Source organism: Odocoileus virginianus, chromosome 8, assembly GCF_023699985.2.
Source record: "Odocoileus virginianus isolate 20LAN1187 ecotype Illinois chromosome 8, Ovbor_1.2, whole genome shotgun sequence".
Taxonomy (NCBI): domain Eukaryota; kingdom Metazoa; phylum Chordata; class Mammalia; order Artiodactyla; family Cervidae; genus Odocoileus; species Odocoileus virginianus.
Window position 1 is genome coordinate 16,711,010 of NC_069681.1, and position 72,089 is coordinate 16,783,098.

The 72,089-nt window shown below is 39.3% G+C and overlaps 1 protein-coding gene across 1 annotated transcript; it reads right to left on the minus strand.

Annotated features, from left to right (window-relative positions):
* Nucleotides 1-2,063: 2,063 nt before the first annotated feature.
* On the minus strand, nt 2,064-43,382 carry SUCLA2 (succinate-CoA ligase ADP-forming subunit beta). The gene is made up of 11 exons (XM_020876520.2): nt 43,224-43,382; nt 35,612-35,792; nt 28,859-28,958; nt 28,512-28,674; nt 20,891-21,019; nt 17,894-18,032; nt 10,305-10,466; nt 10,075-10,217; nt 8,464-8,584; nt 7,883-7,971; nt 2,064-2,995 (listed from the first exon to the last, which is right to left on the minus strand). The coding sequence occupies exons 1-11, from the start codon at nt 43,311-43,313 to the stop codon at nt 2,921-2,923; spliced, it is 1,392 nt and encodes a 463-aa protein (XP_020732179.1). The 5' UTR covers nt 43,314-43,382; the 3' UTR covers nt 2,064-2,920.
* Between the last annotated feature and the right edge of the window lie 28,707 nt (nt 43,383-72,089).

The following is a 72,089-nucleotide window of genomic DNA, read 5'->3' on the forward strand; positions in this document are numbered from 1 at the left end:
CAGTATACAGATATCTTGGGAAAGCAAAAAATTGGTATGACTCCCTTTATTGGATATTGGCTTTATTGCAGTATTCTAGAACCAAACCCACATTATCTCCAAGGTGTGCCTGTATGTGTGCTTGGGGGATGAGGAAGGAGGGTGTGTAGGTAGGCACCAGTCAGTTATTTCCACTCTCTCTTCTCCACAGAACTGACCTCCTCCCCCACCATTACATTATAATCATTCTTACCAAGATTAGTTATAGCCTTCTGCTTCAATTCCACTAGTTTTTGTCCTGTTACCTGACTTCTCAACTGTAACTGGTACTATCAGGGTCCACCATTCAAGCAGGGTTTGACCATTATCAGCCAAGACACTCTCCTCTCAATGCTCCAAGCCTCAGAACTCTTCCAAAATCCTAGATGCTGGCCACACTCGCCTTCTGTGATGGCCCACACTGTCTGTGGAGTGTTTCTCTCTGAATAAATCCACTTCTTACCTATCAAAAAAAAAAGATCCTAGATGCTCATTACATCTCAGTCCGAGCAGCTACGGATCTCTGAACTCAGCATGCACGGTTTGCTTTCAGTACCCAGCACACATTGTGATGGTTTTAAAATACGTCAACAAACTCCTTGATACTTCCCTCTTCAAGAATGGAGATGAATTCCCTTCTTTTAGACTGAACTTAGTGATTCTTTTTTTCTTAAGGTCTTTTTTTAAAAAATTTATTTATTTATTTAGCTGTGCTGGGTGTTAGTTGCGGCACCCAAAATCTTTTAATCTTTGTTGCAACATGCGAGACCTTTAGTTGCGTGCGGCATGAGAACTTAGCTGTGCATGGGATCTAGTTCCCTGACCAGGGATGGAACCCGGGGCCCCTGTGTTGGGAGCTCAGAGTCTTAGCCATTGGACCACGAGGGAAGTCCCTGAACTTACTGATTCGTTTCTAATAGTTTGTCACAGAAGGGACAATGAGATCAGAACACAAATATCTGAAGTGAGGATACAAGAGGCAGTACGACTTCCTTCTTGTTCCCTTGGATCACATGCTCTGGAGGCGGCCAGCTTCCCTGTCACAAGAACCCTCAAGCAGCCCCGAGGACAGGCCACACGGGGAGAAGTGGAGGCCAGCAGCCATGCATGGAGGCCATCGTGGAAGCAGTCCTCAAACCTGCAAGTAAGTGTATCACCAGGACCACCACCCAGATAAACTACTTCCAAATTTCTGACACATACAAACTGTGAGGTTACAATTTTGTTATTTGAAAATCACTGGTTTGGGGATGATCTATTATGCAAGAACAGATAAGAAAAAACAGAGCCTGTTTTACATCCTCTCTGAAATATGAGCAGTCTTTAATTCCTGACTAGACCCAACCAAAACAAACGCCAGTATTTTCTGAGCTAATCACTGGCTGGCACTCTTTGAAATTACTTTTTTTAAATTAAAAGCTAAAGGCTTTGGACTTTTAATTATAACTTTATCAAAATTCTAAATGGTTTAATGGCTCTGATTTAGTCTTTTTAATGTATAGGCTGGGAAGACAGATCATATGATATAGGTGGTTTGAATGTGTGAATATTTCATGTGTTCTGTCTATATAATTGCCTTCCCTCCCTCTCTCTGCCTCTATCTCCCTCTTCCCACTAAGTAATTCTAGCGAGGATGAGAAAGGGGCTAAGGAAACTGAGGTACACTGAAATTTAGAAACTTGGATCAGCTTATATAGCTAGTAAGGAGTGGAAGCAAGATTCAAACCAGACAGTCTACTTTCAAATTCTGTGCTCATAATCATTCTGCTATGCTGCCCCTCAGAGTGTGTGTGTGATCACATTTCAAGAAACAGGCAGAAGTTCGCAAATTCACCAGAATGTTTACATACATAGTCTACTCCTTGACTGATATTTCCTCCCATGGCACTTAACCTGTTAATAGTTAAATTATCAACTGTTCTATGCAATGAAGATTGACATCTTCACATACACACATATACGAACTGGGACACAAAGGACAGTGTAGGCTTTTCTGAAGAAGAGTACCAGATAGCACACACATAAACAGTGGAATTCAAGTGAAATATCTTTAGATCGCTTTATTATATGCAAATATCATGCCTAGTAAACAATCTACAAATCAGTTCCTCAGAGGTATTTAGTGCAACGATAAACACATCACTTTTTACTGTGTTTACTTAAAAAGGAAAAAAAAATTAATCCAAATCACATTGGGAGATCTTTATTAATTTAAATTGACATTGTTAATTTTGTCTGCCAAGTCCTTAGTAAATATACCCTTATTTGATACAAACTTACAGGCTCTCAAACAGGATCATCATGACAACTAGAAGTTATCAAGAGTATTGTAATGATTAAAATAATGTTCAAATAATTCACAAGTTACTTCACCGAAATACTTAAAATATTCTGGGGAGTGCTTGAAAGATCTGCTTATAAATAGTGACTGATATACTTAGTTAAGTATTTGGTGCTGAAGATAAACACTTCTTATATAAAACATTGTTTTAATACATTGCTCTACTGATGAAACTAGTTTATGAGATATAATACATTTCTAACACTAAAGAATAAAGCTTTATCTTCATATTTATTTTATTCATAAGACTCTTATCAATGAAGAATATTGTACCCAACAATAATAAACTGGCATACTGCAATAATAAACTGGCATATTCTGTAAAAGTGAAAAAGAAAGCTGCAACAGAACAAACTAGATAACTGCCTTACACATTCTTTATACAAACAGCCCCTTTCGAACAGAAATAAACGCAGACCAAACGCTTTTAGTTTTTATGCCTAGGTGGTAATTACAAAGCTTCACACGCTGAAGAGAAAAGGAACAATAGTAATACAGAACACAGTATTTTTAACAATTATAACACATTTAACATCCTCAGTCAACCACTGGATTCTCAGATCAGATTGGCAACTGAAATTTCACATCCACCTGGGCTTGCTTGGCTAAGGTCACTATCTCAGAAAGCTTCACAACCTGAAAGGAAAAGAAAACAATCTTGTCTCTATTTTCACAAAAACACAGAATCAGGACAATTGGTCAATGTGAAATTAACTACATCTTCAATCCTTTTCATTTAAAACATCTGGGCTATTCTGACATTGTTATAAACCACTTCACAGTCTCAGAAGCATTTGCCACTCTGGCATGCATCCATGCTAGGTTGCTTCAGTCATGTCCAGTGCTTTGCGACCCTATGGACTACAGCCCGCCAGGCTCCCCCATCTGTGGGATTCTCTAAGCAAGAATACTGGAGTGGGCTGCTGTGCCCTCTTCCAGGGGATCTTCCCAACCCAGGGATCGATCCCGTATCTCTTACCTCTCCTGTGCTGACAGGCGGGTTCTTTACCACTAGTGCCACATGGGAAGCCCTTGCCACTCCTAGGAGGATAGTCAAATCTAACACTTCATAACCTGCATGTTATAACCCACACTAGATTTTATTCACATATATAAAATCAGAAGGTATTAAATAGATACATATCTGATATATGTATCTACCTCTTTTTCACTGCCCAAATTATATCTATCTTTATTTTTTTCCTCTTTTTAAATTGAAGTTTAGTTGTGTTAGTTTCAGGTATACAGCAAAGTGATTCAGTTATTCATATATAGATTCTTTTCCAGATTCTTTTCCCTTATAGATATTGAATATAGTTCCCTGTGTGATACAGCAGGTCCTTGCTGATTATCTATTTTATATGTAATAGTGGATATATATTAATCCCAAATTCTTAATTTATTCCTCCCCCCCTCCCTTTCACCTTCGGTAACCCTAAGCTTGTTTTCTATATCTGTGTCTGTTTCTCTTTTGTAAATAAGTTCATTTGTGTCATATTTTAAACTCCACATACAAATGATATCATATGGTATTTGTCTTTCTCTTTCTTACTTACTTCACTTAGTATGATGATCTCTAGGTCCATCCATGTTGCTGCAAATGGCATTATTTCATTCTTTTTTATGGCTGAGTAGTATTCAATTGAATATATGTGTATATATATATATATATATTATATATATATATACACACTACATCTTCTTTATCCATTCATGTGTTGATGGACATTTAGGTTGCTTCCATGTCTTGGCTACTGTAAATTTGCTGCTATGAACACAGAGGTGCATTTATCTTTTCCAATTACAGTTTTCTTGGATACAGATATATCCAAGAGTAGGACTGCTGGATCACATAGTAGTTCTATTTTTAGTTTTTTGAGGAGCCTCCATACCGTTTTCCATAGTGATTTCACCAATTTACATTCCCACAGAAAAACTGTGGGACGTTTCCCTTCTCTCCACACCTTCTTCAGCATTTGTTATTTATAGACTTTTTAGTGATGGCCATTCTGACTGGTGTGAGGTAACACCTCATTGTAGTTTTGCATTTCTCTAATAATTAACAATGTTGAGCAATTTTTCATGTGCATGTTAGCCATCAATCTGTATATCTTCTTTGGAGAAATGTCTATTTCCATCTGCTGCCCTTAACTATCTTTGACAATAGAAATAGTGACTGTCTTAGCTGGATGCTACACAACGGCAAAGCACATTTAAATAAATGTTTGGGGAATTCCCTGGTGGTTCAGTGGTTAGGACTTTCACTGCCAGGGCCCAAGTTCAATCCCTGGTCAGGGAACTAAGATCCTGCAAGCCACATAGCATGGCCATAAATAAATAAATAAAAGCTTATTTTAAAAATATGTATATAATCCTAGAATGTTGGGATAGGAGCCTGAATCTGGAAGTTACTATTTTACTTTCTGTCAGTAAGTTAACAATTATCAACCTGAATTCCAATGTTCTCTATATAAATCTATCTGATAATATTCAGCTGGTACCATACAAAATGTACAAATTAAACATATCTAAAACAAAACAACAAATTTAGCTTCTCTCCTCTCCAGCAGAATAGTTAAGAGAAGGTTTTAAAGTTAAACACCTTGAGTTCAGATCCCACTCTGATGTTTACAACATGTGATCCTAAATAAGATTAATGTATCGAGCTTTTGTTTCTTTATCTATAAAAGTGGATATTGTATCACCAAACTTATATTAAGTCAGGTAATAGGGGAAGGGGAAAAAAAGGCTTAGCATTGCATGCATAATAAATAGTAGCAATTGCTAACATTATCATATTATTAATACTGTCATGACTTCCATAACCACCTACTCACTAGAAAAACACTACAGACATAACTTAAATCAACTGTTCACTTTGATCTTTCACAGTCTATTTGATCAAGCTCCTACTGATACTTATCCTTCCTCTCCATGTCCAAAAAGCTTTTCCTAATTCAGGCTCTCACTGCAAATAAGCATATTTTCAGAGAAAAGTTCTAACCTATTCATTCCCTTCACCTCACCTCATATCTAATTACTGAACTAGCCAGACTCCTACTATCCCTCACTCTTTCCTTCAGCAATTGATTCCACATCTCAATGTCAAAACAGGCTTTCTGAAACACTTTCTCCCTACCAGACCCTTACTCAAAATCTTAATTTAAACTCAGGATTGTATATAAGTTCACAATGAACTGTCTGTGAACCTCAGATAAGAATCAGAAGTTCTCATTTAGAAACATCTCTGTTTCCACTACAGAGTATTCACCAAGAAAGATATAGTGTTAAATGAAAGAAATGAGGTAAAATACATGTTACCATGATGTAATGTGGGAAAGTGGAGAGATATATGCATACACATACATACAGTATTTGTGTTTTTAAAGAAAGTGAAAAGATGAACTAAGAAATTCTAATTAAAAAAAAAACAACTGATTACCTATGGGGAAGGAAGAAACAGTAGTAGGTATAAAGGCTAGCTTCTCTGAATATATCCTGTTTTATAGTTTGACTTTGGAACCATGCAAATATTTATAACAAAAAAAATTAAGCAATTACTTTAAAATAAAGAAATGAAACTGCTTCAGAGTGGGATAAAACAAAGAACTATTTCACAGGAATTTTAGAATCCAGCAAATCTTGGGAAATACTTCAAAGGACAAAAAGAACTGTAGATACAAATCTACTACTCTACTTTCAGTAGGTATATTGTTGGTATTATTATTCTAAAACTGTTTTGTTTGTATTGAGGGACAAAGCAATAAATATTTGTTAGCATGGAATGGAAAAAAAAAAACAAAGAAACATATCAGATAAGAAAAAAAAACAAACTGTACTCCTGGATTTGGAAATATCAGTATGTACTCATGTATTTCTCTCTTTAAAAAACACATATTTTTCTAGACTTGTAACAAAAAAATCTAGAAACCATGAACAACCCAAAAGTTATAAGTACCCTTAAGGTTTAAATTGTGATGTCTAAACACCATTTGGCTGATTTCAGGTCAGCAGGAAGAAATGTAAAGATGAGCCTGAAACATCTCATTACACCAGAAAGCACATCATAGGACACATGAGGACTCAGGAGTCAAGGTGAAGAGGTTCTCACTGACCACAGATGGGATAATCTAAGAATCAGTAAAAATAACTAAAATGCACTGAACCACGTCAAATGTATTTAAATCCATGAGTTCAAAATAAGATGTGTATGCATGCATGCCATGTAACACACAACACATACCTAAAAACAAAAACTAAGAAACAAAAAAGCCTGGGTCACTTTCATAGGCCATAATGGAGGCACTGATACTATCAGCGCCTTAGCATCATCAACTCATATATCTCAAACAATTTATGCAAATTCAAAGATATTTTAAATACCTAAGCAAAATCATTTAAAATTTACTTATCAATAAAAGCAAAGAATCAAGTAAGTATCCAGCTTTTTCTAGGCAAAATGTGCATCATGACAATAAAATAACTGATACAAAAAAGTTTCACTTTTTATATGTATTCTATATAACAAATAATCACAAAATTAGAAAATCACCACTTTTGCACAAAATGCTGCATCTAAGTTATCAGTGTCAAGGACTGCTAGTATTATCTGATAAGTTACTTGACATTTATATACCTCTTTATGGAATTATACAAAATCACCAATAAAATATTCTTGCTCCCCGCTCCTCAAAATCAAATACATATACGATCAAGCCTATAGACTGAACTACCAGTTTACAGGAAGTATAGGAGCAAAGAAACCTGTTAACACATTACTGACCAGGGCATTTTTTGCAGAAACTAATGCCTGTGGCCAGCAATATGTTAGGTAAGTTAATACTGAAACATTCCAGCAAATAATGCTCAGGTAAGAATGTATTAACACACTTCTGGTCAAAAAACTGTTAAATGACACCCCATAGACACAATCATTAAAATCCAGACTATAGGAAACACGACTACAGCCTGTTTTCCTTCAACAAATAAACTTCAAAAAGGGGGTGGGGGGCTGGGGGGAGGGAGAGAATCTATAAGGAGAAATTTAGTGATATATTAACCAATTGCAAGCACAGATTTATTTTGATCCTAAATCTAACAAAGAACGTAGGCAAAATATATTTAAGAAAATCAGAGACGTTTCAACACTAACTCGATTCTTTTTTATAAAATATAAACATAATACCACTAGCCCATCTGAAATAAATAACAATAATTCCTTTATATCATCAATACTTTTGTCTTTTATAGGTACATGATGGTATGTATGAAAAGATACAGTGTCTGAGATTTGCTTCAAAAAAATCATAGGCAAGGAAGTAGGTAAAAATTAGATGAGACAAGGTTGGGCATGAGTTGGTAACTGTTTAGGATGTTGGGATATGGGATATGATAGGTATATGGGATTCAATACTCCCAGAAAAACTAATTATTAGCAGTATTAGCTGTTCACTTAAGAATCTAAATGCTTATAAACCTTTCAGACACTGCAAATTTTTCCTTAAATCAACATAACCCATTTACCATTTTAGCAGCTTCGTCCAAGTCATCACAAGCAAGAATTTTAAGTCCACTGTCTGCTATCAGTGCCTTAGCATCATCAACTCGTGTACCTGGAATTGATTTACGCAAATATAAAGATGCTTTAAAAACATACAAAAAATCATTTAAAATGTTTGTCACAATATACTACAAATATAAAATTTCAACCAACTTCTGTCATTTAATACAAATGCTTCTAAACCAAAGAAAATACTGTAAAAAATCTGGAGCTATCTTGTAAAATACTTTGCCTTATCACATTAATGGTAATTCAGACAAGTCAGAACTCAAGATAATGCATAGCAAATAATGTATCAACTTATACCAAACAAAACTATCAACAATTTTGTCCCAATGTTAGATTTTTTTTAAACTCACATTTAAAAAATTCTCTATTATACACTCTCATTTTAAAAATACAGCTATTTAAAATTAAAATTTAAATGAACTAAACTCCTTGAAATTATGAACTTTTAATCACGAACTTTTAAAAGTTTAAATAAAAGTTTAATTATGAACTTTTAGAGTTAGTGAAACAATTACAAGATACCTTTTACACTCACCTTGTAACCGTACCACAATAGGTATTTTAATTTCCAAATCCTTTACTGCCATGACTATACCCTGTGCAATAACGTCACACCGCATGATTCCTCCAAAAATGTTGACCAAAATAGACAGTACCTGTCAATAAAATGTTTGGGGAGGTTAAAATTTTAAAGGAATGACTATTTTTCCTTCCTTCTCAAGAACACACTCATATCTGTGCCTTGTGAGTGTGCTCAGTCACCTCAGTCGTGTCTGATTCTTTGCGGCCCTGGGACTACAGCCCACCGGCTTCTCTTCCATGGGATTCTCCAGACAAGAATACTGGACTGGGTTGCCATTTCCTTCTCCAGGGGCTCTTCCCGACCCAGAGATTGGACCTGCGTCTCCTATGCTTCTGCATCGCAGGCAGACCCTTTACCGCTGAGCCCCTGGGGAAGCCCTCTCTGTGCCTTAGAGAAGTTAACTCCAGGGAGACATCTTCAGACCGAAGAGCCGCACTCTCTGCGTGCAGCTCTCGTCACTGAAGTCAGGCAGTCCACCGCCCACCAAAATTCCTTCGCCTCCGTGGGTAATTCCAACACCTAGTCCACAGTTTCTTCTCTCCTGCTCCACATTAACAAGACCTCCTGATGCCATTTACTTGTTTCCTGTTAAGCATAGCCATTAGCAACATGACTAGCCCAGGCCATGTGGTAAGACAACATTAGATGCAAGATCTCCAACTTAGTCCTCATTATCATCTCTTCATTTTTCCCCATCAACTCTACCAACTTTTCACAAACACCAGGTCCTCCAAAGCACTCAAAAAGTGTGGCCACTCCTGAATACATGTCACATCCAAACCTCAGGACTTATTTGGGTCAGCATTCTTTCATTATCACACTGATGGTCAGGCCACTCTGATTCTCCCAGTTTATCAGTTCTGTCTTCTGTCTTTTATAGCACTACATTCAATTCATCAGCCTCATCACACTATAAAAGGCCTTGAAGGAAAAAAACATGTGTTCCTAAATCCAAGCACAGTGTCCAATACAAAGGGACATATGTATACAGCTACTTCAGTGCTATCCACATTGTCACCCTGGGCTCCTGGCCTGCTTCCAACTCCAATGCCCCAGCACAGGAACTCTTCATATGCTTTTCTCCATTCTTGTACACAGGCCTAAAAAGCCATGCTTAGAAATATAATTAGAATTCTAGTTCGTATTATTGGGATTCCCTGGTGGCTCAGAGAAGTAGTCAACAGTTAGGTAATTAGATAATGCTCTGCTTTTAGAGTTTTTGCCAAAGGAAGCAATAGGAATATAGTTCTAATAAAATTTATTTTTTAAAAAATAATTATAAAACTAAAGAAACAAAGCACATTTTGTATCTCATTTTAGTTTAATGCTCTTTATAAAGTTGAATATGGCAAATAAGTCCATAGACTCAAAGGGAAAGAGCAATTAAAAAAACAATTTTATTAAACAATTCTAGAATCTAACACCAAGAAAAAATACACAGCCCTATCAATAACAAACATTTATTAATGACCTATGTATGCTCAACAAGTAAAACTATGTACTCTACTAATTAATCAAGTTACTTCTTACCATTCAAATCTAAAACATAGGTTCTGCCCTTACCTTTTTATCTGAAGTGATAAGTTTAAACGCTTCTGTTACTTGATGGACTGTGGCACCACCACCAACATCAAGAAAGTTGGCTGGAGTCCCTCCATGAAGTTTTATTATATCCATTGTAGCCATAGCCAAACCAGCACCGTTCACTATCAAGAGAGGAAAATGATGTGTATAAGCAACATAAAGAAAATAAGATTAACCAATCCAACTCTAACATTAAGAACACATGGTACCTAGACAGCCTATATTTCCATCAAGGCCAATGTAGTTGAGATCTGCCTTAGCTGCATCTTTGTCCCTTTCATCTTCCTGGGTCCAGTCCTGCAGGTCAAAGATTTTCTTCTGACGATAAGCTGAATTAGAATCAAAATTGATCTTTGCATCCATACACAGCACTTTAAAGGAAAAAAAGAAAGTGATTTTAATTTCAAGATAGACAAAAAAGAAAAAAACCACTATATAATAATCAAATGTTTTTTTACTTTAGGGGAAAAACACATTTTGTTACTTACTGAAAGTATTTCAACTCATGTTCACAACTAATTCAAACTATCTCCTGAATAAGAATATGTCAGAATTTAAAACTATCCCATCAAAGTTACTGCTTCTACATGTGTCCTAAGCAACAGATAAAGAAGAAAGAAAAATCTCAAAAGCATTTAATGTTCTTTTTAATTACCAAGAAATAACAGTCCATGCTCTTAGCTAACTCCATTGCTTGGGTTCTGGGTCCCAGCTCAAGGGCATTGTCACAGCAATTCTGCTTTTCCAGCACCATAAATTCCACTCTACTTTTCCATGGGCTAATTTAAACTGGCTTGCAAAAAAAGCCATTCTCTTCCCCACCTAATAGAAAGAAGAAACTCTTTAACCCGCTACCTCCCCACTTACTCTCCTCTTCCTATACAGCATTATTCACAGAAAAAGTTGTCTGTTTAAACCTGGGGTCAGCAAACTATGGTCCATGGACCAGATTCAGTCTGTGCTGGTTTTTTAATGGCCTGTGAGCTAACAAAGGGTTTAACATTTTTATGAATAAAAAGTTAAAAAGAAGAAAAAGAAAAGGTAAAGGAAGAAGGAGAAAAACAGCAGCAACTGAGACTATACATGGCCCACAAAGCCTGAAGTACTCATTATCTGCCAATACCTGTGCTTAACTCACTGTACCAGGTTTTCCTGCTGCCATTCTCTCTTAAATTCACTCTAATCAGGCTTTTACCTGCAGCACTCTACCAAAATGGTCCTTATGAAGGCTAATTGTCTGACTTCATCTTTCAGTATTTTATCCCTTCCTTGCTCCAATCTAACTACAACATTCTCCTTACTCCTGAACGGACAGAGGTGAAAAGAACCAAGCAGTTTCAGCTGCTGCCCAAAACAAGAGACAAAGTTTGGAGTCAGCCAAGTTAACTAACAACAAAAGCCAAGCATTCTTTCAGAAGAAGAAGACAGAATTCAGCCTCCCAAAATGTCCAGTATAAAAACTGCTAGATCTCTGAAGAAACAGGGAAACGTAAGCAATAGTAAAAAAGGAAAAGCAGTCAAAATAAACAAAACCCAAGATGACCCAAATTTTAAATTATCAGAGAACTGTGAAACAGCATTTTTAAACACATTTAAAATGACCTAAAGGAAAATATGTTCATAATAAAGCACTAGGTAAAAATATCAGCAGAAAATAAAACTATGAAATGAACCATACTGAAAATCTAAGCTGAAAAGTACAGTATGTGAAATCACTGGTGAATGATAATATGTATGTTTCTTAGACTGTAATGCTTCATTCAGATCCCTTGTATTTTCATAATCACTTACAAATTTACAAATTGTGGCATATCTATATATGCCAGGATTACAAACATCAAAGTAAATGTTTTAGAAGAATATTTCAGTAAACACGAAAAGTGCTCAAGATACGTCAGCAAAAAAATCTGTGTATAACTTTATAGTCAGCCCTCCATATCTACAGCTTTGCATCCATAGATTCAACCAACTACAGACTGTGTAGTACTGTTGTATTAGTTACTGGGAAAAAAAAAATCTTCATATAAGTGGACCCTCACAGTTCAAACGCATGTTTTTCAATGATCAACTGTATATCTATTTTTTTTTTAATGAGGATGACATGGCCAAGTAACTAATCCTTAGTAGGCCTCCGAGGCATACAGACTCAAGAAGATCAAGACAGGTTCACTCAGCTGAGGGTGATTCTCCAATAAAAACAACCTGAGGTGAAATACCTAGGAAGCACATTTCCTAGGCCTGAGCTCTGTTAACAGTCAGTAGAACCAGCCACTGACAACTCTGCTAACTAAGCAAGAGTATGTGTAATACCAGTAAACAGAGCCCACACCCAATTCATAGTGTTCAAAAGAGGGAAAGCTTTTAAGAGATGTACATATTTGGTTTTTCCCCCTAGAAATCACAAATACCAAATTAATTGCCAAAATCACTAGGCCACAATTAATTTTCTGCTCAGAGATTTCTTTCAACTGATTTAAAGTCCACAGGTAAAATAATCACCCGGCATCCTGGTGAGACTAAAATCAATTCACTCTCCTTTATTCAGGTTTCACTGACTTTCTGCCATGTGCTATGCTGTGCTTAGTCACTTAGTCGTGTCCACTCTCTGTAACCCCATGGACTGTAGCCAACCAGGTTCCTTTGTCCATGTGGATTTTCCAGGCATGAATACCAGAGTGGGTTGCCATGCCCTCCTCCAGGGAATCTTCCCAACCCAGGGATTGAACCCAGGTCTCTCAGCATTGCAGGCAGATTCTTTCCTGTCTGAGCCACCAGGGAAGCCTGAGTTTCTGCCATGACCCTTCATAAAATGACGTGCATGGTTCTGAGAAATAACTGTGCCTGAGATCACTGTTCCTGGCAGTGGGAATGGCCTGGGTTTGTTTTTTTTCCCCCCAAATTTGGTAATGGAGGGTCAAAGCTGTGATAAACTTACATGTATTATTAACCTTTTGTACACCGTTAGAATTGAGGCCCATAAGAGATCTGAAATTCAAATAATGCAACTTCTAAGACTACAGAGAAACTCTACCTGTTCCTATGAAAAAAAAATCCAAACTTCCCTGGCTGAAAGAATTTAAACTGTATCTAGAATTCATAACCTCTTGTTCAATGAAAATAGTCAAGAAATTAGCAAGAACATTACTTTCTTTGAATTTCTAACTCAGATAAAAGAATCTGACTTGGGACTTCAGTTCTCTACGTCCTTTGGACTTTATCACATTTGTGTCTTATGTCTCAGGTGTGTCTTTATGCAGTTTACTATTAAAGTATTTCAGAGAATTTTAATGCTACATAATCTAATCTCTGCAATCAAAATCACTGCAGATAGTGACTGCAGCCATGAAATTAAAAGACGCTTACTCCTTGGAAGGAAAGTTATGACCAACCTAGTCAGCATATTAAAAAGCAGAGACATTACTTTGTCAATAAAGGTCCGTCTAGTCAAGGCTATGGTTCTCCAGTGGTCATGTATGGATGTGAGAGTTCGACTATAAAGAAAGCTGAGTGCCGAAGAATTAATGCTTTTGAACTGTAGTGCTGGAGAAGACTCTTGAGAGTCCCTTGGACTGCAAGGAGATCCAACCAGTCCATCCTAAAGGAAAATCCTGAATATTTACTGGAAGGACTAATGTTGAAGCTGAAAGTACAATACTTTGGCCACCTGATTCGAAGAGCTGACTCATTTGAAAAGACCCTGATGTTGGGAAGGGTTGAGGGCAGGAGGAGAAGGGGACAACAGAGGATGAGATGGTTGGATGGCATCACCAACTCAATGGACATGGGTTTGGGTAAACTCCGGAAGTTGGTGATGGACAGGGACAGGTGATGGTGTGTTACGGTTCATGGGGTTGCAAAGAGTCGGACACAACTGAGTGACTGAACTGAACTGAACTTAATCTAATCTTACCCATGAACTTCTGATACTCCAATAGACAACTGGACATAATCTGGAGTCAGAAACAGAAAAGAGTAAATTTTCAGAATTAAGCCTAACACTTTCTTAAACGGCTGATACTGGTATACTGTTTTGACCCATTTTGGAAATTTCTGGTGGTAAAAATTCAAACTACCTATAGATGCTCCCATAACATCCAAAGGAACATGGCTGGGACTGGAATGACAGCCTCAAAATCAGAACAAGACTATGCACACAGACAGCTAATCGCTGTCCCTCAAAACTTCCACAACCATCCTGATAGATCACAGGCTTAATGGCTGAGTTCAGTGGGTAAAGAAAATACCTGGAATGTTTGCGAGCAGGTGAGCAAATCCCCCACTCTGGATGTTTCCTTTCACAGTCAAAGGGCTCACTTAGTGTAACATCTGTCCCGTCACTGTCTCTTTACTTACTTCTTCCCAGAGGAAAGAAAGTAAATTAACTGTCTAGTTAATCTAGATATTATAAAACCAGACATGCATAATTTAGCTCAATCTTTCTTCCTTTTGGGAGTAAGCTTCCCACAGGGAACAAGGATTTCCAACTGCTATTCCCAAGGCATAGCCTATCCCTGAAAGTACTGCCCTGTTAAAGCCTCATATGTGAATAGATTTATTAAGTCTGTCTAATTGTAATTTAGCTGTCAGATCCATTTTAATTAGAACTCAGGCAGGGAAGACGGGCAGTCACTGGAAGATCTCTCAGAAACCCCAATGATAGCAATGGTATGACAAGCTATTTAAGCAATTCTATTCAAATAAATATGTATAATTTTATATTACCCTAAGTTTTCAGAGCATTACTAGGAAAGTAAGTCTACAGTCTACAAGCTTGCCTCTTAAAATTATTCAATTAAACCCATACAAATTAACAGGTATACTTCAATTCTCTGCAGCAGATATGTTCCAAAAGAACTGTGCACAAAGGAAATAATTCGAAATTTAGTCTTATTCAAAATGTACTATTTTAAGGAATACTATGATAATTTCCCCAAATGTACATACTATCTTGTCATATGGTAACTTAGTACAAAAGCAGACAAATATCTGTATTTCCTATTTTTTAAAATATTACTTTCAAAACTCAATATGTACCTCATAAATAAAACATATCAATCTGTAGATGTCTAGAACTACCCTGAGTACACTGATCCAAAGCCTCCATTCAAAATACATAATAAGAAGGTACTGTGAGAAATGTAGATGTGTTACCAGAGCCTGAGCTTGAACTCGTCTGTAAAATAAACCCTTCTCCTCTCCACTCCCACTGCCTCTGTTACCTTCTGTTTGGACTACTACTAAGCTTCTTAGCCTAAAAGGCTGCTGCTGTTTAGTCAATAGGTCATGCAACCCCAGGGATTGCAGCCTGTCAGGCTCCTCTGTCCATGTAATTTCCCAGGCAAGAATACTGGAGTGTATTGCTATTTCCTTCTCCAGGGGATCTTTCTGACCCAGGAATTGAACCTGGCCTCCCAGGTGGTTCAGTGGTAAAAAAATCTGCCTGCCAATGCAGGAGACTCAGGAGATGCAGGTTCAATCCCTTGGTCAAGAAGATCCACTGGAGAAGGAAATGGCAACCCACTCCAGTATTCTTGCCTGGGAAATCCCATGGATAGGAAAGCCTGGTGGGCTACAGTCCATGGGGTCACAAAGAATTGGACTGAGCACACAGCACACATATCTCCTGCATTGGTAGGCAGATTCTTTACAACTGAGCCACCAGGAAAGTCCCAGCCTAAAAGATTACCCTAACAGCTAATCCCTTACTACTCCAATGCTGATATACTACTCTCTACCCAAAATATCCCTGTCATACAACTGTGTCATATGTAAGAGTACAAATTCTGCAGTCCAGCTCTACCATTAGCCATGTGTCCCTGGGTAAGTCACGTAAACCTCTTGAAAACTCAGTCTCCTACCCTATAAAGTAAGGACAGTAATAGTACCTACCCTCACAGAACTGTTACAAACGTCTAATCAACTACAGGGTCTATATTTGAAAAGCTCTTACAATAGTGCCCGGCACAAAGTATTTGCTATGTTTTTGTTAAATAGAGGGAAAACATTTTTTAAAAAAGAAAAAACTTTACTGTAGGAAACCAAAGTATACTTAAAATGTCTCTTTTGTATGGTCAAAATTCAAAACTAAGTACTATGAAAGAAGAAACTGAAAACAAACCAAAACATGGGAGACAAGCTGAAACACAGTAGAGAGATTTTTCACAGACTAAGGAAAACAAATGTAAGGACAGAATTAAAATTAACAAATGAGGAACAAAATCAGAAGTCTCTGCAGAGCAGCAATAAACAGTAAGAAAATACAATGGCAGAAAAAATCCTATTCAAAATAGCAACAAAAAATATATTTCTACAAATAAGTCTAAAAAGAAATACCTTCCAAAAGATGCCTTATTTTAAAAAAATATAAATGGAAAAAAACTGTATTTCTAGTTGGAAAAACTGACTTCTAGAAAGATGTCAATTTTCCCCAACAATTTATAGGGATGATACAATTCCAATAAAATTCCAGCATGACTGGTTTTGAAACATGAAAAAAAAAGATTCTAAAGGTTGCCTAGCAATAGGAATTAGTAATTTGACATCCAAGTACCAAATGCAGGACTAAAGGCTTTAAGGAATCTGAGAATTTCTAAATCGCATGAAAGTTTAGACTTCTACAGTGCATATGCACACACACCCATGGGAACACTGGTTCAGATTCCTTGGTGACTATTACTTGCTTTCATACAATTTTCACTACATTTCTTAAAATTTGTCCTTGACCCACAACAGGTTAAGTAATGCCAATCTAAAAGAATAAATAGGTTAAGAACTGCCTCCCTAAAAAAAAAAGGAAAAAGAAAAAGTTTTATACAGATTAATTCTCCCACACAAATTATTAAAATTTCATTTTTAAAATGTGTATCAGCCTCACTCTTTAAAAAAACTTAATTAATTTTAGTTTTATAAACTACCTCTATAATCACAAGAGAATTTACTCCTTTGTCTTTATACAACCATATAAATGACCACCTAAAAATTGATTTCTACAATAATAAACAGAACTCATTAGAAGTACAAAAGTGAAAGAGTTCTACAAATGCTTAAGGAGATTAGAAATGTCCAAAGAAATGTGAAACAAAATCTAACAAATCACAGCAAGAGAAGCAATTAACGTGAAATATCAAGAAAAACTTAGGCTACAATAGAGCAGCTTGTATTTTTAGAATATCTATACAGGGAAGGGATGATAATTCAAAATCTGACTTACCTTTTAAACACATATAAAAGGAAAGCTGTCAAAGTAATAAGCCAACCTTTTTCCCCTAATATTAAAAGGATTCCAGTATCAAAATATACTCTTTGTATAAAAACAATCATGTCTCTGAAGTCTGAAACCTGGGGAGATTAAAATGGCTAATTCCCCCAAACTACAACTATTTATCCACTACCTCGCTAAATACTCTAATCCAACACTGCCCAGCAGAACTTTCTGCAATGAAATTGTTCTGTATGTGTGCTAATGTACTAACCACACAGGGCTAAAGAGCACCTGAAATGTAACCAGTGCAACTGAGAAATATTTTAATCTTATATCATTTCAATTCATTTTAACTGCCACATGTGACTGTTAGCTGCCATACGGTGCAGCTTTAATCCCTCTGTGTGTAAATATATAAAGGGTTTGTTTAATGTGTCTCTTTGTTCACATTCATTCTTTTCAAATGTTCACTGTTGCCTAAAAATTCAGTTTTCATTATAAAACAAGCTTCTACATAGGAATGAGTTCACTTCCTCAGTGAAGCATATGATAGGGGCTAAATAGATAATCAATGTTTGATGAAAGAAGATACTTTACCAGCTCCATCTGAATCCTCTACCATTGGATTTATTTCTACCATGGTTGCATCATATTTCAGAAAAAGGTCATAAAGTTTGATCATGTTTTCTGCTGCAGAATCCACAATACTGGCTGGAAATCCCATCTTCTGTGCAAGCTGAAAGCAATATGTCTCTTTATTATAGGAATGCTGCGCAACATCCAATCAACATTAAATTGTTGCAAATAAATAACCTTTTAGTTTATCATTTAAATAATAAGCACAAATCATTTACAGTCAAATATTAATCACTACTATCTATAAATAGTTAAACAAAACTATGCAAAATCCTCACAAAGCAGGCAGTATGCCCATTTTACAAAGAAAGAGATTCTGAGAGGTCAAATGACTTGCCATTCACCTCAATTCCTGTTCTCGTGTTTATCCCATAGCCTCCATACTGCCACTGAGCCTTACAGCCAACCTAAACTGAAAAAAGAGGCTTATATTTTATTAAAACTACATATAAAAGGTAGACTACTAATCCTACTGGTCTCAAAACAATGGCCAAAATACTAACCCTATTTTACCTTTTAGGTAATTTATGAAGAATGTCTACCAACCAATGAAGACACATTTAGTAAAATGAGTATTATCCTATTCATTAAAAAATCTACTGAGCACCTAACAAATGCTAGATTCAAAAGTACTTAAACCTCCCTGGTGGCTCAACTAATAATCTGCCTGCAGTGTGGGAGACCTGGGTTTGATCCCTGGGTTGGGAAGATCCCCTGGAGAAGGGAAATATTACCCACTCCAGTACTCTGGCCTGGAGACTTCCATGGACTATATAGTCCATGGGGTCACAAAGAGTCAGACATGACTGAGTGACGTTCACTTTCAAGCTTCTAATCTAGGAGAAGAGTTCACAGTCTTGAGCAAAGATTTCTTGCTAAATATACCTGAAGAGCTTTTTAAGAAATACATACACCAAGGTCTCAACCCAGAGGCTGTGGTTCACAAGTTCTATAGGCTACCAAAGATCTATAATTTTTTAAAGTTTTATAAGCAATTTTGAACCTACAGAAGAAGCTACATGTATGGAAGTTACATGTCTCTTTTTTTTTTCATCCTAACTGCCACAGCTAGCTGCTCAGGAACCCTCTGGAGGAGTTTTCGCCTATTTTCCAATTGTTATCTAAAGCTACAATACATTTAACTTTTAATAATAGAAAATACTAAATTCTTTGAAAGTGAATGTGATTTTTCCAAGAAGTCAAATGCAAACAATTAAATACAAATAAAATAAAGTGGATGATCTAATTGAGAAATGCCATTTGGGGTTAAGACATTTCAAAAAAATAAAACAGTAAGAAAATTAAAAGTATTATTTCATTTAGAAAAGTTTCAGAGGTCACAATCTACTGTTTTAAATTTAAACATCTGAGAATTGCAAAAAAATTCTGATCAGAACAGTATGACATCAGTTTGTCTCACATTATACTGAGTAGTATTTCCATTCATCCATCACTCAAAAAGCTACAAACTTAGTAGATTATTCCTTCAAATATTGTTGTAAAGCAAGTGTTTTCTCTCTCATCTAAATTCAAGACTCTAGTTACCACTCTCATATAACTATCTAATGAGTCAAATCTCTGTCCCCTTTAAACATTTATACCACTCACTTGCCTAAATGACTTGCTTCATGCTTTATCAGGGAGTTCTCTGTATCAGTCAAAATTCCTGCTCTACTGTACTTCAATACCATTTGCTTCATTTGACAGTTTCCTGATAAGAGATGTTAATTTCATTCAAACTTTAATACTCAAACTTCTTTTTAAGATGGGTCACTTATTTTTTATAAATAAACAATTTAATAGCAATATACAAAACATTACCAAGCAACTTTCACACACCATAATTAACTTCATACTTAAGTTTTTGTCTTGGAGAGCTCTTTTTTTTTTTTTGCAGATTTAATTTTTTTTTATTATTATTATTTTTTTATTAGTTGGAGGCTAATCACTTTACAATATTGTAGTGGGTTTTGTCATACATTGACATGAATCAGCCATGGATTTACATGTGTTCCCCCTCCCGATCCCCCCTCCCACCTCCCTCTCCGCCCGATCCCTCTGGGTCTTCCCAGTGCACCAGGTCCAAGCACTTGTCTCATGCATCCAACCTGGGCTGGTGATCTGTTTCACCCTAGATAATATACATGTTTTGATGTTGTTTGGAGAGCTCTTTTTTGAGGGGGAATGTAATGAGAGGAAGAGGCACACAAGAAGGATGGTATAGAAAACTAGTGAAATTGCAAGCAAAATTTATTGTGCATGTGAATACACTGAGAGAAAGCCCAAAGCTTTAATCAGATTCTTAAAAGCACCCATAAAATCCCCCAAATAAAATCACTGATCTATCATAGGGATATATGAGACAGTGTCCCTACCATTCCATACAGTGTATAGGATATAAAGGGGGGACAGGAACATATTAAATGCCACCATGCAGATGAAAATCCAGAGTATGAAAAACAAAGCATTATCACTCCAGGTTCTCCAACAAATGAAAGAAAATGGATGAAAAAAATGAAAAAAAGGAAATCTATAAGCTATTAACAGAAGAAGACCTATGAGACCTATTAACCAACTGCAATGAAGGAACTTATATGGATCCCAACTCAAACAGATTCTAAGGAAAAAAAAAACATGAGACAACTAGGGAACTGGAATGACTGGGTAAGTGAAGATACTGATTTTACTAGGTATGGCTATGGTACATATAGTGAGTCTTTAAAAAAAAAAATCCTTATCTTTTAAAAATACATATTAAAATATTTATGGAGGACATGAAATAAAATGCCGTAGATACTTCTAAAAAGTTTCCATTTCAAATAAGATTTAACATACCCTGACACTCAAAAAAAATGTTTTCGAAAGTTTTATCAAGCACTTCACTTACATAAAGTTAATTCTCTTTAAGTGTTGCAATTATCCAAATAAAACCTAGAAATGTTTCAAAACACAACATACCCGGACAGCTTGTTCCTTTTTGATGCCTTCTACAATATCAATAGGCTCTTTAACTATGGCCTCGGGAGTCTCAGCAGCAACGTCTTCAATATTGACACCACCGTGAGAACTTCCTATTAATACAGGACCCTAGCAGGAAGGGAAACAGAAAAAACAGCTAGATTTTATTTTGGACCCATCAATAAAATCTTAAAATCTATTTATGCATACTATCAAACTTATACATCTGTCACTCCCCACTATTTTTAAACCCCCTTGAGAATCTATCCTGGCATCTCCTATAGTGTTCTTTTAAACATTCAATTGAAATAATGGACAAGAAATGAAAAGGAAGAAGAAGGCACTATCTTACCTATGAGGGGAAAAGGATTAAAAATATACACAAAATGTATACCAAACAATATAAACATACACTTATATGCAAAATACAACCTCTACATTTCTCACAAGAACTGAAGGGACATTAAAGTATTGTTTAAAGAACATTTAAAAAAATAATAGAAACAGTTTACTAATATTTAAAAGGGAAAGTCTAATGAACAAACCTTCTGATTTATAATCTCTAGGCTACTGGAGGTCAGTGAAAAAGAAAGCTATCTACCTTCAAAGAAGAGCTCTGGCTATTATCATGAAGAACATAGTAAGGTAAGACATAAATACTAACCAATTAAGTTAACTTTTGAGTCTCCTAAGATCAGTTAAGGAAAAAACCTTGAAGCAAAATTATCTAATAGATTTGCCAAACAATGCACAAAACTGGAAATAATCTTAACATGCAAAAATAGGAAATGGTAAAAACATTCTACTGAAGATTATTTAATGCTTCTGGAAAGGAAAATGATTCAGTAGTATTCTCTGGGGGGAAAAAAAAGGTACAAAACCCTAGATTCTATACTCAATTTTTTTTTTAACATAAAATGTGCTTAAATATGCACCTTCCCACTATTCACAGACACACAGAAAGATAAGAAATAAAACATTAAATAAGACTTCTGTTATTTTATTTTGTTATTTGTGTCACTATTTGGAGACTGAACAACAACATTTTTTTAAAAAAGAAAATTTCTACAGTGAATATACAATTCTTAATTCAGGAAAGAAAAAAAAAAAACCTAAAGACTAATTTCACTTTTCTACCCCAGCATCTAAATGTTTCAGTAACAAATTCATTTCAAGATATGAGGTAAAGAAATAATATTATTGGGTTGGCCAAAATCTTCGTCCGGTTTTTTAAGTAAAAATAAAAGGCACATTTGATCTCTATCAACTTCAACTGGTCTACTCGACCGAGCAGCACTATCCAATGAAAAATATCCAGCACAAAACTTCACAAACCAATTCTGACAAATTCACTCAGTCACAGCACCTTATGCATACATTGCACAAATCTTTTTTTTATTTCAGTTGCATTTTTACTTTCTTGACACAATAAAGCATAATATGCCAAAAACATTGCTTTTTTCTTCCATCTTCAATATTAAAATGGCTATACAAAAATTCACCAATTGTGATGCGTGTTTTTTTTTAAAGCTCACTGATCTGACAGCAGTTAGGTTGTGACAACACAATCTAACAAAAGTGTTTCAAATGTAAGCACTACCACAGCTGTCTTAATGGAAAAAACTGAATGAACCTCTTGGCCAAACCAAAATATTCATTACTGTTTGGAAAACAATACAGTGTTAAAAATCCTCAAAATACAGCAATAGCCAAAGAGATGCGGCTGGGAGTATTTATTATTTTTTTAAAGAGAGTTATTATACCTAGGCAAAAAAAGATTTTTAAAAAGTATCAGTCTTCAAGGAAAAAAACTGTGTGGGTGGAAGACTTATACTTCTCTGTACATCTTTGTACCTTTTAAATGTAATACTACATGACTAGATTTCAATATTGTTGTCACTGCTCAGTGGCTAAGTTGTGTCCAACTCTTTGTGACCCCATGGACTGCAGCATGCCAGGCTTCCCTGTTTTCACTATCTCCAGGAGGTTGCTCAAGTTCACGTCTACTGAGTTGATGATGCCATCCAACCATCTCATTGCTTGTCGTCCCCTCCTCCTCATGCCCTCAATCTTTTCCAGCATCAAGGTCTTTTCCAATAAGTCGGTTCTCTGCATCAGGTGTCCAAAGTACTGGAGCTTCAGCTTCAGCATCAGTCCTTCCAGTGAATATCCAGGGTTGATTCCCTTCATGACTGACTGGTTTGACCTCCTTTCTGTGCAAGGGACTCACAAGAGTCTTCTCCAGCACCACAATTCAAAAGCATCAATTCTTCTGTGCTCAGCCTTCTTTATAGTCCAACTCTCACATCCATACATGACTACTGGAAAAACCATAGCTTTGACAATACGGACCTTTGTTGGAAAAGTGATGTCTCTGCTTTTTAACATGCTGTCTAGGTTTGTCATTGCTTTTCTTCCAAAGAGCATGAGTCTTCATTTCAAGGCTGCAGCCACCATCCATAACATTTTGCAGCCCAAGAAAATAAAGTCTGTCATTGTTTCCATTTTCCCCCCATTTATTTGCCATGAAGTGATGGGACCAGATGTCATGATCTTAGTTATGATACACATAAAAGCAGTTGAAGACAGTTAAGTTTCATATTCTATGTTTCTGACCACAACTTAAAAAAATGACAGCTCTAGACCACAAGCTCAGTGAGCTTCTGAGGTTGCACAATACTCTGCGTGTTGTCACATATCAACAAGTGACATATCAACGTATCAACATATCAAGTATGTGAGGAAGGTAACAGAACCCTGAAGCAAATAGAAACTTTATGTGTGGGACTCTCCCAGACCGTGCCCTGTGCATCTCCATTTGGCTGGTTCTGGCTTTTAGCCTTTGGCTATAATAAAACTGTAATCACAAATCCAGTATTTTCCTAAGGTCTGTGAGTCATTCTAGCAAATTATGAACCTGAGGGATATTTCAGTTCAGTTCAGTCACTCAAGTTGTGTCTGACTCTTTGCTACCCCGTGAATCCCAGCATGCCAGGCCTCCCTGTCCATCACCAACTCCCAGAGTTTACTCAAACTCATGTCCATTGCGTCGGTGATGCCATCCAGCCATCTCATCCTCTGTCGTCCCCTTCTCCTCCTGCCCCCATCCCTCCCAGCATCAGGGTCTTTTCCAATGAGTCAACTCTGCACATGAGGTGGCCAAACTACTGGAGTTTCAGCTTCAACATCAGTCCTTTCAATGAACACCCAGGACTGATCTCCTTTAGGATGGATTGGTTGGATCTCCTTGCAGTCCAAGGGACTCTCAAGAGTCTTCTCCAACATCACAGTTCAAAAGCATCAATTTTTCGGTGATCAGCTTTCTTCACAGTCCAGCTCTCACATCCATACAAGACCACTGGAAAAACCATAGCCTTGACTAGACAGACCTTTGTTGGCAAAGTAATGTCTCTGCTTTTTAATATGCTATCTAGGTTGGTCATAACTTTCCTTCCAAGGACTAAGCGTCTTTTAATTTCATGGTTGCAATCACCATCTGCAGTGATTTTGGAGTCCAAAAAAATAAAGTCTGACACTGCTTCCACTGTCTCCCCATCTTTTTCCCATGAAGTGATGGGACCAGATGCCATGATCTTAGTTTTCTGAATGCTGAGCTTCAAGCCAACTTTTTCACTCTCCTCTTTCACTTTCATCAAGAGGCTTTTTAGCTCCTCTTCACTTTCTGCCATAAGGGTGGTGTCATCTGCATATCTGAGGTTATTGATATTTCTCCCGGCAATCTTGATTCCAGCTTGTGCTTCTTCTAGCCCAGCGTTTCTCAGGATGTACTCTGCATATAAGTTAAATAAGCAGGGTGACAATATACAGCCTTGAGGTACTCCTTTTCCTATTTGGAACCAGTCTGTTGGTCATGAACAGTATGAAAACGCAAAATGATAGGATACTGAAAGAGGAACGCCCTAGGTCAGTAGGTGCCCAATATGCTACTGGAGATCAGTGGAGAAATAACTCCAGAAAGAATGAAGGGATGGAGCCAAAGCAAAAACAATACCCAGTTATGGTGTGACTGGTGATAGAAGCAAGGTCCAATGCTGTAAAGAGCAATACTGCATAGGAACCTGGAATGTTAGGTCCATGAATCAAGGCAAATTGGAAGTGGTCAAAGGGGAGATGGCAAGAGTGAATGTCAACATTCTAGGAATCAGCAAACTAAAATGGACTGGAACGGGTGAATTTAACTCAGATGACCATTAGATTTACTACTGTGGGCAGGAATCCCTTAGAAGAAATGGAGTAGCCATCATGGTCAACAAGAGAGTCCAAAATGCAGTACTTGGATGCAATCTCAAAAATGACAGAATGAGGTATACTAGGAATCCCTAAATTTGTTGCCCGTTAGTCAGAAGTGAGGGTGACCTGGGAAAGCTAAATTTGCAACTGATGTCTGAAGTGAGGTCAGTCATGTAGAGGAATGAGCCCTTAACCTGTGAAGTCTGGCTCAACTCTGGGTACCCTGGTGTCAGAACTCACTGCAACACACATACACAGTTTAACAAAAGAATTCACTGCACCTTTCTGAAACTAAAGAAAAACACAGAAGCAAGCTCAAGTAAAGGGAAATGTTTGAAATTAAAAGTATAATTTTTACTTTCTCTACAAACTTCAAATGAAAAGGCATTCTTCATTTCCTCCCTAGAAAGGCAATTTATAAGTATAAGCTTTTACAGAGATCTAAAGAGACAGGGAAAAGTCATGCTACTGAAGTATAATATAGATGAATTAATCTACAGGTAACTCCCAAATATGATTTTATTCAAAAGAAAAGGTAGAATGAATAAATCTTTTAGAGTTTATTTGCACATTTTATTTTAGTTTTACTGTCCTTTTCTTCTCATATCTACTAATAAGAGAAGTGAAGAGCCACATAAAAGGCAGCACTACTGGGGGAAAATAGCTAATATTAAATTCTCATTAAAGTAATGATTAGATCTCTAAGAGTTGGCTGTAAGTGAGAGAAAAATCTAAAAAACTACATATGAAATTAAATATATAACAGAAAGTTAACTGCTCTTTGTACTAATTCCCTGACTAATTAATTAAACAGAAACCCTCAATCTGTAGCCAACTATTCAGAAGAAAGCTTACATAGGAAAATAAGAAAGAGATCTGTTAAAACAATGGCTGTAGTTTTGCATGTGGTCATGCCTGTTGAATGAACTGGTAATTCAAATAATCTGCTTTTTAACTCTGAAATTTTAGTGATAAATTTTCAGAACAGTAAGTTCTGGCAAAGAATTGTAATTTCAAATAAATTAATAATGCTATTTTCACATTCTTAGCCTAAATTTCTCTTTTCTTGTTGGTCTTACGAAAGGGTTTGCCTTAAAATGGAACTGAATTTAAAATTATATGACAAAGAAGCCACTTTATAGATCTCTTTTTAAAGAAATAAAAGTATGGAAAATTAACATTTAGAATTCTTGCAGCACATTTTAAATCTAATCCAAGGAAGAAAAAAAAAAAAACTGACAGAGTTAAATGTACCATTCATTTACAGCAGCCTGCAATGTTTTACTAAAAAAATTAAGTAGCAAATATGATTTGTTGAATTAGATTTGCCTCAGCCCAAAAGTGCCCAACAGGCACTAGGCAAATGTTAAGAAATCTGATTTTTTTAAAGTGCCAAAATACTGAAGAGGAACTTAAAATCAATTTTTGGGGGCACATCAACCCTATGGTACATATCTGCTCAGGCTTCCTTATGTGATACACACTAAAGAAGACCAGTAAAGCTTATGATTCATCTCCTGAAAACAGATAAGCAACCAAATCAACTTTTAAAGATGCACTGACTCAGAAGCATATGACTTTAACTCAATCAAAATGTGTTTTTCTTTTTAATTTAAATGGCTGACTTATTTTTGTTGTTTAATAGGGATTCCCAAAATAGTTCATTTTACCCCCAAAAGTAACACCAACCAACTCCACAATGGTCTAACATGATTGTATCAAAGTACATTATAATGTCTTTAGCTGAATGGCTCAACTAGTACTACTGAATTTTTAGCATGAATTACTACAACTATATATTACTTGTACAAACGATGTAAAAACAGTTTTCCTTAATAAGACTCTAAGTTCTCTGAAAATTCAAGTTCTTAAAATAAATTCAAATTTGATCATTTTCTCTACTGCTTTAACATATCTTTAATAAAACACATTTACAGTGTTATAGCTGTATCTTTAAAACATATTCAGTTTGCTACATTTATTCCCATCAAAATGAGCTACTCTGAATGTGCAATATAACAGGATTCATTATCTCAAACTGTTTAGGCACATGTATCCTGTTTCTGTCTATAACAAAAAGTAAAAAACATAATAACTAACAGAATGATAGATGTTGATATATAACATCACTGAAAAGGAAAAGAAAATGTAGAAAACATAAATGAATTTGTAAAAACATAATTTTTATCAATGTTTATAATATACAAGATTACTGTCATGGCATTTCTAAAGCAACTTACAAAAGTAAATTCTGTCATATGAAGAAACCTAGAGGTAAAGACATCACTTCCAAACAAAACAATGCTTTTTATCTTATATCCTGAGTGGGTTTTTACTACCATCTAGTGTCATACTTTAAGAAATACTTTCTTATAAAAATTAAAAGTTACAAAGACATTTTATAATATCACTCAAAAATTATTAGAAGACTTAATTAAATGTTTAAAAAAATACAGTATGGAAAACAGCTATTTTTTTAAAAGATGTTTTATATAAGAAAAGTGTTTCATGACTCTTAAAATTTCTGTCATATTACCAATTATATAATTTAGGGATGTTCTACATCAAATCTTGACCAGGGCTACCAAATATGAACTCAGTCTGCTTCAAAAGACAAGCTAGTTAGCACACAGATTCAGCTCATAAAACTTAACCAATGTACTCAAAAAGCCAGATAATTATACTATAAAATGACTGTCAACATCCTCTCCGAGCACAAGGTCTACAAAAGAAATTTCTCTTCCTGTGATGTCTTAAATTCATTGCTAGCATATTAAGTTCCATAAAGAAAACAAAGCAGGAAAAAAAAAAAAAAAAAGCAAGGCAGAATAAGGTTATGTTTCATAGAAGCATATTGTTTGCTACTGAATGTCTTCCTTGAACTTACCCAGTAGCAGGTCACTATGAAATAAACCTCAAAGTATAAAAATTCCAAAAAAAAAAAAAAAAAATTCCAAGAAGTTGAAAAAGACAAAGATGAAGCCAGGGGTACATATTTTCTTAGTGGATCCAGAAACTTTCTCTTTGGTTAGACTATTTGACTGTGCTAGAAGTTATTTTCTCAGTTTATGGAATCTAAAGGTGAATCAGAGATGATTTAAGCTGCTCTTAGCAAATTAACAATTTAGAAATTCTGTGGGTTTTATTTCAGCATGGTTTTACCTACAGTTCTTATTATACAAGATTCTATTAAGTTTTACGGCATTAATCATGTTGTTTTTTTAAACAAAAATATTGTTCTCCTGACATATACAAATAGATTATGGACCATATCTTTTTAATCTTTCCCATACAAACAGAAATAATAATCAACTTATGAAACTGAATGTAATAAGATCATCCTAAATGCATCATGTCTACAATTACTCACTTGAAATGACCTTTCCATTGTGATTGCAAAGTAGTATTCTCTCCTGGGATATCTTCGTTCACAAACCAATACTTGATTGCATATCCTGCCCTTTTCTCCTGTTTGCTTGGTAAACAACTTTTTCCCAATCATTTGTGAGGAAACAGCTTTTGCTTCTTCTGGACTAAAATAAGAAAAAGAACTCAAACTCTTTTCTCCTCCAAGTGAGATAAATATAAGCACATGACAGCCAAAACTTTATCTCACCTACTACTTAAATCTCAGTATTTTTATCAATTCAATAAGGGCATCTTTTATAATATTCATTATTTCTTTAATAGTGATGATTAAAAAAAAAGACAACTTACGAGAAAACTATCTTCACTCCCCCTTTGAGGCCACTTTCAAATGTTCCTTTTCCTCTGCCACCAGCTAAAACTTGCGCCTTTATCACAACATCTTTTGAACCTAGAAGAAAAGCACTTCTATTAGAAACAACACATGGAGCAGCACACAACACACAATACTTTGCTATTAAACATACATATTTAGCAATCTTATTATTAAACGTAGTAAATTAAAGATCCATTTACCCACAATGTTGAAAAATGAGGCACTCCATGTACATAGATTTTCTAGATTAGGACACTAAAATATTCACCACCTACAGATTCACAAACCTAAAAAAATCAGCCACTCATATTAAACCATTTCTTAAGCATACTGATAATAAGTTTACCTTTATTTGGTACTTTAAATATTAACTACTCTGCAAGGTACGAAATTTACAAAATTGAGAGTCAAATACCTTCCTAATAGTTTCCTCCCTCCCTACTGATATGTAAACTTGCTATCCTATGAAAATTTGAGGTATAAATGCTGCTTTGAGTAGAAATGTACCGTGACTTTCAGGGGAAGTTCCACTACTGATAACCAGTTCACGCCATCCCACTTACACTCTCCACCTGTACTGTTGTGAGGGGGATGATAGGAATTAAGGTAAGTTTATCCAAAGATTCCAGAATGTTATGCTTCCAAGTCTTTAAGACATTTTTTCAGAAAATAATCTGAATTTTTCTTCTTTAACAGGTAAACTGATCTCTTTTCCTTCCTTTTCTAACATGATGAAGAAAGTTATCAAACTAGCTGTTTAGCTTAGGTACTACTCTTCATGATCCAGAGCAACACTTTTTAGAGGAACATTCTGTCTCCTGAGACAGGCAGAACTTCAGAGCCTCCTCATTTTGCTTCTCATAGCATTCTGCCCATACTCAGGCGGTGCAGTGTTACCGCCTGAATCTGCAGAGTCCACCTGCCAGTGCAGAAGACAGGGTTTGATCCCTGGGTGGGGAAGAGCCCCTGGAGGAGGAGATGGCAACCACTCCAGTATTCTTGCCTGGGAAATCCATGGACATGGGGAACCCGGTGGGCTACAGTCCATAGGGTCTCAGTCAGTCATGACTGAGCACAGATGTGTGCTCAGTTACAGTTACAGCAGCGTAACACCACTATTACATTATGAAAAACAATTAACCTTTGAGGTCAAGATTAAGGACACTGTCATTTTGTTTGCTGTATCCCCAGCACAAAGAGGTCCCTGGGATATAACGACCACTCCATAAATGTGTATCTGAATAGGCTAAAGATGAGAATTCTACCACCAGGAAAGGCCAGTCTCTAACATGCATATACCAAGCCAGATGAGAGGGCACCCTCACCTAATCAAGGAGGTAACAAATACAGATTGTGATCAAATAAGAAATGATCAAAAGTTTACACTGGAACAATTACTACAAAATGTTTAGACTTCCCTGTTAGCTCAGCTGGTAAAGAATCCGCCTGCAATGCGGGAGACCCCAGTTCAATTCCTGGGTCAGGAAGTCCCCTGGAGAAGGGAACAGCTACCCACTCCAGTATTCTTGGGCATCCCTGATAGCTCAGCTGGTAAAGAATCCGCCTGCAATGCGCGAGACCTGGGTTCGATCCCTGGGTTGGGAAGGTCCCCTGGAGAAGGGAACAGCTATCCAAGCCAGTATTCTGGCCTGAAGAATTCCATGGTCTGTATAGTCCATGGGGTCGCAAAGAGTCAGACATGACTGAGCAACTTTCACTAATGATATGAATGTGTTCACACTGGAAATGTACACAAGTCAGAAGACAACCCTGTGCGTCAGTTCAGGCAGTGTTTTTTTAAAAAGTCCTTTCTCACACTCCACCAAACATTCAGTCAGGAAATCATACTGGTTCCACCTTCAAAATATATCCAGTCTCTGGACAACTTGTCATCACCTCCAGTTTCGGCCCTGATCCCAGCCACCAGGACCTCTCACCTAGATTACTCTCATCCCCAAGAGGATATTCTTGGCAGCAGCCAAAGTGAGCATGAAACTCCTCTACCTAAAACCTTGCACTGAATGCCCACTTCCCAGGGAGTTATAGGCAGAGTCCCTACAATGGCCTCAAGACTCCGTGTAATCCCCCAGAACCCTTGCCCTTGTATCACATCCTCCTCACTGTTCACACACCAGCTACTCTGGTCTCTCTGGTCCTGGGCATGTTCCTGTCTTCCTTCAGGATCTGGCTCCCGGCAACCTCTCTCCCTGGAATACTCTGCACACAGGTATCCATTTAGGAAAGGTACCCATTTCTTTCTAGTTTTTCTTTAAGTCTAAAGCGTCCATGAGGTTTACCCTGATCACTCTACTTAACACTGTGACTGCCCACCCGTGACCAATCCACCTTACCCTGTTCTTTTTAATAGAAGTCATTGCCTTCAAACATCATTTTCTCATGTTTATCATTTTTGTTTTGCTCCCCCACTAAATACAGACTCCAGAAGGGCAGAATCTTGTTCAGTGATATTTACAAGGTCCTGGGAGAGTTCCTAGTACACAATATATTCTGAATCATGAATAAAAGAACATTTACAAACTAAGAGAATTCTTATGAATCCAGATTTTCCACTGCTCTTGAAAAATCTGAATTGGAAATCTTGGGCCCTACAACCAGAAATGACTAAAAAGTGTTTTGTTTACACAAGACATTATTTCAATTTGCCACAGTCCCCACCATTCCCAAATGTAACAACTAATTTTAGATAAAGATTAGAGAAAGTTTAGAAATTTCCTTAAAACTGACAATAATTTCCTTATTGAGAAGACAACAGGTAGCCTCAGGGACTACGGAAAATTAGAGTTCATGCCCAAATTATTGACAAAAGCAGCAGCCACTAGTCATTTTACCTGTTTCTGGTTACCTGTCGAGTCAGTTTTCCAGTACTTAAATATTCATTTAAATCCAAAGAGAATATCTGTAATCCAAACAGTATAAATGTAATATAAAAATGGACAACAGTTAAACTGGTGCTTTGCTGGGCTAAATTCAAACATTCCTATTCATCAAGCTGGGAACTTAACATACTGATCTATTAAGTAAGAGTAATGAAGTTCTATTTCTTCAAAAACATTTTACAAAACAGAAAGTTCTTCCCCCAGTGTCAATTTTCTTTTTCTTAGGAAAATAAACTCCTTAAGGGCACGAAAGATTCTTCAAAAGTTCCTTCTAAAAAAGTCTTTCACAACAAAAGAGCAAAAAAAGAAACATAAGTAATGACATACAACCTCATCAGCTAGCAAAACAGGGAGTATTAGAAGATAAATCTGAGTACAAATGATTGAAAGAAAGATTTTATTTAATTCCATTAATTCAATCAACAGTTACATCTACATAGGAGATACTGTGCTAGAGTTCTTGATACAACAATGAGCAGAGAGCTCAGTCTTACTGGATTTGGCCCTTTCTCTAGTCAGACAAGAGCAAAATTTGTGGATACCAAGATTATTTTTAAAGTATATTCACCATCCCTCCTAGCTTTAGTCATTCACAAATGTAGTTAAGCACTTCTCATACACAGTCATCTAATAAGACATCAGAAAAAGGAAAAGGAGGCAAAGTCCTGTTGTATGCCAAAAGAAATCTGCCTCCAGGCTGACATTCACTAATCCACACCCTCTGCATGTTTATTTAACCAGAGAGAAATTCTATCTCAACTATACTAGAATCCAAACTATATTTCTATAATCAACAGGGAAATCATAAGAATTCTACCAAATGTCTTAGTTTTCTTAAAGCAATAACTGTAAGGAGATGGGAACCTGCTCTCAGAACTGATCCCAAATTATAACTATTTCATTTCTCTGTGCTTAACAACCCTTTGATAATCCATTCCATTCCATTATCTTCCATCACCCTTCACTGTGTGACTTCTATGAGTCTTAAAATACCGGAATTAGATTTCTTTCCAACCATTCTCCTATCCCTAACTTCAGTTATTCACAATAGGTAAAACTTGCCCCTAGGGCAGTGTTTTCAAACTTTTATCACATCATGACAGATGTCATGATAATGATAATGCCAGAAAACGATAGAATTTGTAGGGAATACTGAGGAAAGAGGTCAGAGCTCTTTTGGAAGGAGTAACCAGCTACAGGGCTCAGTGGCCCCAGGCCTCATGCTAACTAAACTTCTCTTGCCACCCACAGCACTGAAGGGAAGCAATACTTTGTCACATCTCTAACACATTTTTGCCCTAGTTTATCAGTTGGTGAGGTAAGACTTTTTTTTTTTTTAATGGGAATTAACATTCTATGAATCTTGGAGTAACTGAGAAGCAAAAATTAGCCAAAATCAGCACTGAAAATTGCTAGCTAGATAGAAAGAATCAGGTGTATTTCTAGGGCACCTCATAACACAACTTGTACAATTACATCCCATAATCGGTATCTTCTAATATTAATGACTCACCACAAAAAACAAAATTGTTTCAACATTCTTAAAGTAGTTATGAAATGCATCTTTTAAAATGTAGTGTTTCTGATCCTTTAGATTTAAAGGTCCTATCTGTCACTAATCCCACTCCCTATGACAATCATCATTTTCCAGCCTTCTTTGACATAAGCACACTTTCTAGATAAACATGATGCCTTCGGTTCCAAGGGCCTGCTTATCTGCTCCTTACTACTTCCAAGTCCTGGATCCAGAGAACTTGCCAGAAATTTCACAGCTACAATATATCCTATATATTAACTATTCTTTCTTCCACAGCTAGAAATCATTAAAGATTTTTACAGTGAGTAAATAAATCAAGAGACTTGCATCTGAATAAATCCTGCTTGTTTTATGAAAAAGTTTGTACACAAATTATTTTTTTTTGACAACATAGTGAAATTTGACTAAATGAGAAAATATACAGAAAACTAAGAAAACCAATTATAATAATTTGGAAGCAGAAAAAGAAACACCAGCTTTAACTGACTTCATTAAATCTGGCCCTTTTATCACATAAAGTGTATGGAAAACACTTTATGACTTCAGCTTTATAGAAGGAAAGAACTAGTAAACAAAAAAATTGATCACTCAAAAAATTAAACTAACAAAATTAAAAGAAGAAAGTCAAATGTCTGAAATTCACCCTTAAGTACAGTAGGGTAGAATAAGAAAGCTTTTTGCTTCCTAGTTATCTGGGTCTTTAGAAATTAACATTTAGGTCATATATCTAAGACTGAATCTCAAGAAGGTAGTTATTAAAAAGTGCCTTTGCAAGAAATACTACAGAAATATAATCATGGGTTTTCTTTAAGCCATGACCCTTAAAAGCCCCTAATATACATGATGTTTTAAAGGTTAAAATGAGGTATATCTTTTACCATGGACAAGTTCAAACTACAGGTTATCATTAATTAACAAAAATTTCACCAAAATTAGTATGAATTTACATCAGATTTTTACTGAAGAAAAAGAAGTTTGCTTGTAATCTGAATAAAAAGAACTATTTTTCTGATTAAGAATAAACAAAACTGTAAATTAAAAATCATACTTCCAAGACAAGGAAATCAACAGTGCCCGCCATTCAAAAACATATCATATGATATATGACAACCTTCTGATCTACATGCTTTCACTTTTGAAACAAAAACCCATCCTAGAAACAAGTAAGTACAAATAGAGATGAAAACTTATACAATTTTCAACGATTTAAAATGTTCCACATCTTTCCTAAAAAAATGATAAAAGCAAAATTTTCACCAAAGCACATTTAAGGGCATATTAGCCAAATGTACATACAAGAGAGATTATGATAATTATTAATACATAAAATTGGTGTGATTTTAAATACTGCTAAAAAGAAAATGCAGTGTATAGCTAGTACATTACTCATTAACATGTTCTCCTATTAGATCCTTAAAAATATAAAGTGAAGAATACTTTCCAAACTCCAAATTTATTTTTTAATTGAAATTAACATAAATTCAAATTAAGCAAAGCTATTAAGGTTTCTATTATCAGTAAAAGAATCTAATAAACATGAGTAACTATTTAATTCATTTAAAAAGATTAACATTTATATTAATATTTATTACCTAAGTGTTATGCCCTCTTCTAAGAGATTGGGGTCTATCAGTGAATAAAAGACAAAGAACTCCTGCTCTCATAGAGCTTACATTCTAATGCTGAACTTCTTTTTTTCTCCTTCTGTTCTCTATTTTTCATGTCCAAAAAAAAGATGGGGAAACACTGTACCTCTCCTTGTGTTCTCAGTCACTGAGTCATATCTGACTCTCTGTGAGCACATGGACTGCAGCCCGCCAGGCTCCCCTGTCTGGGGAATTTTCCAAGCAAGAATACTGGAGCCAGTTGCTATTTCCTACTCCAGGGGATCTTCTCAACCCTGAGTCTCTTGGGTCTCCTGCACTGGCAGGCAGATTCTTTACCACTATGCCACCTGGGAAGCCCCAGACTTCTCTTTACAAATACATAAACAGCTAAGATCTTTCACCATTCCCTGAAGAATCAACAGAGCCAGATTTCCTTCCGAAAGGACTTCAGCTCAAAAAACTAAACACAGGACTTCAGCTTCTTAAAACTTTGATTCTTAAGTTACGGGCACTATGGGAGCTCAGAAAAATCTCAATAATTTTAGCATGTCAACAGTCCTAAGTTCCACCTTCTCTTTTACATGAATAAAACTTATTTTAAAAAATATAAAAGAAAAGTCAAAAGTTGTTATTAAGCCAGAAGTAAAGTTCATATCTTATCTGAGAACCTATTTCTTAATTTAGTACCTAATTTTTTGGCGATTGCATAAGCTTCATCTGGTGACTTAGCCACGTGTCCTTTGGGAATGGAGACGCCAGCTTCCTGCAACAATTCCATACTCAGGTATTCATGAAGAGAGAGATTCCTTTGCTGTTGATGCTGTATTTGGACTCCATGGTTGTTAAACAATCCGGAGCTTCCCAGGACCTAGAGAAATTGGGGACATATTTATATAAAGAGTGATTTAGCAGGAATTCTTGTTAAAAACACTTCAAAATACTTTGGAGTACTTGATTCTTCAAAACTATAACAAAGTTGTCATAGTAAAACATCAAAATATCATATTCAGAGTAAATTACAGCACAAAACTAACAGCTAATCTACTAGCTAAACGTCAAAAGTGACCCTTATAGTTTTTAACTTTTTCCTCATTATCACTAGTCTTTAACTTTCATTTGATCTATACCTTCATATCCGTAATGATCTACAGAGCATTTCTACCTCAAAGCCAAATTCTGCAGATCTAAAACCAATCTCCTATTTCCCCCAAGTCAAAAATCCTTCCCATCTTTCTTCTCTCCATCATTCCTCCAGCACCTAACAAATTGCCTGACACAAGATATGAGGTACCTGTATGATGTGGTACCATCAATCTTTCATACATTCAAAATTCAAAGCCCGACTTCATCAGCACTGCACATCGTGGTGTGCCGCCCAGATCCCCACTCAGGACCAAGGCATTCATAGCCCCAGTTGCTGGGAGGCAGCTGACAGACCTCAGCTGAGCCCCCTCATCGGACCTTTCTGTAGCCAATGCCTGGCCAATGAGAGTCAGGGTAGGGACGTGAAAACATGGTGTGCATGTGCATGCTCAGTCACTCAGTCAGTCGTGTCCAGGTCTTTGTGACCCTATGAACTGAGGCCGCCAGGCTCCTCTGTCCATGGGATTCTACAGCAAGAATACTGGGAAAATTGGGTTGCTATGCCCTCTCCAGGGGATCTTCCCGACCTAGGGATCGAATCCACGTCTCTTATGTCTCCTGCATTAGCAGGTGAGTTCTTTATTGCTAAGGCACCGGGAAAGTCCAAATACCTGGCACCTCACCCCAATTTGGGACAATTCAGGATCATTCTAGTTGCAGACCTCCCATAGGAAGAGCAGAGGTCCCACTGCACTACACTAGAGTTGCAGTCAATCCTCCTTCCTTCACTCTCCCACAGGTATTGATCCTGAGATCACTTTTCAATAAACTTCTTCCCTGAAACTCTCCATCGAATACTTGGCAAATTACAATCTGCAATATCATCTTTAATGCATTCCTTCTAAACTATTCCCTTTATAAACCCCTTTAGGTGTACGTGCTTCACAAACAAACTGTGAAAGCTTCTAAGAAAGAAATGCCCCACCAACTTCCCTTTTTCAATCTATGTAAAACATTCATTCACTCAGAAACTCACTGAGCACCTAGACACTGGAAATAGAGAGGTCAACCCAACAAAATCCTTGCACCTAAAGCTTACAGTTTAGTATGTATTTGTATGTCGGGGGTTGGGGAAGGCACAAACAATCAAGAAAGAAAATACGCCAAACAGCAATAAGAGTAAAAAGATAGAAAATTAAAAAATAAGAAATGCTATTTTATACAGCTGCAGGAGTTTTCTCCACTAAAACATCCCTCCGGGGCGGGGGGAGCGGGCTAAGTTAAGAATTAGTTTTTCAAAAAGAAATAAGTAGGAAACAGAAACAAGATATCCCTCTACAAACTGAATAAGTCATTGCTGAAAGACAAAGGAGTATGAGAGTTGTCAGCATCTGGTTGCAGGGCCACAACAATGAGAAGTACTGAAAGAAGGATGCAATCAGAAAGATCTCCAGCATCTATGGGTCCCAAAACTCCCCCCTAAGTTAAGCCTAGTCTTAAACCATCATTAACACCACACAGAAACACTTCTCAACCTTTTTCCAGACTCCTCAGTTCTATCAACTTTATATGGCAATATGCAGAACAAATTAAGTGCTATTGGAATCACACACATTTAAATGTTATCCATCCATACATTTCTATTATATCCACAAAGAATGCTGAAACATTGTTCATATGAAACACAGAGATCATAAGAAATGAATTTAAAGGAATCTCATAGAAAAGTCTGCATCTTAAAGAGGGTTCATGAACCACCTGCATCAAGATTCTCTAGGAATGCCTCCAAAAGGCAGGTTCCAAGGCCCTACTCTCATTTATAAAAGCAGAATCTCTGGACTGTGCCACAAAAACAATCTGCATTTGTAAAGTTATTCAGTTGATTCTTAAGCACTCTACAGTTTGAGAACGAACAGTCTAATAAATCAATCACATAGAATAGCAAGCTATTTCTGATTCATTTGGTAAGCTAAACTGCTGGATAAAATTTCTCTTGCTAGCGCTCAATTACCTGATTTAGTTTCACTTCAGTATTAAAAACTAACAACCTCCTAAACTTCAGTGTACATCTACCTTGTGAAATCCCACCCTTGGGTAAAGCCTCAAGAGAAATGAATGCTTAGTCTATCAAAAGGCATATATAGCAGGCTTATTCATAATAGACAAAAAAATGGAAACGATCCAACTGCTCATCAACAGAAGAAGGGGTAGGAACTTCCTTGGTGTCCAGTGGTTAAGAATCCACCCTTCAATGCAAGGAACATGGTTTTAATCTCTGGTAGGAGAAATAAGATCCTACATGCCTTGGGGCAACTAAGCACCACAATGAAGACCCAGCATAGCCAAAATAGAAAAACAAATAATTTAAATTGTTTTAAAAACAGAAGAATGGGTAAAATGTACTGTATCAATAGAAGGGTACAGAGCAAAAAAGGAAAAATGTATTGTTCACACAACAATGGATTCATCTCACAAGTACAATTTTAAGGGAAGGAAGCCAGACACAACAATACATACTTATACAATTTTTTTAATATAGTTCAAACTCAGAATTAACATACAGTGATGGAAGTCAGAATAAGTGGTAGGTTACCTGTTGGTGAGTACTGATAAAGAGAGTGCCTTCTGAAGGCTAAAAACATATATATATATATATATATATACACACACACACCACGATTTGAACAGCAGCTACAAAGATGGATCCATACATACAAATTTATCTAGCTACCCACATGGGATCACAGAGTTGGATACAACTTAGCAAATGAACAGCAAAAACTGAAGTTGTACATAAATTATGTACTTTGCTGTACAGAAATTATACCTCAAAATAATAAAAAACAAGGGGGCCAAGGCGGAGTACCTAGCATAAGCTTGGCAAAAATAGTCACGCACTGAAACATTTTTTGGATGCCTATATACCAGACACTGTACTAGGAACACTAAAAGAATGAGATCAACTTGGTCCCAACCACAGAGTTCACAGATGTGTAAATAAACAGCTGCAACACGTGTAAGAGTGGGCATAATCACCAGGTGGAATGTAATTATCCAGACAGACCAGAAAAAATACTACAGAGGCTTGATCCCAGTTTAAAAAAAAAAAAAAATCTAACAGCTAAAAAGGACATTTCAGGGACAACTGGGGCAATACGAATGTGCCCTATACATTAGATATTAGTATTATGGCAATTTTATATTTCTAAAGTATGATAACTATATTGTGGTTATTTGTGTCTCTCATTCTTAAGAGACATATGTTGCAATATCTAAGGATGGAGTGCCATGAGAGCTGAAACTTATTCTCAAATACTTCAACAAAAATACATGAATGTAATTTATACATACATGCATATGTACATAAATTATATATATATTATATATAATATTTAAAATGATATATTTATATAAATTATATAAATTGAATAACATGTAAATTTTTAAAGATAAAGAAAATGTGGCAAAATGTTAAATGAAAGTGAGGGTGATATGGGTGTTCACTGTATAGTTGAAACATACCTATCAGTTTGAAATTTTTCCAAAAAAGCTTGACACATAAATCCATGACACAAAATTCTATGGTTTCTTTCAAATGTCTAAAAGAATCAGTAGTACTCATAAGGTGTTGCTGATAGCTTTTCAGACCACATTAAGGTTTTTCTAAAATACCAGAAATATTTTGATAATCCTTTCGTTGTGCCACTAGAAGCTATAACTTGAAATATCATCAGCTAGGAATCATGATGGTAATACAAATCCCTGCATAATCACAAAGATTCCCCACACTGATGCATTTTTCTTTCCTGATGCATTATCACTTAGAAGATTCCTACTGCCAAAAGGCCACCAACTCCTGGCCAAACTCCTACACCACCACCTCTCCAATCCATACTGAGTTTAAGTAATACTTATTCAAAAGCGGGGAAATGTAGTTACTAGGGAGTATGATTCACAACGAACAAGAATATATCTAAAATTGTTTAATATGCTCATAACTTGAACTATTTTTATCAAATATACACTGGACAAAAGATACAGAGAAACAAGAGAGTCAGAGCACTAAACAAAATGTTTAAGAGAATTTGCTAAACTCAATGGGTGACCTTGAACAAGATTCCTTAAGCTCTGCACCTCTATGTCCCCATCTACAAAAGCAAGGGGTTAGACCCAACATTCTTGATAGTATTATTTACAATAGCCAAGATAATGGAAGCAACCTAAATGTCCACTGTCAAAGGACTGGATAAAGAAGATGTGGTACATCTAAACAATAGAATACTACTCAATCATAAAAAGAATGAGATAATGCCATTTGCATGAACATGGATGGATCTCAAGATCATTATACTAAGTCAGAGAAAGATAAATATATGATATCACTTACATGTGGAATAAAAAAAAAAAATACAAACGAACTTATTTACAAAACAGAAACAGACTCACAGACTTCAAAAACAGTGTTATCAAAGGGGAAACTTGGGGAGGAAGAATAAATTAGGACAAGGGTCTCCAACCTCCAGTATCTAACGCCTGATGATCTGAGGTGGAGCTGATGTAATAATAATAGAAATAAAGTGCACAATAAATGTAATACACTTGAATAATCCCCAAACCACCCCCGCCCCCCCAGCCCGTGGAAAAACGGTCTTCCACAAAACTGGTCCTTGGTGCCAGAAAGGTTGGGGAACACTTAATTAGGAGTTTGGGATTAACACATACACACTGCTGCTGCTGCTGCTAAGTCACTGCAGTCGTGTCCGACTCTGTGTGACCCCACAGACGCCAGCCCACCAGGCTCCCCCGTCTCTGGGATTCTCCAGGCAAGAACACTGGAGTGGGTTGCAATTTCCTTCTCCAATGAGTAAAAGTGAAAAGTGAAAGGGAAGTCGCTTAGTCGTGTCCAGCTCTTAGCGATCCCATGTACTGCAGCCTACCAGGCTCCTCCATCCACGGGATTTTCCAGGCAAGAGTACTTGAGTGGGGTGCCATTGCCTTCTCCGACACACTACTATATATAAAACAGATAATAAATAAGGACCTACTCTACAGCACAAGAAACTCTACTCAATATTCTGTAATAATCTAGCTGAGAAAAAGAGTCTGAAAAAGAATGAATGTATATATATGTATACCACACACACATATATATATATATCCGTATATAATTGATATATATATAAATATAATTGAGTATAATATATATATATAATTGAATCACTAAACTGTACCTGAAACACATTATCAATCAACTGTACTCCAATACAAATTAAAGATTAAATTAAAATAAAAGCAAGGGGTTAGACTAAGGTGATTTCAAACTCCAAAGCTGTATTTCTTAAAGTGAGGGTGGAAGAGATGTTTAAGACAATATATTAGGCATCTCTATAAGGAGAAATAAAGACTTTTAAAGGAATTTCCAAAAGTATAAAGACGATGATTAGAAGGGAAACAGATTTGTTCACCAAAGTCTCATTTTCTAAAAACCCTTTAAGACCCAAAAGAAGGAAGTTCAAGGCTTAAAAAAAAAAAAAAAATCACTTCTCCTGTTAGGAAGCAAACTCAAAGAATTCACTAGATTGAAAGAATGAATAGCTTTAAAAAGAAAAAAAAAAGTCTAAATTCATTTACAGCATGTCTGAAGTTACTTCCAAAACACAACCAAAAGCTCTAGAAACGACTTATGAAGCTAATCATACCCTTCCACAAGTTTGTTAGTGTCAACATATATTGGGAAGAATTGTCTAATTCTTATGCTCTAGAAAAAACTGTAGAGCAGATTCAAACACACAGACTTTGGAGCTACACACTTCCAGAATGAAGGCCCAGTTCTGATCTCACCTGCTTGGTGATCTAGACCGAATGACTCATTCTCTTAGCCAGAGTTTCTCCATCAGTGATATGGAGATTAATGACTTCCTTACAGTGCTGCTCAAAAGCCTCATGAAAGACTACATGTAAAATGCTTGGCACAGTTCCTGGCAGACAGCAAATGCTCCAACACACACAGAACCAAGGCCTCCTACCACCAAATTCCCTTACTGAATTTATGATTAATCTCTTTACCCAAAACTTTATTCCCTTTCTTGTCTCCTCCTACCTCAATCCTGTCCTATCTGAACACTAATCAACCGGAGTTTGATGACTAAAACTGCTGTGTTGATAACATCATTCATGTCCTAAAACTGCTACTGCAGATACCATCATTAAAGAACAAACCCAGGTTGCTTCTCCAGGACAAGATGAGCTAACAGGCCCCAAGCTTTGGACCATCTGATCACAGAATCGTAAATAATAGACAACTCAACTCCCTGACACTAGAATCAGAAATGTCACAGAAATTACACAAGCCAGTGATTAATCCCAGCTTCTTTGTTCTCCCCCTTTAAATACAACTCCTTGAAAAAAAAAAGAACTCCTAACTGAAAGATCAAGTTGCAGTGGATCTGTGACTTGTCTCCCACTCTCTTGCCCGGCCCCCTGCAAATAAACCCTTATTTTGCTGCAAACAACCCCTGTCAGAATTTGGCTTTCTAAGTCACAGCGACACAAGCCCTTGCTCCGTTACTTTTAATTACACACACACTCTGAGGCTATGATGCTATGGTGTATGCAGAAAAAAAAAGTGATCCAAAAGATTATTTTATTTCCCCAATTGATAAGTTGGTGAACATCATCTCATTCTCACTATTGAACAACTACCTAGGGGAAACGGGAAGCTTCCCGGCCTCGTCTCAGGAAAGGCCAGTCAGCAAGCAGTGCTGGTTCTGCGAAGCATCCAAGAGACACAAAAGTGTATCTGAAGGGCATGCCCTCCTCCTCAAAGAGCCGCGGAAGCCTTGACCCACAGCGCCGGAGGCAGGATCAAGCAAGAGAAGGTGTCCTGCCCCCGCCTCCCCTTTCGGAGCCTTCCCCGCCGCCGCCCTCTCAGTAACAAGGTGAGCAGCCCTGGCCAGACGGCCGGAGCTCCTCGCAGATTTTAGGCTGCAGCAAAAAGGCGCAAACATGAGCCCGTTGGCACGCCCGGCGGGCAGCACTCCCGGGCAAGCCGCCCGCCACTCCGGCGGGGCAACCCCCCTGTCACCCAATGTCACCGACTGCGGAGTGACCGGAGCCGGGCCCCGGGCCCCCTCGCACCTCGCCCACAGGAGCCAGCCCTCCACCTCGCCCTTTCTCCTGCCAACCCTCAAGGCGGGATCGGGCAGGGCCTCAATACCTGGGCTGCGGCCGGCAGCGCCGTCCGGGGTCGGTGGTTCCTCAGCGTGGCGGCAGCCAAGAGCCGGCTGTAGAACACGGAGGCCGCCATTTCTCAGCCCGACCAAGTCCCCTGGCCGCCGCGCGCAGGCGCAGAACCTCGAGACGGCCGGAGATGCGGCGGCTCCCTACGCGCGCACCGCCCCTAGCCCCGCCCAAGGGGCGGAGCCTCAGATTAACACTGCGGTGGTGGCCCCGGGCGAGGGCAGCAGGCGTTACTGCTGACAAGCTCGCGAAGGAGGACAGAGAGCAAACTTTAACCTTTGTAACTGGACACCGCAGCCTGAACATCAGACCTGCGGTCGGCGCTCAGAAACCCGAAGCTTTCCTAGCGAAATGTAATGGAGAGATGACCAACGCCACCACCTGTGTGATCTTAACATCTCCGAGTCTCAGGTGCCTCATCTGTAAAACGGGGTTCATTCAGAAAACAAGAACTTGCATTCCTGTTTTTGTGCCAAATACTCCCTTTGGGATACAGCAGCATCCCAAATCCAATACGCTGTCCCAAAATATCCCATACTTTGTCCAATATCCCAAAGTATTCAATACTTTGGCCACCTGATGCAGAGAACTGACTCTGGAAAAGACTCTGATGCTGGGAAAGATCGAAGGCGGGAGAAGGAGATAACAGAGGATGAGATGGTTGGACGGCATCACCGACTGGTTGAACATGAGTTTGAGTAAACTAGTGGTGGACCTGTAAGCCTGGCCTTGCAGTCCATGGGGTCGAAAAGAGTGGAACAGAGCTGAGCAACTGAACTGACTGAATACCTACAACAGAATGATTCTGTCCTCAAAGGGAAGATGATCAAACACTAGTTACTGAGGACCCTAGCCAGGAGTAACTTCTCAGATAGCTCTGAGGAACTGCTCCCAAAAGGTAAAGAGGAGCCAGGAAGTACAAGACTTTTTTGCTGGGGGAAAAGAATATGTAGTTAAACATTAAACAACAGTTCAGTTCAGCTCAGTTCAGTTCAGTCGCTCAGCCGTGTCCGAATCTCTGTGACCCCATGAATCGCAGCATGCCAGGACTCCCTGTCCATCACAAACTCCCGGAGTTTACTCAAACCCATGCCCATCGAGTCGGTGATGCCATCCAGCCATCTCATCCTCTGTCGTCCCCTTCTCCTCCTGCCCCCAAATCCCTACCAGCATCAGGGTCTTTTCCAACGAGTCAACCCTTCGCATGAGATGACCAAAGTATTGGAGTTTCAGCTTCAGCATTAGTGCTTCCAATTAACATCCAGGACTGATCTCCTTTAGGATGGACTTCTTGGATCTCCTTGCAGTCCAAGGGACTCTCAAGAGTCTTCTCCAACACCATAGTTCACAAGCATCAATTTTTCGGTGCTCAGCTTTCTTCACAGTCCAACTCTCACATCCATACATGACCACTGGAAAAAACCATAGCCTTGACCAGACAGACCTTTTGTTGGCAAAGTAATGTCTCTGCTTTTTAATATGCCATCTAGGCTGGTGATAACTTTCCTTCCAAGGAGTAAGTTGTCTTTTAATTTCATGGCTGCAGTCACCATCCCCAGTGATTTTGGAGCCCAAAAAATTAAACTCTGACACTGTTTCCACTGTTTCCCCATCTATTTCCCATGAGGTGATGGGACCAGATGCCATGATCTTAGATTCCTCAATGTTAAGCTTTAAGCCAACTTTTTCACTCTCCTCTTTCACTTTCATCAAGAGGCTTTTTAGTTCCTCTTCACTTTCTGCCAGAAGGGTGGTGTCATCTGCATATCTGAGGTTATTGATATTTCTCCCGGCAATCTTGATTCCAGCTTGTGCTTCTTCCAGCCCAGCGTTCCTCATGATGTACTCTGCTTATAAGTTAAATAAGCAGGGTGACAATATACAGCCTTGAGGTACTCCTTTTCCTATTTGGAACCAGTCTGTTGTTCCATGTCCAGTTCTAACTGTTGCTTCCTGACCTGCATACAGGTTTCTCAAGAGGCAGGTCAGGTGGTCTGGTATTCCCATCTCCTTCAGAATTTTCCACAGTTTTTTGTGATCCACACAGTTGAAGGCTTTGGTATAGTCAATAAAGCAGAAAGAGATGTTCTTCTGGAACTCTCTTGCTTTTTCGATGATCTAGAGGATGTTGGCAATTTGATCTCTGGTTCCTCTGCCTTTTCTAAAGCCAGCTTGAACATCTGGAAGTTCTCGGTTCACATATTGCTGAAGCCTGGCTTGGGAAATTTTGAGCATTATCTTACTAGCGTGTGAGATGAGTGCAATTGTGCGGTAGTTTGAGCATTCCTTGGGATTGCCTTTCTTTGGGACTGGAATGAAAATTGACCCTTTCCAGTCCTGTGGCCACTGCTGAGTTTTCCAAATTTGCTAGCATATTGAGTACAGCACTTTCACAGCATCATCTTTCAGGATTTGAAATAGCTCAACTGGAATTCCATCACATCCACTAGCTTTGTTTGTAGTGATGTTTTCTAAGGCCCACTTGACTTCACATTCCAGGATGTCTGGCTCTAGGTGAGTGATCACACCATTGTGATTATCTGGGTTGTGAAGATCTTTTTTGTACAGTTCTTCTGTGTATTCTTGCCACCTCTTCTTAATATCTTCTGCTTCTGCTAGGTCCATACCATTTCTGTCCTTTATTGAGCCCATTTTTGCAGTAAATGTTCCCTTGGTATCTCTAATTTTCTTGAAGAGATCTCTAGTCTTTCCCATTCTGTTGTTTTCCTCTATTTCTTTGCATTGATCACTGAGGAAGGCTTTCTTATCTCTCCTGGCTACTCTTTGGAACTCTGCATTCAAATGGGAATATCTTTCCTTTTCTCCTTTGCTTTTCACTTCTCTTCTTTTCACAGCTATTTGTAAGGCCTCCTCAGGCAACCATTTTGCTTTTTTGCATTTCTTTTCCATGGGGATGGTCTTGATCCCTGTCTCCTGTACAATGTTATGAACCTCCGTCCATAGTTCATCAGGCTCTCTGTCTATCAGATCTAGCCCCTTAAATCTATTTCTCACTTTCACTGTATAGTCATAAGGGATTTGATTTAGGTCATACCTGAATGGTCTAGTGGTTTTCCCTACTTCTTCAGTTTAAGTCTGAATTTGGCAATAAGAAGTTCATGATCTGAGCCACAGTCAGTTCCCGGTCTTGTTTTTGCTGACTGTATAGAGCTTCTCCATCTTTGGCTGCAAAGAATATAATCAATCTGATTTCAGTGTTGACCATCTGGTGATGTCCATGTGTAGAGTCTTCTCTTGTGTTGTTGGAAGAGGGTGTTTGCTATGACCAGTGCGTTTTCTTGGCAAAACTCTATTAGCCTTTGCCCTGCTTCATTCCGTACTCTAAGGCCAAATTTAAAACAGTCACTGCTAATTAAAGAGCAGACATCTCAAGTTAATGATTTTAGAGCTTTTCTAGGTATAGGAAGATGTAAGGATTTCGGTTTATTGAAATTATGCCTCAGAAATGCATATTAACTATCTGTACATACAGTCCATGGAATTTTCCAGGCCAGAATACTGGAGTGGGTAGCCTTTCCCTTCTCCAGGGGAATCTTCCAGACCCAGGGATCAAACCCAGGTCTCCCGCATTGCAGGCAGATTCTTTATTAGCTGAGTCACAAGGAAAGCCCAAGAATACTGGAGTGGGTAGCCTATCCCTTCTCCAGGGGATCTTCCCAACCCAGGAACTTGAGAGGGGTGGGGGCAGAGGCGGGAGGGGCTCCCCTGCATTGCAGGTGGATTTTTCACCAACTGAGCTATCAGGGAAGCCCCTTAACTATCTAGAGCCAGTATCCAGAGTGCGGAATGCTTTGTTTTTTTGCCATCCTGATTTCCCCTCAGCGCACACCAAGGAGAGGAGGTGTGTGTGCATGTGCGAGGCTGCAGTGGTTTAGGATAGCTTGATACCTTAGAAGTGGAATGAGGGGGTGACATTCCACATGATCAACCCAGAGGGCATACCAGAATCACCTGGAAACCTTTTTTTTTTTTTTTTTTTAATGTGGGCCATTTTAAAAGTCTTTATTGAATTTGTTACAGTATTGCTTCTGTTCTATGTTTTGGTTGTTTGGCCCCAGGCATGTGAGATCTTAGCTTCTGACCAGGGATTGAATCTGCACCCCATGCATTGGAAGGTGAAGTCCTAACACTGGACCACCAGGGAAGTCCCTGGGGACTTTTGTGACCAACACCTTCACCAGAACCCATCTATGGAGCGGGGTCAGGACATCTGTATTTCTTAGAATTCTGTAGGTGAGTTGGAGGCACACATTGTGCATGGAAAACCCTGAGATGACATGTGCCCCATCAGAGTTGACAAATGACTGGATGTCTATTCTGCTCTGAGCAGCTAGCTTTGAAATATGTCAAAGCGATTTCTGTGGGCAAGATCTTAACCTAAGAACAAGTGGGCACTGCTGACAGGCATCAACCAGGCTCTGGCACCTACCTCTGATGTGTAGTGACCCAATCCACTGAATGGCACTTTGCAAAGAAAAAGTGAATCTAAAACAAGGAGCCTATCGATTTAGAGAATGGAGAGGAGCTTTCTGCATCCCCCAAAGCTCTTAAGCTCTTAAAGGCAGGGACAGTCTTAAGAACTTTATTATTTTATTGACACTCATGGGGGACCTCAAGGCTCAGCACTAATTGATATTCTTTGCAATTAGAAACAGGGAAGTGGGAAACAGACATTAGTAGTTCAGATGTCTCTTGCTCCACCTTTCTACTGCCCAATCTAACCAATCAAATAAATCTGGATAATCAGTCCCAAAAATCGGCAATGAGACCTGCTAGTTTCTGTAAGGAACATGTATCCCATTAGATATGAATACATACCTATTGGGGTTTCCCCGGTGGCTCAGCGGTAAAGAATCCACCTGCAATGCAGGAGTCACAGGAGACACAGGTTCTATCCCTGGGTCAGGAAGATGCCCTGGAGGAGGGCGTGGCAACCCAGTCAAGTATTCTTGCCTGGAGAATCCCATGGACAGAGGAGCCTGGAGGCCTTCAGTTCATAGGGTCGCAAAGAGTCGGACATGACTGAAGCGACTTTGCACATTGTCAAACCTGCTCTTTTTAACTATTCGTAGACACAGAAGTTGAGCTACCAAGTACCACCCACCATCTGAGCCCAAGGCCCGTTATTTAAAGGGCACCTGGGGAAAAGCAGAGTAAGTCAGCATACTAAAATAAGATGTAATGCTATAACCCTGTTAGGATCCTGACTGGGTTAACTTTGCTTCACAAGCTTCAAGTCGGTCATAGTTGATTCATTAAAGGAAACATCTCCGCTGCCATGCCCTCTGCAATACTGACTCAGAAGCAAGAACAGCAACAGCAAAAGTACCCAATAGGAGCAGGAGTGAGAAAGAGAACATGCAGGCCCCCTGGGGTCCAGCTCTTTTGGAAGCCTACAGCACAGCGCAGGGGGAGAGGGGCAGATTCCTCCAACAGCACTTCTCGGCTCTGCTCAGAGCTCTCTACCTCTGGATACCTCCTTAAAGAACTGAGTAGGTAGCGTGATGGTGGGCCTCCTACCTAAGTGCTTCACCACCACACAACCAGCCTTAAAAAATGAAATCACTTTATCAAGAAACTACTTTTTACACAGCAAACACTTTTGCAGTCCTTATCTGCAAAGATTTTAGACACTAGTAGACACGGGTTTGATCCCTGGGTGGTGAAGATCCCCTAGAGAAGGGCATGGCAATCCACTCCAGTATTCTTGCCTGGAGAATCCCATGGACAGAGGAACCTGGTGGGCTACAGTCCATAGCGTCGCAAAGAGTTGGACACCATTGAAGCGACTTAGCACGCACACAGTGGGCAGTAAAGGATAGCAGAATAAGATTAAGTAAAATAGACACTAAAGGGTTTTGGTTTGTTTTTTTTAACTTGGGGGAGGTAGGAGCAAGAGTATTTGAGGAACAGAGGAAAGGAAGAATTCTTCTTCGGGTACAGCGGCATTCCAGTCCTCAACGTTTAGTCTCCCACTTTGTCTGTCTCTTTCTTCTACTAGGAAATTAATGGTAGGATGGTATGCAGGGGAAAAAAGGGAAAAGAAATTTCCTGAGACAGAGAGTGGCTTTAATTTTTTAACAGTTCTTTTAAAACATTAAAGTTATATACCCTCCACATTTTGATGCCCAGAGCAAAGCTTTGGCTAAACTGTTCTACGTTAACTATAGAAGTAACAGAATTACAAAGTGCCATAGAAACAACTTGCAATATATCTGCTTACCGCAACCCAAACTTCTGAGGGCTGAGATGAATAAAAGCCATCTACTGAACACTTGGCTCAGATGTTAAAGTGTCTACCTGCAATGCTGAAGACCCAGGTTCGATCCCTAGGTCAGGAAGATCCCCCGGAGAAGGCAATGGCACCCCACTCCAGTACTCTTGCCTGGAAAATCCCATGGATGGAAGAGCCTGGTAGGCTACAGTCCATGGGGTCACAAAGAGGAGTCGGACACGATTGAGCGACTTCACTTTCACTGAACACTTAGTTTTAAAGCCAGATCTGTTGTTGTTGTTCCCTGACCAGAGATGGAACCCATGGCCCCTGCAGTGTTAGCATGGAATCTTAACCATGGGATCACCAGGTAAGTCCCTAATGCCAGATTCTTTTATATATTTTCTTTCTCTTTTCTTTTTTCTCCTATCCTTCATTTTGCCATGAGACATTTCCAGAATTCTCTGGTTTTCATCTTACTCCATATTACCCGTCCAGCCTCTTCAAGAGAAAGAAACTAACCAGATATATACAGTCTCTTGAACTAAAGTCTGGGGATGAAGGAAGATCAGTAACACAACATGAGACAGTTGGATGTTTACACAAGGTTTCTCTTAGTTCTCTTGAAGTCTCAGAAATGTTAGAAGGAGGAACACTCATCTAGAACACCCTTGAATGGCAATGCCAACAGAGCAAGATACATACATTTGCACATTAATCCTCACAACAAATCCTGCATTTTTTACAGAAGGGAAAATTGAGGCTCAGAAACCATAAGTAACTTGCCCAGTGTCACAGCTTTTACTCAGCTGTTCCAGCACAATATTTGAACCCAATTCTCGGTGGTAGGATGAGTATTTGAGAGAACAACTGAGATTTATACCCTCCTATTTTCTTTAATCCTTTTCTACTTACACCATTTAGCTGAAAGTATTCATCATCTAAAGAAAAGCATGATAGTGCAGACCAGCAGAGGATAGGTTTTGGACTGCCAAGTTCAAGAGCTTTGAACTACAAAATACTGAACTTTAACTCAAAGTCCAGTAGGACTCAGGGAAAGTTTATGCCTCAGAAATGGAATTGGAAGGATCCTGCCCCCCAAGAAAATGGAGACGAGCGTAGGAGGAAAGAAAGACACTCTCTGGTGGTTCCTTAAGGAAGGTCCCCTTGCTGTGTACTTGCCAAGGCCATCATCTCCAGGCCAAAATTTAATTCTACCCCCACAGAGATTTAGGAATCTGAAACAAGCAGCACTAAAGGGAGACTGAAAATCCTTGACTCCAGGGATAGCATGAAGGTGAGAACCTCTGGCAGGCTGGTACCTCCCTGCAGATGGAGCTGAATCATATTCTCAGTATTTGCGAGAGTCTGCCAGGGCTTTCTGAACCCTTTTCCAGCTTCGCGTGGATGCTAGCTCTCCTTAGCCTGTAGCCACTTGACTTCAACCTCTGCCTCCTTCTCTTCAATCCGTGTCAAATCTCCTTCCGCTCTTTTCTTACAAGGACACAGGCACATTGAAAATCAACCGCAGTCCAGGATGATCTCATCTCAAAACCCTAGTTTAATCATATTGGCCAAGTACTTTTTGCCATGTAAGGTAAAAAAAAATATGTAAGGTAAAGGCGGTTAGGAGCAAACTAAAAATAAATATGTGAAAGTTCCTTTAAAATGTTACACAAATATTGTACAACCTGTAATCATTATTGCCAGTTTCCATGACTTGGCTTTTAAAACCCCCAAGGACGTGTGCTGTGCCCCTGGCAATATCCCAGCTCCTCTCCTGGGACATCTTCCCTGGAGGTCGAACCAGCATCACCCCATGTCTATAGTCTCCTGTGGAATTAGAAAGCAAAGTGACCCCATCCTCAGGACACTTCGCTTCTGCCTGTTGGAAAATTAACAAAATACATACCGCCATCTCTCAAAGACTTTTAAGAGGAATTAAGCAAATAAGTGAATATATTAAAAATAGCGGGATCCAGGTTTTTCTCTATCAAAGAAGAAAGTTAAAATATAGAAGGAAAGAGTTTTCTCTCAATTGGAATTGTTAGCATAAACTCATGATTTTCAATATACAGATACATAAATAAGTATAAATATTGTGTTAGGAGTATATACTGTTAGGAGCCGCCAAAGATATAGTGTTAGGAGTCTCCAGAGAAACAGAACCAATAGGATATGAATATAGAGCGAGAGATTCATTTTGGTAAATTGAAAGTGTTAGTCACTCAGTCGTGTCTGACTCTCTGCAACCCCATGGACTGTAGCCCACCAGTCTCCTCTGTCCATGGAATTCTCTAGGCAAGAATACTGAAGTGGGTAGCCTTTCCCTTCTCCAGGGGATCTTCCCAACACAGGGATAGAACCCAGGTCTCCCATATTGCAGGCAGGTTCTTTACCATTTGAGCTAGCTCATTCAATAATGGAGCTGGCTCATTCAATAATGGAGCTGGCTCATTCAATAATGGAGCTAGATTCTGGATTTGACCAGAATCTACTGAGTGAGTCTTGAGGCAGGAAACCCTAGGAAGAGCTGATGTGGTGGTTCAAGTTCAAAGGCCATCAGACAGCAGACACATGAAAGAGATAATGTTTCATTCAAGTCCGAAGTCCATCAAGTTGGAGAATTCCCTTTTTCTTGTAAGTGTTGAGTCTTTTGTTCTAGTCACGGCTTTAGATGATGGGGGTAAGACCCACCCACACTATGGAGGACAGTCTGCTTTTCTCAAAGTCCACTGAGTTAAATGTAAATCTCATACAAAAACACCCTCATAGACACATCTAGAATAGTGGTTGACCAAGTATCTGGGCACCACTGCCCAGCCAAATTAACACGTAAGACTGACCATCACAGATATAAATACGTATGTGTGCTGTGTCCACTGAGAAGGCCTGGGAGCAGCAACCACCAGTAACAGCAAGCGCATCTAGTGCCCATGTATAACTACCCTTCTCCACTGGAAGGAACTCGAATTTCTTAGAGAAATGGCTGCTTAAGGATTGAGCAGGGAAAGTATATGATGAGCCTGCAATATTCTGTTAGTCCAGAAAGTTAGGGTGTATTCAAAGAATGATGGGAATGCATCAGAAATATACAGAAGCCAGTTTGAAGAGTCTCCCTGTGGCCAGTTATGAGACAATTTGAACAACGAAATAAATAACAGTGGGGAATATGGAGTGCGAGTACTTTTCCTATTCTTCCCAATTAGTTCAACTAGAAACTGTAGGCATTATATATAAAACAATCAAAACAAGACTCTGATAGCAGGAGAGAAGAAGACAAACCAGCCAGGGATCTCTAGAACCAAGGAACAACATGGCTGTGAGTTCCCTGGATTTTCTTCTCTGTCCTGTATATCCCAAATGGGTGCTAAAGAAGCTAGCAAGCCAGAAATGCCATTGGGTACAGACCAAAAATAAAAAAGCACCCCCATCAAATCTGTTCCCTGTAACGAAAAGGCAATGTACAGCCTAACAAGAGAGAAAATTTTCAGACAACAACATTCTGCTCTGGCCAAACACCACAAGAAAAACTGTGGCCCCATGTCCACCAATGCCAACAAAGTCTGAGTGGAGCTTCAAGGATTCCATCCTTGGGACTTTCCTGGCCATCCAGTGGCTAAGACCCCACCATGCTCCCAATGCAGGGGGCCTGGGTTCGATCCCACCTAGCACAGCCAACTAAATAAATATGGGAGGGGGGGCGGGGGGAGGATTCCATCCTTGCAACCTATAGCTGGGTGCCCCAGCACCCCACGAAGGGTGGTGTCAGAAAAGAACACAGAAGCTTATTCTCACTGACCGACACTGAGCCCCCTCAGCCCCTCAGTTCTAGTGGAGATCATCTGGGGAACCTGGTCTTCTGCCCCAACCCAGAAGTAACGAGGTTCTTCCCTCCCTCCCCACTGCGGTGGCATCAGAAGAGACCCGATAGAGAGCCAGTACTTTCACCCTTGCAGAGTGCTAACAAAACCACCTCCTCTCTGGTGCTGGTGGAAATCAGTACTCCCATTCCCACCCAGCAATAATAAGGAGCTCCCCACCTTGGGGGTCAGTGAGGGCCTAGAGGAGAACCTCGGCTTCTCCCTTTATCTGGCAGTATCTAGGCAGCACCCCCCTTTCCTTGACAGAGCAGTGTCAAAAAAACAGCTGAACAGAAGGTTTTAATAAAATCCAGAACCTCATAACATCATACAAAATGTCCAGATGCCCATAAGAAGGCATCCATTCTATGAAGAACCACACAATCTCAAACTGAATGAATAAAAGACAATTAATACATGCTAACACAGAGATGATACCGGCATCAGATTACCTGATAAAAGATTTTAAAGCGGCCATGATAAAAAATGCTTCAGTGAGCAACTACAGACATGCTTAAAACAGATGAAAAAATCAAAACCTTCAGCAAACCACTGGAGATATAAGGAGGAACCAAGTGGAAATTTTAGGAATGAAAAATACAGTAACTGAAATAAGGAAGTTCGGTGGTAGGCTCAGCAGCAGAAGGGGAACAGAACAAAGACTTTGTGAACTGGAAGAACCGGCCTCCCCACTCCATTTTTGTCTGCCTGCTCTGTGATCACTCCATGATAACTTCAGTTTGTCTTCTGAACACGCACCTTCTGTCAGTGCATTAATTACACGTGTGATGTAATGAAAAGAACACAATTATACGGTGAATCTATCAGGTGGGTAAGAGGATGGGATGTAGAGCTAGACTGCCTGGACCCAAATTCTGGCTGTACGATTTGCCTGCTCTGTAACTCAGAAATTTCTTCAACTGTTCATGCCTCAGTTTCTCTACTATTTATTCACTTATTCTGCCCATGCGGCATGTGGAATCCTAGTTTCCTGACCAGGAGTTAAACCTGTGAGTCCTGCGTGGGAGCATGAAGTCTTAACCACTGGACTGCCAGGGAAGTCCAATCTCTCTGCCTTTGAAATAGATGTATATCAAAACCAGCCCTAAAGTCATCATGTGTAGAAAATGAGTTAAATTGTATAAAAGTTCTTGAAACAGTGCCTGGAATAAGTGCTCAACAAATGTTAGCCCAAATTGTGAAGGAACATAAAGAAAATATAAAGTTAATAGTTCTGGAATCCAGATTTATTTCAGTTAGGATGGTTTACATTGAAAAATGGATTATATTTTAGTTCCTACCCCAAAACAGAAGACTGGTATGGTACCAGGATACTACAAGATTGAACAATGCTGTTTCTCTGTGTTTGGTTATTAAGTGCAGCTGCCTGTTACAAACAACTCTACTCCCATTGTCTTGAGAGCTCTTTGCCCTTCCCCTAGGCAGTATTAAGAACAATTTAATTTGGGGTTTCCTGTAACAGAGAAACCCAAGGAACCAGGTGACTAGTAAAACCAGAAATGTGAGTTTGTGGTGAAGAATATACAATACCAAAAATTACCAAGAAGAAAGTAAACAGGGAATCTAGTCTCCCTCCTCTCCAACCCCTGCCAACACACACACACACACACACACACACACACACACACATATACATACAAGGTAAATGGTAGAAGTCAGAGCAAGAAGTCCACAGGGTCAGACTCAGATACAGCTTAGCAACTGAACAAGAGCAGCAAGAAGTCACTGTCTTTCCTCCATTCTCCACCCTAATATAATGAGGGTGTTACTCTAGAAAGAGGCTGAAACTAGGAGAGTGCAGTGATGTGTTAGAAGAATTTCCTTGTCAGAAATACATAGCATTTAGAACAGTGCCTGGTACATGGCTCTCAAAATATATTACTTATTACTGTTGTCATTATGCTCATTTATAGTTCTTCAGTTTCCAAATAAATACCCCACTTAGGAATTACATGATTATACTTAGAATATAGAATATAAGCATAAGAATTTTGTCTTTGTCATTACGCTTTTTCATTTCAGACCTTTAACAGGGCTTCTCAAGTGGTGCAGTGGTAAAGAAACTGCCTGTCAAGCAGGAGACGCAGGTTCGATCCTTGGGTTGGGAAGATCCCCTGGAGAAGGAAATGGCTACCCACTCCAGTATTCTTGTTTGGGAAACCCCATGGACAGAGGAACTTGGCAGGCTACAGTCCATGGGGTAGCGAAGAGTCGGACACAACTGAGCAACTGAGCACATCTGCCCGCACAAAGGACCTTTAACTGTCAATTACATATTTTAGACACTCAATAAATGTTCACTGAATAAGTCAGTGACTTAATTAATGAAATTAACCTAAACAGCAGGTTAGCCAGGTTGCATGTAATTTTCAGATTGTTGATTTGAACGTGAATATCAATTTTGAGTTTAAGAATTTTATCATGAAACTGGTAACGGAAATTAGTCATTTTAATTTCTTGTCTTTTTATTATCTTAGCAAGAATTTTATAAAGCTTATTCCGGTAAGTAGCAGGACATTTCCGCATGGGGATATTGACCTGATAGCTCAGTTGGTGAAAAATCTGCCTGCAATGCAGGAGATGCTGGTTCAATTCCTGGGTAGGGAAGATTCACTGGAGAAGGGATAGGCTACCCACTCCAGTACTCTTGGGCTTCCCTTGTGGCTCAGCTGGTAAAGAATCTGTCTGCAATGAGGGAGACCTGGGTTCGATCCCTGGGTTGGGAAGATCCCCTGGAGAAGGGAAAGGCTACCCACTCCAGCATTCTGGCCTGGAGAATTCCATGGACTGTACAGTCCATGGGATCAAAGAGTCAGACATGACTGAGCAACTTTCACTTTCAGCATGGAATTACAAAACCTTGGGCAAGTGCATTATAACCAAAGTATTTCAGAGTGTGATCCAAGCATTGTGAAAAACTGTTAAGAAATGGTTTGCAGCCATCCTATATATTGCTCAAGAACTGATCATAGAATTTATGCATCAAATGAAACAGAAGTATCATTTCTATGACAAATCTATACAAGATAGTATATGCCTGCATTAATTGTTGCATCTCCTGTGTTAGTTTTCGGAGGTTGTATCTAACTTGATAAATGAATTGTCTCCTGTACAGTTGATATCAGCCAGCATTTGAAAATAAATCCATTCAGACCTTAAATTTAACTTTAATTATTGTAGATTGACCTGTAGAAACATAACACATTTATATTACAAACTATAAAGGTACTTATGTGACAATTACAAACATTATAGGTAATTAATGCACTAAAAGAAAAAGACAACTCAGTTGAAAAGTGGACAAAAGAGGTTGACTTAATTCTCAATGGAGTGTAGGATATTAAAATTGTACATATATCCTATTCTAAATGAGCCTTTAAATTAATTCTCTGTTTAGGAAACTTTGTCTAAAATTGCTTCATAAGACAATTCCAAATAGTTTGAAGATTTGAAATCCATCTCATAAACATGAAGAACGGCTTCCCTTTGGCTCTTGGACATGTTCAAGTGCTATTGTATTCTTCGCTCCATTGCACCCTAAGTGAAGGATACAGAAGTGAAGGAAAAGTCTCTAGTGTCCACTCTGTCGCCTATGAATAGTAACAGAGCCAGCTGGTGTGAGCCCTAACTCTTTGGCTCTGGTCCTGATGAGGACTAAGAATTCCAAAGGAGGTAAGTTTACAATCATTATAAGAATCTAGGCTAGCTATGCAAAGCAGACAAAACCAGCAGTTCTCAAACTTTCTGGTCTCAAAATGCTTTTATACCCTGAGACCTGTTGAGGATCCCAAAGAATTTTTGTTTGTGTGGTTTTATTTCTCAATGTTCTGTACCATCTTAATTTGGATTGAGAAAATTTAGATTTACTTTAAAAATAACTAAAGTAACCTATCACATGTTAACATAAATAGTATACTTTTATGAAAAATAATTACTTCCAAAACAAAAAGCATTAATGAGAAGAGTGGCAATGTTTTACATACATTTACATTTACATAAAGAGATGCAAATCTCTATAATGTCTGGCTTAACAGTAGGTGTTAAACAGTAAGATTCTCATATGTATTTCTCCATTCAATCTACTGCAATATGTATTTTGGTTCAAGTGTATGAAGAAAATATGTACAGATATGTAACTGGGGAAGGAGGGGAGTATTTTGTTATTTTTATTATTTTCAAATAATTATGGATATTTGTCTTCGACACTACCCTGAAACTCAAAGGATGATAGTTCCTTAAAGATGTGTTGCAATGTAGAATCTGAAACTATATCAGTGAATTTCTCAGCCTGTTATTTTGAAATCCACTGATGTATTGTGAATGTTGAATGAATCTTTACCTATGCATGATTTTGTGTCAGCATGTATTGATCATTTAAAAAAAAGTACTGGTTCACTGAGTTTTGTAGCATTTGCACATCCAAAACTTCACTCCTGGGTTTCTTTCCCAAGCCTGCTCCTCCTGAAAGTTAATGCCAAATATACTTTTCTAGTTGCTCACATCCCACATTTTCTTGCATATCCAATCCATCAGCAAATTCTGTTGACTCCCCGCTTCAAAATACATCTAGAATCCCACCACTTCTCAATCCTTCCATTAATACCACTGTTGGGCTTCTCTGGTATCAAGTGATAAAGAATCTACCTGCCAATGCAGGAGACACAGGTTCGATCCCTAGTCCAGGAAGATTCCACATGCCTTGGGGCAACTAAGCCCGTGAACCACAACGACTTAGCCTACACTTTAGAGCCCAGGGGGCCGCAACTCCTGAGTCCATCGTGCCACAGCTACTGAAGCCCAACTACTTGACAGCCTGTGCTTTGCCACAAAAGCACCACCAAAATGAGGAGTCTGCACACCGCAACTAGAGAGTATCCCCCACTTGCTGCAACTAGAGAAAAGTCAACGCAGCAACAAAGACCCAGCACAGACAAATAGCTAAAATTAAAAAAAGAACTACCACTGTCGTCTAAGTCACCATCATCTCTTACCTGCATTATTGCAACATCCTCTTAACTAATAACCCAGCTCCACCCTTGCTCCCAGCAGCCAAAGTGGTCCTATTAAAATACAAGTTAGATCATGCCACTTTGCGCATCTCAGGGTAAAAGCCAGAGTTCTTCGAAATGGCCTGCAAAGCCATGGTCCAGACTTACTAACCACTAAGACTGAATCTCCTGTTACTCTCCCTTGTTTTTTCCACTCCAAGCATGCCAGCATCCATGCTATTCCTGAAACACATCAGGCTTGTTTCCGCCTTGAGCTTTAGACAACTGTCATTCCTTCCACTGAGAATGCTCTTCACCCATAAGCTGCCTGACTCACTCTCTCACCTTAAAGTGAAATGTAAAAAGAGGAGTGCAGAGCTCAACATTTGGGTCAGGAACAGCACTGAAAGTATGTTGGCAATGATAATACCTATTAAGAATGGACCCAAACCAGATCCATAAGCCTTTCTGTAGGCAACTAGTGAGTTATGTAATTTGATTGCAGAGACATAAATAGGTCATTGCTCAGGGCCTTTCTATCTGATATTAAGATCAGGCAAGAGTTTCTTACAGGGATCACTGTAAGGTCACATGGGACATATTGGAAAACATATTTTTTCAGTTCTACTGAGAAATAGATATACATCACTGTGTAAGTTTAAGTGTAGAGCATGATGGTTTGATTTACATATATTGTGAAATGATATCACAAAAGGTCTAGCTAACAGCCATCATCTCAAATAGATACCATAAAAAGAAAAAACACTCCCTGTAATGAGAACCCTTAAGACCTACCCTCTTAATGATTTTCCGATACACCATATAGCAGGGTTAACTATAGTCATCACATTGTGTATTACAGCCCTAGTACTTATTTAACATTAACTGGAGGTTTGTAGCTTTCAACCACCTTCCTCCAATTCCCCCTACCCCGGCCCTATCCCACTGCTCACCTCTGAAAATCACAAAACTGATCTCTTTTTCTATGAGTTTGGTGTGTATGTGTCTGTGAAGTGGGGGTTGATTGTTGCTTGTTTCTGAAAATCATTTTTTACAATATCCTTAGAGTAAGTAAAAAAAGCAAAATGGCTGTCTGAGGAGGCCTTACAAATAGCTGTGAAAAGCAGAGAAGCGAAAGGCAAAGGAGAAAAGGAAAGATATTCACATTTGAATGCAGAGTTCCAAAGAATAGCAAGGAGAATTAAGAAAGCCTTCCTCAGTGACCAGTGCAAAGAAATAAGAGGAAAACAATGGAATGGGAAAGACTAGAGATCTCCTCAAGAAAATTAGAAATTCCAAGGGAATATTTCATGCAAAGATGGGCTCAGTAAAGGACAGAAATGGTATGGACCTAGCAGAAGCAAAAGATATTAAGAAGAGGTGGCAAGAATACACAGAAGAACTATACAAAACAGATTTTCACAACCCAGATAATCATGATGGTGTGATCACTCACCTAGAGCCCGACATCCTGGAATGTGAAGTCAAGTGAGCCTTAGGAAGCATCACTACAAACAAAGCTAGTAGAGGTGAGGGAATTCCAGTTGAGCTATTTCAAATCCTGAAAGATGATGCTGTGAAAGTGCTGCACTCAATATGACAGCAAATTTGGAAAAATTCAGCAGTGGCCACAGGACTAGAAAAGGTCAGTTTTCATTCCAATCCCTAAGAAAGGCAATGCCAAAGAATACTCAAACTACCGCACAATTGCACTCATCTCACACGCTAATAAAGTAATGCTCAAAATTCTTCAAGCTAGGCTTCAACAGTACATGAACCATGAATTTCCAGATGTTCAAGCTGGCTTTAGAAAAGGCAGAGGAACCAGAGATCAAATTGCCAATATCTGCTGGATCATCAAAAAAGCAAGAGAGTTCCAGAAAAACATCTATTTCTGCTTTATTGATTATGCCAAAGCCTTTGACTATGTGCACCACCACAAACCATGGAAAATTCTTCAAGAGATGGGAATACCAGACCACTTGACCTGCCTCCTGAGAAATCTGTATGCAGGTCAAGAAGCAACAGTTAGAACTGGACGTGGAACAACACACTGGTTCGAAATAGGGAAAGGAGTATATAGGTGAATAGGAGTATATAGTATGAGCGAAATAGGGAAAGGCTGTATATTGTCACCCTGCTTATTTAAGTTATATGCAGAGTACATCATGAGAAATGCTGGGCTGGATGAAGCGCAAGCTGGAACCAAGATTTCTGGGAGAAATATCAATAACCTCAGATATGCAGATGAAACCACCCTTCTGGCAGAAAGCGAAGAACTAAAGAGCCTATTGATGAAAGTGAAAGAGGAGAGTGAAAAAGTTGGCTTAAAGTTCAACATTCAGGAAACTAAGATCAACGCATCTGGTCCCATCACTTCATGGCAAATATATGGGGAATCAATGGAAACAGTGACAGACTTTTATTCGGGGGGGCTCCAAAATCACTGCAGATGGTGACTGCAGCCATGAAATTAAAAGACACTTACTCCTTGGAAGGAAAGTTATGACCAACCTAGACAGCATACTAAAAGGCAGAGACATTACTTTGCCAACAAAGGTCCATCTAGTCAAGACTACAGTTTTTCCAGTGGTCATGTATGGATGTGAGAGTTGGACTATAAAGAAAGCTGAGTGCTGAAGAGTTGATGCTTTTGAACTGTGGTGTTGGAGAAGACTCTTGGGAGTCCGTTGGACTGCAAGGAGATCCAACCAGTCCATCCTAAAGGAGATCAGTCCTGAATAGTCATTGGAAGGACTGATGCTGAAGCTGAAACTCCAATACTGTGGCCACCTGATGCAAAGAACTGACTCATTTGAAAAGATCCTGATGTTGGGAAAGATTGAAGGCAGGAGGAAAAGGGGACAACGGAGGATGAGATGGTTGGAGGCATCACCAACTCAACGGACATGAGTCTGAGTAAACTCTGGGAGTTGATGATGGACAGGGAGGCCTGGCATGCCGCAATCCATGGGGTTGCAAAAAGTGGGACATGACTTTATGACTGAACTGAACTGAACTAGAGTAAGTATAGTGTTAATACTCCTATAGAGCTGTTTCATGTAGCCCTCAATTCAAAGGTCAATTTAGCTTAAGAAATAAAAACAAAATAGAACAAAAAATAAATAGACATCAGAGAGGTGGGGAGAATAATACATTGATAACGCAAATACCCAGGCTAGTACAGAGATATACTTTGGAGCCTGGATTAGGAGGTGAACTGAATATAGTTCTTTTTATCTCTTGACCTGGAACATCATTTATCTCTCATTTAAGGTTTTAATAAATTTTAAAAGATGGCAAGCTGAAGATTTAACTGTGACCTTGAAAGAAGCGAGTCTGATGTTGCCAGTTAAAGATCAACTTAGGGCTTCCCTGGTGGTCCAGTGGCTAAGACTCCACGCTCCCAAAGCAGGGGACCCGCGTTCCATCCCTGGTCAAGGAATGATTAAGAGATCGAACAGGCCACAACTGAGTTCTCATGTCACAACCAGCTAAGACCCGGCACAGTCACATACATAAATAAATTTAAAAGGAAGAGGAACCCAAGAGGTGTCTCTAGATTCTCCCAGTCACTCTTCAGTCTATCCTGACTCTTTTTTGACACCATGGACTGTAGCCCAACAAGCTCCTCTGTCCATGGGATTTCCCAGGCAAGAATACTGAAGCAGGTTGCCATTTCACTCTCCAGGGGATGTTCCCAACCCAGGGATCGAATCTGTGTCTCCTGCTTGGTAGGCAGATTCCTTACCACTGAGCCCCCTGGGAAACCCAAATACAGCAAATGCAGCATCACAAAGCTTCATGGGTGTGGTTGTGTTTCCAAGTATAAAGACTACCAGTGGTTCATGGCATTCCAAACCTTTCCATCTCCCAGCTCCTTCCACATTCTTACACACTCTGGAGACTCACTGAACTACTTAGTTAGAGGTGTTTTGCAATTAAAGGTCATGGCACCGGGGCCAGTGTACATGCTGTTCCCTGTCTTACTCATCACTCACTGGGCAACTGCCTCCTCATTGGCCCTTAGAACTCAGGAGACTGGGTACCTCTTCTTGGAGCCCTTTTTCAACTGCCTTTACCTGCCTTTTCTCACTCTCCACTCCCACCCAGGCTGAAGGTGAAGCTGCTGTGCTGTGCATGACTTTTCACGGTACATATCACATTATACTGAAATCACTCAAGGGTTTGATCTTTTTTCCTCACTGCACTTGAATTCTTTGAGGCAAGGCAAATTTTTATCTTTGGTGCTTCACTCAGTGCCTGGCAGCTGGTCAAAAATTAAGTGTTGAATGGATGAAGGAATTCAACACAAAATAACTATTGATTGAATGTCAACTCTGCTCAAGCAGCTGTGGATCTGGGCACTTGGGAAGACAATGGAGAGCAAAAAATTAACATGGCATCACCTCTCATACGGCTTATACTCTGTTGGAGGAGGAGGCATGAGCTAAATACCCACAGTAATGAATAAATAACTGAAACTAAAATGTGTGCTTTGAAGATGAGGAGCACAGTTTAATGAGAGCAGTTAAAAAGGACTGTGATCTAGACTATTTGTCTTTGATGTCTGTTCATATTTGTGTGTGTGGTTTTAGATGGAAAAGATGTGAGTATATTTAGATTGGATGGGAACAATTCAGCTGAGTGAAAGAGGTTAAATAATATACAGGAGAGAAGACAATTAAATAACATCACACTTCTGGAGAGGGTATCTTACAACCCTCGTGGAGGGACTGGCCGCTTCTGAAGCCACAAGACAGAACATTGAGAGAGAGGATACGGAAGGAGCAGGGTGGCAGGTTTTGTGCCAGAAAATTGAATGAGGTTTGACCCAAAAGCTTGGATTTTCTGAGGGAGAGGAGTCACAGTTGTCTACTGGAAAAAAAGAAAAAAAGGCCGAAGGTGAGAAAGTCAGAGATCTGACGAGACTGGAGAGGGTCTGAAGCTTTCATCATGGACTGTAGGAAAGCAAGTCAAGTGAGAAGCCTCAGGATGGCTGGGCTGTGTTAAGAAGAACCCATCTGAAGGAGGTGATGGTGACTAGACACTGACAACAGGCTGCCTATTGTGGCATTTCCCCCAGCAGACATGGGGGCTCGGGGGCAACCACAGAGACAGCATACAGTTGGTTTCACTCCGGGTTGGGTTTTTGCCACGTGGAGATGAGAAAGTGTGAGTGGGTGAAGGGAGTTTAGTATAATGTTAAGAATGTTAGGGAACTAAGGAACCACGGAAGAGAAGCCTGGTGGATTAGAAAGGGGGAGGGGTGTCAGTGGACCAGAGGTCCCAAGGAGGAAGAAGAACAACTACAGTGAGAGTGGTTGAACAGAAGGCTGGAAGGAAGGATGGGGCAGAGCTGGAAGACAGGATGGGGGAGCTACCCTTGATCACATCCTCCAAACATAGAACCTCTTCCACAAAACATAGACACTAAGAGATAATGAAACAATACTAGAGGAAACAGCATGAAAACGAGGCAGAGAGCCATGACATCAATAAAGTGGTTAAGAGTTGTACTTATTTAGCTTCGATTTTGCTTCTCTGTCAACCATGAGCATAAGCCCCAGACCTCAGCCCACACACTACCCACTCCCAGGTTGCTTCTCCCCAGTGTTGAGCCTGACTAGGCTGTTGAAGAGGGAAGGACACAATTACAGGTCCTTACACATTTATCAGGGGGCTTCCCTGGTGGCTTAGTGGTAAAGAATCTGCCTGCAAGGCAGGATTCGCAGGAAACCCAAGTTCAATCCCTGGGTCAGGAAGATCCCCTGGAGGAGGGCATGGCAACCCACTCCAGTATTCTTGCCTGGAGAATCCCATGGACAGAGGAGCCTGGTGTCGGACACAACTGAAGTGACAGCATGCACATATTTATCAGTGCTTAAATTTGTTATTTTGGAAATAGTTTCAATGATGGTAAGATTTGGGTGTGGCTATAGGAGCTCGTGACAGAAATGGAGAAAAGGCCACTGAAAATGAGGAAGCCAGAGTCTTGGAGGGTCATCCAGGGAGGGTGATGGCACATGTGGTAGAGAAGGCTGTGAGTTGAGCATCAAAGTCTTCATTGAGTGACAGAATACAACTACAAGGTGGGCATATGACAGGGACTTGAAGACAGACGGGAGAGCAGATCAAAAGGCATGAACCTTAGTAAAGGAGAAATTTTTTTTGCAGGAGAGTGAGGGAGTAATGGTCTGGAAGAGGCAGTGAACAGAAGACAGACAGAAACTTAGTCACTCAGTGGATCCAACTCTTTGCGACCCCATGAACTGTAGCCCGCCAGGTTCCTCTGCCCATGGGATTCTCCAGGCAAGAATACTGGAGTGGGGTGCCATTTCCTTCTCCAGGGATCAAACCAGGGATTGAGCTGGTGTCTCCTGCATTGGCAGGTGGATTCTTTAGCACTGGGAATGCTGGTTCCTGAGGCCAGTGGAGTATAAGGGCATAAACAGCCAACATTTCATCTAGGCAAAGGGACACATGAGAAGAATCATTCCCTAAACTGTGACCCAGTGGACTGTATCAGCCCAAAAGGCATGGCTTTCAGGTCTGCCAAATGCACCCTCCAGGTTCACGGTGACCTTGGCTGGGAAAGTGCTGACCTAAGGAAGAGTCAGATTTCAGTTAAGACAAGGAGATGGAAGGGATGGCAGAGAAACACTGATTAGGGTTTAGCCCAGGGTACAGTCTAATAAATAGTCACTCACTCACTCAAGAGAAAACTTAAGACTAGCTCTCTCCAAGGTTTTATCTCTCGATTGAAACCTGGATGGACAGGCTGCATCCTGTTAACCCCAGGGCCCAGCACTATCTCTCGCAGATAGCAAGCTCCTGAAATATGTTTGTTAGAAGTAGGAATGAATTTCCTGTTACTGCAGTTGTGGTATGGAAGGAAATGGGGCACTCGCCTGGTAGTCCAGTGGCCAAGACTCCAAGCTCCTGGTGCAGGAGGCCCGGGGTTTGATCCCTGGTCAGGGAACTAGCTCCCACCTGCCACAACTAAGAGTTCATGTGCCACAACTCAAGATCCCTTGTGCCACAAAGAAGACCCCACACAGCCAAATAAACAGATAAAAATGTTAAAAAGGAAGGGAAATGGGTGAGCAAAAATAGTGGTACACACGTTACACCTCCATCAGTAGAAGTAAGGTGTGGATATAGAGCGCAAAGGAAATGGAAAGTCTCTGCCCTCAAGAGAAGCTCTGCCAAGTGCCCTTGTTCCAGGCCAAAGTCATTGTTCCTGAAACAGGCTGCATCCCGGGATACCTCCACCCAAGATGAGTTTTCAAGTACTACAGTAGAGGCGAGCAGTAGCTCAAGTGGGGGAGAGAGAGGGAGGGTGGAGAGAAAAGGAGAGTTGTCTCTATTAGAAGAGGGTGTAAATTCAAAAGTGGAGATTCAAGCCCCAATTGATCTTGCCCTGTTTTATATGAAGGAAGAAGGAGACTAGATAGATAAGATGCTTATTAATTTTGCAGCGGTGTCCTAGGAGAGGAACTGGGGATACACGGCATAAACGCTCACCCCAGTCATCTCTGGCCGGTAAGCTTGGTTTTCCTCTTTGTACATTTCTTCATGGCTACATTTTCTATATTGAATATACCCAACTGATGTTTTTTTAGAAAAAGTGTAGAAAAATATTATGTCTCTTCTAAATTTCTCACAGGCTCAGACTATCTACTCTTAGGGCAAAATTGGCTGCAAGCTAAAGGGATTATAAGACTTCAAACGAAACAATCTCTAGTCATTTCAGCAGTGGTGCAATTGTGAAGAATCAATAGATACCAATTTAATCAAATGAAATGTGTTAGAAAAGTAAATAACTTGCAAAACACCAGCTGTGTGGCTTACTATTGATATTGATCTACAGTATAGAAGAAGGAAAAGTCAAGGCTACAAGAAAGTTTGCTACTTATAGTGGGAGAAAGACATTTTAGTTAATCTCAGGTAATGACAAGTTACCCAAGGGAAAATAACTAAATTAACTATTATTATAAACAGTCTGAGTGATACAAGTTTGAAACTAGACAAGAAATTCTGAAATTAAATCGAATTTTTCCTTACTTGAAGTAGCTACAAGGCTACATCCTTTATTCCAACTAAGAACAAGAAATATGTACTTGATTTCGCTAGATCATGCTGCAGTAGCAAAGAGCCCCGCAAGTCTCAATGGCTTACAACAAGTGTATTTCTCATTCATATTACATGCGAGGGGCTGCAGGTTGGCTATGGCTCTTGTCCATTTTGCCTTTCACTCTAGGAATTGCGCTGAAGGAATAGTCTTTATCCGGACCTGACATTCTCACGGCAGAGGAAAATATTAAGCGAGTTAGCAGAAAACAGCAATGGTTCTTAAAGTTTCTGCTAAGAACTGGCACATTGCAATCTCCTTTTGGTTTGGTTGTGGTTTTTGTGGAGTTTTGTTGTTATGTTGTTGTCGTTAAAGAAAGTGACGTTGCTAAGCCTAGTGACAGGGCAGACTTACACTCCTTCCAGGGGATGCACTGCAGTAGACAGGAGTGTACAATCATTTTACACGGAAGGGATCTGTGGATATTTGGGAGCAACAATAAAACCTCTCACAAAACGTATTCACTTACACATGCCATGAAGATGCAAACATTCTTGTATCCTTGGGTGCAAAATGCGTAGCTACATAGACTGCCTGCTGTGGGGCATTTGTTGTTGATGTTTGGTTGCTAAGTCATGTCTGACTCTTTCCAACCCCAAGAGTTGCAGCCCACCAACTTCCTCTGTCCATGGGATTTCCCAGGCAAGAATACTGGAGTGGGTTGCCATTTCCTTCTCCAGGGGATCTCTCTGACCCAGGGATTGCACCCGCGTCTCCTGCACTGGCAGGGGGGTAATTCTTAACCGCTGAGCTACCAGGGAAGCCCACTGTAAGGCATATACCACAGCAGGCCCTCTACCCACCATGTCCTCTGTAAGTCTTCAATAACCCTTTCAGGGGTCAGAGGTACTCATTATTCTCATTTTATTTAAGAAAAAACTGGAGTTGGCTAACTCTACCAAGGTCTCTCTGGTAGATTATGAAAATGGCCACAGTCTTCTCTTTGCATGCACACCTCGCAGTGTCAGTTGGCAGACGTCCCCATTGAGGAACGGAGGCTATTTTCTCCATTCATAAATCAGGTTGGCCAGCCATGTGGCTGGCTTTGGCACATGAAACATTAATAAATGTAACGAGCTTGAAAAGCGCTTGTGCACTGGGACTTGCCTTTTTGCAGCTCTTGAATCACTCACCATGAGAATAAGTCCAGGTTACCCTTCTGAATGATGAGCAACATGTGGCTCACTGCTCCTCTTGTCCCAACCACAGCCTGCTAATCACAAGTAAGTGAGGCCATCCTACATCATCTGGTCACCAGACAAACCACAGCCTGACAACAGATACATGAAGTGGATACAGACGTTGAGTTGGGAGTGCTGAAGCTTTATTGATGCTTCTTAAGAAACAGTGATGGAGAAGGCAATGGCAACCCACTCCAGTACTCTTGCCTGGAAAATCCCATGGATGGAGGAGCCTGGTGGGCTGCAGTCCATGGGGTCGTGAAGAGTTGGACACGACTGAGCGATTCCACTTTCACTTTTCACTTTCATGCACTGGAGAAGGAAATGGCAACCCACTCCAGTGTTCTTGCCTGGAGAATCCCAGGGATGGCAGAGCCTGGTGGGCTGCCGTCTATGGGATCACACAGAGTCAGATACAACTGAAGCGACTTAACAGCAGCAGCAGCAAGAAATAATGAGGGAAAAATATTGAGCAGGGGAGCCATCAAACAATAACCTGACCACAAGACTGCTGACCCAGTAGGGAGCAAAAATGGCCTGTTAGATAAATTCTATGTGGGATAAAAGTGCCTCGTACCTCTGCCTCTAACTGTGATCTCAGTCACTGGCTGAGAACACCACGAGAAGGAGACCTCAGTCAAAACACTCAGGGTGGGAGGATCTGAAGAGCTAATAGCTGGACAATGCTGGTTAACCACACAAGGGTTTATATCTTGGTTCTCTGTTCTATTCCTTTGGTCTATGCATGTGTGCTGAGTCACTTCAGTAGTGTTCGACTCTTTGCAACCCTATGGGCCATAGCCCGCCAAGGTCCTCTGTCCGTGGAATTCTCCAGGCAAGCATACTGGAGTGGGTTGCCATGCCCTTTTACAGGGGATCTTCCCGACCCATGGATTGAACCTGGGTCTCCTGCATTGGAGGCAGATTCTTTACCATCTGAGCCACTGGGGAAGATCAGATAACCTTCTGGTAAAAAGCTGACTCAATTATAATAATTAAATAGAAAATGTAAGGAAAATAAACAGGCTTTCATTAAAACAATCATGTATTAAAGTTGGACAAAATAATCAGTCTGGGGGATTTCCAGCACCCTCCATGGTGGGTATTCAATATTTTTGCCTGGACGGGTGGGAGGAGATGTGTGCCCTCCCAGGAAAGTCCTGGGACTGGGCATGGGAGTCCCCTGTGCCTGAGAGCCTCACCCTTCAGCTGAGAAGCTAGGTAAGCTAAGAAGAGATGCAGTGATAAGATCTGTCAGGTTCTATAGCTGCAGTAACTATTGGTATGCCCTGTTCAATGGGTTGGCGGTCCTGCAGAAACGAACTGTGGGACGTGGATTGCTAATTAGAATAAGTAACATCCACGTGGGCTGATTTATGCTTCTCTTGCAGGATCCCTAAACATCAGGTCGGTGCCTTTTTCCTTTCATAACCATTGGTATTTCATGTCAATCAGCATAAAGATTTTGAGAAAAAATTTTTTCTAGTTTGCTTAAATAATAATGTGGACAGTAGCTTTTGTTCAAGTATTCAAGTATAGGGCACTTATGTGTTAATTATAGCTCTGAGTACATAGTGAAGGGAGATCAAAGACTTTGATCAAATGGCTTTGACATTTGATGCTCTCTCCAAGCTCTCTGGCCTGATGCCCTTCTTTTTTCTTTATTCCTTCATAGGAGGGTAAACTCAGGCCCATCCTAACTCTTCAAGGCAAGTTAAGAGCAGGCTGTAACATATAACCAGACTTTATTGAAGGCTTCAGGATAGTAAAATGAAATTAAAGCGTAATAAGGGAAAACTTTGGGCTTCCCAGGTACACAGTGGTAAAGAATCCGCCTGCCAATGCAGGAAACAAAAGAGCCATTCCATCCCTGGGTCAGGAAGATCCCCTGGAGGAGGAAATGACAACCCACTCCAGTATTCTTGCCTGGCCAGTTCCATGGACAGAGAAGCCAGGCAGGCTGCAGACTATGGGGTTGCTAAGAGCTGGACAAAACCAGGCCCAGAACAAAGGAAAACCCCAAACCGGCTACTAACTGTGACTTCTGAATCTCCTCATCTGCCCACTCCTATTAGCCCAGACTTCCTACTGTGTTTCAGGAGTAGGCTACCCTCCTTACTAAGAATGCCTGTGACCGTGAACATCACCCACCAGCGCTCAGGCGCCCTGAATCTTCTAAGGCCCAGTGAGCAGAGGAAACTGCCTCCCCTTATCTCCAGTGTAACGCTAGCTTTCCAGGAGATGTCATCACTTCCACAACACCACCCACAAGGATGACAACTTCAGGTATTGTTAATAGAGCAGTTTAGCTCTGAAATGTCTTTTTTATGCTAAGCCACCAGCATCTGGGATCTTAGGTCCCCGACCAGGGATCGAACACATGCCCCTTGCATTGAAAGTGCAGAGTTAACCACCAGGAAGTCCCAAGCTCTGTAAGATCTTGAATCTTACCATTGGTGAATTGCATCTTGACTTTTCCTTTCTTCAAGTCCAAAGCGCACTATGCTTTTTCTTTTTTAAGTCAGATTTACTGAGATTTAGTATACATAAAATAAAATTCACCTATTTTAGTGTATAGTTCTGAGCTTTGACAAACACATAGCCATGTTACCACCACCACAATTAGGACACAGGACAGTTGCTTCACCCCCCAAAATTCCTCAGGTCCCTTTGCGCTCAACCTCTTTACACCCTCAGCCCCAGGCCAAGAGTGACCTGTTTTATGTGTCTATAGCTTTGCCTCTTTCAGAGTGTCATATAAATGGATCCAAACAGCAAGTAGCTTTTTATATCTGATTTTTTTCACCTGAGATCCATCCATGTTGTTTGTTCCTTGTACTGCTGAGTCATTTTCCATTGTATGAACATACTAGAGTAGATTTATCTAATCACATTGAAGAACATTTGAGTTATTTTCAGTTTTTGATGATTATGAATAAAGCTTCTGTAACATTTGCATACAAGTCTTTAAATGAACATAAGCTCTCATTTCTCTTGGTTATACATCTAAGAATGGAACTTCTGGGTTGTGTGATAAGCATATGTTCAACATTATATGAAATAATAAGTTGTTTGCCAAACTGTTCGTACCATTTTGCAATCCTACCAACAATGTATGAGAGGTCTAACTAGTCTGTATGCTTACCAGTACTTGGTAATACCAGGGGTTGGTTTTTTTTTTAATCTTATTCATTTTAGTAGATGTGTACAGGTACTTCAGTGTAGTTTAGTTTTTTAATGACTTGAGCATCTTTTCATGTGCTTATGTGCTACTCATATTTCTTTTTGGTGACATATTTTCAATTCTTTTCAAATATTTCAAATATTTTCAATTCTTTTGACTATTTACTTATTAACTTGTTTGCTTTATTGTTGGGTTTTGAGGATTCCTTACATATTCTTGTTCCAGTCCTTTAGCAGAAATATGCTTTGCAAATATTTTCTCTGAGGCCTATATTTTGTATTTTCGTTTTCTTAAACAATTTGTATTAGCAGATCAGCTGCTATAATGAAATATCATAGACTGGGTGGTTTAAACGGCAGACAGTTATTTCTCACAATTCTGGAGCCTGAGAAGTCCAAGATCAGGATGCCAGCAGTCAATATCTGGTGAGAGCTCTTTCTGGCTTGCAGACTGCCACCTTCTGGCTGCGTCTGCACATGGTGTGGAGAGTGGGCTCAAGCTCTCTTTATACCTCACATAAAGGTATTAATCCCATCATGAGGATCCCACCTTTATGACCTCATCTAAGCCTCCTAAGTGAGTGAGTGATAGTCACTCAGTCATATACCGACTTTTTTCAACCCCATGAACTGCAGCCTTCCAGGCTCCTCTGTCCATGGAATTATCCAGGCAAGAATACTGGAGTGGGTTGCCATTTCCTTCTCCGGGGGATATTCCCAACCCAGGGGTTGAACCTAGGTCTCCAGCATTGCATGTGGATTCTTTACCATCTGAGTTACCAGGGAATCCAAGTCTCCTAAAGCCTCCACAATCAGATAATTGAGGGGGCTAGCCTCCAATATATGTCTGTGGGAAAATAACAATTCAGTCCATAGCAATGTCTCACAGAGCAAATTTTAAAGTTTGATGAAGTCCAAATTAACAATTTTTCTTTTATGGATCATGTCTTTGGTGTCACATCTAATAAGTTTATGCCTAGCTCAAAAACCACAAAAATTTTCTCTTATATTTTTTTCTAGAAAGTTTATACTTTCAGCTGTTTTTATGTAGGTCTAATCTGTGGAAAATTCTGAAAGAGATGGGAATACCAGACCACCTGACCTGCCTCTTGAGAAACCTGTATGCGGGTCAGGAAGCAACAGTTAGAACTGGACATGGAACAACAGACTGATTCCAAATAGGAAAAGGAGTACCTCAAGGCTGTATATTGTCACCCCGCTTATTTAACTTCTATGCA

What these genes read in the sequence shown, in the direction of transcription:
- SUCLA2 (XM_020876520.2), bottom strand. Translation starts at nt 43,313, where the DNA reads ATGGCGGCCTCCGTGTTCTACAGCCGGCTCTTGGCTGCCGCCACGCTG. An exon ending in CAATGGAAAGGTCATTTCAA is followed by an intron (nt 21,020 to 28,511) that starts GTGAGTAATTGT and finishes CCTTCCTGCTAG; the next exon opens with GGTCCTGTATTAATAGGAAG. An exon ending in AGAGGATTCAGATGGAGCTG is followed by an intron (nt 10,467 to 17,893) that starts GTAAAGTATCTT and finishes TTTCCTTTAAAG; the next exon opens with TGCTGTGTATGGATGCAAAG.